Here is a 72,089-nt window from a genome sequence, read left to right as displayed (position 1 = left end):
TAACGGAACGCCATTAGTTACAAAAGCTAAACTGATGAGATCTGTGAGACTTGTGTTTATTGTGTTCTAAAACAAAACCTTTTCTAAAACTATTACGCGTAGATTAGTAGTAGCATAGACGTTATAAAAAAGTCCTGCCACCGTGCCCTGAAAGAAAAAAGTAAATCTAATTCTGCCAGTTTTCATTTAGACGCACTATCCTTGCGAATTAATCTGGTGTTTTAGGAATTTTGGCAATTGGCACAAAGTTCGAAGAGCCGATGGACCTTGGAGTCTATCGGAGCTGGAAAGGCAACCCGCACTATAAAGCGCACGGTTGGTCGACAATCTCCGAGTGGATTGATTACATCAAGCAAGTCTCAAGAATCCGCTGGATACAGGTGGCTCAGGATAGTCTCCACAAAAGGCCTATGTCCTGCAGTGGACGTCCATGGCCTGATATGATGATGATGATGAACTTATAGAGGTCCAAGTCTTTTTTAGATTTTATTTATAAAATTTTAAGCGTACGCCTGAGTTCATCAGTTAATTCGAGACGTGAATTCAGACTGGCCATGATTAACAGTTACTTTTGTATAACCGACCAACATTAATAAAAGCAGATACAAGTTTTACTATTAAACTTTACTGATGTAAATTTCCATGTTATCCTACAGACAACCTCGAACATCACGCATTAAGGGAAATAGGACAAGTCATAAAATACCGCAAACAAGGGAAAATCCAATCAGATTCCCTAATTCTAGAAATCTCTGCGAACAACTTAACGCGCTTACTTTATTACATTAGGCTGTTCGGTTTTCATGATAGCGCGAGGAACTAAATAGGCATCTAAAAAATAATTCACACTGAGCGTTTGTGAGGTTACCTACTATTAAAGTGACTAAGGAATACCTGAAGGGGAGATGAGTTTTGAAAGCCACAATGTCTTTTGAGTTTGAGGTTTATATCTACGCTAACATAATAAAGAGGCATGATTTGTAATTTTGCCATAAAATTTTGTAATAAAAAGTGAGTATTATAGGCTTTATTTTTTTCTATGCGGCGTCTTGCCGGAACGCTAAATCGCTTGGCGGCTCTTCTTTGCCGGTAGGGTGATAACTAGCCACGGCCGTATCCTACCGTCAGACCAGATCCGTGCTGGGAATCACACACAGGACCTCTTTATTAATATGTAGATCTATCAAATGCAATATTCAGTCCGTGGATCACCATTTGTTGTTCCATACCTACTATTGCTATAAAAATTGAAAATTTTGAAAAACCCCCGAATGCCATGAAATTATTAATTACACTCTAGATCAAGTTATCAATATTCTTTCAGTGCGCTTTCATTTGAGACCGCACTGTAGTATATTTGCAGACATTCGGTTATTCTTCCCTACTTTCACCCGCCACTACTTTCAAACGGCTTAACCGATTTTCGTCAAACATAGCTTCATTCATTCGGGAGCTATAGTGCCACAGACAGACTGACAGACAGACAGACATGTCAAACTTATATCACCATAAAAATACTTGTAACCTCTTTTGTGTCAATGGTCGACGAACGTGCCAGGCAGTTTAAAGGCGTTTTAAAACACCGTACGCCAGCAGCCTTAGAAAGAAACCGGGATCTTTTATCTTTCGCCGCGTAAATTCTCGAATCCTGTGGGATCGCAATAAATAGCTGAAATCCCGAACTTCGACCACTGACACGGACAGCCTTGATAGGACTTAGCTGGCTTTCTCTTTTCCTTTGCCACGTACTTTTCTCTTTTATAACAACTTTAACTTCGCTGGCGTCAAAACGCGAAGTTATACTCTCGTGGAAAGTTCCGATAATTTAAATATTAAACACCAACGATTCGTAGCACATTATCTTTCATAAGCAACATTTAGTTATACATTTTACAATTAATTTGTTGGATTTTTGTTTGTTTGATTGTTGGAGAAGCAGGCGTTACTTAGCGGAAGTTCATCATGATTATATAATGATTTATTTATTTTGCTACCATCCGCGAAAAGTCGACGAAACCATGCGACGACGTCACCCAGGTCCGAAAAAATACTCTCTACGTACGTTTCACCCCGAAACCGGAGCATCCTCAGGAGATGTTGACTCTACAACGTGCAATTGGAAAGTATTAGAGTCAACATCTCATTAATTTGTTAATAACTGCAACTATTTGATTATTAAAAAAATAATATTTCATTTGTTTTGAAAAATGTCACCTTCTTGTACAGAAATGTCTAAGAAATCAATATAGAGCAATGGAATACGTCCTACGCCTAATAACAACCTTAATTTATAGTTTGATAAGTTCAAGAGCTTTACTTCTTAAAAATAAGTGAATAACTTACCAAGAACAATACTATTACTAATATGTAAAAGCCTGATGTTATTTAACCTACCCTCAAAGTAACAGACATAAACAATGTCTCGTAATTTTGAGTAACGTTTCCTGGTTGTTAACTAATTAGTAATATTAGTTTCTACAGTTAAACATCACAATGAAAGTGACAGTAATGACTTTAACTAATCTGATGATGACAAAATTATCTAGTCATAAATGTATTAAATTAAATCTGATAGCAATTACAAGTGCATAAATATTAAGATAAACATTCAGAGATCTCTATCATCATCATCATCATATCAGCCAATGGACGTCCACTGCAGGACATAGGCCTTTTGTAAGGACTTCCAAACATCACGATACTGAGCCACCTGCATTCAGCGAATCCCTGCGACTCGCTTGATGTCGTCAGTCCACCTGGTGGGGGGTCGGCCAACACTGCGCTTACTAGTGCGGGGTCGCCATTCCAGCACTTTGGGACCCCAACGTCCATCGGCTCTTCGAACTATGTGCCCCGCCCATTGCCACTTCAGCTTCGCAACTCGTTGAGCTATGTCGGTGACTTTGGTTCTTCTGCGGATCTCCTCATTTCTGATTCGATCACGCAAAGATACTCCTAACATAGCTCGTTCCATCGCCCGCTGTGTGACTCTGAGCCTTCTTATGAGGCCCATAGTTAGCGACCAAGTCTCGGAACCATAGGTCATCACTGGCAACACGCACTGTTCGAAGACTTTTGTCTTCAGGCACTGAGGAATTTCGGACGAAAAGATGTGGCGAAGTTTCCCGAATGCAGCCCAGCCGAGTTGGATTCGACGGTTCACCTCTTTCTCGAAATTGGACCTACCTAACTGGATCATATGTCCTAGGTATACGTATTCGTCTACCATTTCGAGTGCAGCGTTCTCAACTATACAAAATCAATGAATCCTTCAAAATTAATGAATCCTATAGAGATCTCTATCAAGGACATTGAGCAAAACCCTATAGTCAAATCATAGTGTAGACTAGACTCTGCGCCACAAAATAATTCCCGCGGCTAAACCTTAACTAAAATTGACAGCGCCTTACACAAATGACAATAAGACCGCCATTAATAAATGACAATAAGCGCCATTAAGACATTACGGGACTTGTTTCGCGTCGCGGATTATAATCTTTTATCTAAGAGTCTAAGAGTAAAACACACTTCCGCTAATTAATCTGTGACATCTTCATCCAATGACGTAAAAACTTTAAAGCAACGGAGGATGTGTCAAACTGACTTCCAACATGACATCTATTCGTCTATTTAGTCGCGCGACAAAAGTAGCCACTTTAAAAATAACATATCGCTCTAAACACCGACTGACAGATGACACATTTCGACATTTTTCAACTTGTCTGAAATATACTACGCGTTATTTATTCTCGCCGCATTCTCGCCCATTATGGTCCGGGAGCTTGTCGACATTTTTCGGTAGGTATTTGAAAAATGCTAAAAACTTGTCCTGTACCTCTCACATACTACCACAGAGCTAGACTAAGGAGTAGTGCGGAAAAATCAACCCCTTTATCTTCAAAGTGCGGCCTATTTTGCAATAAATGTCCGTGTGGCAATATGAAATTTTATTCAATAGGTTTTTTCAAATTAGTTTTTCAAGCATCTGCCAAAGTTAAAGGTGTATGCTTACAAGTTAAAATGATTTATTATCAATGTAAAAATGCAATGGTATAAAAATATTTAGGATGGTAAATTGCAGGATAAGTTTTTAGCCTGCTTCAAATACCTACCCAAAAATGTCGACCAGCTCTCCAGCTAATACTATTTTGAAGCGGCCTGTATCTTATGAGGTGCGGTGCGAATTTAAATTTTATATGAAAGTCCTTAAAAGTTAATACAGAGTTTGTGTCGTCTTCTCGTTATGTACGCTTAACAAAACACAATCGAATTTAATGAGCACCGACAGACGGAGTGTTATTTTGAAGCTAATGTACACGCTACGGGTTAACCAACAAATTACATGTCAAGATAATATTCAAATAACTATAATTAAACACGAAACTAATTGCTTTTGTTTGTTTGTTAATTTTTATTTCAGATTTAAAAGCTAATATTATTAGTCAAAAAATCACATTAATAACTTTATGTAAAACTTTATTGGCTACACAGTTTTGGGGTTCAATCCAAGGATAACAGACCACGCCCGCTCCAGTAAAACTATGTTATTGAACAATTTTCTCTTTGTTTAGTAAAAGTGTAGAAAATCAGAAATAAAGTTTTATTTTAAATAACGTGGTTAACTTAAAAATGTATTATTTTATCAGCCTATAGATTCCTCACTTTCTTTGGGAGAAAAAAGGCTCTATTTCTTAGCTCGACCCTAGGACCTCGTGATCGTAAGCCTAACAGACAGATTATTTTATAAATTAATATAATAAAGTTTAATATATCTTAAATATAATTGTTAAAATATTATCTTAGATTTTCATTGAAATAATCGTAAATAAGCCGCGCATTAAATAAATTAGAAAAAGCAATCTTAGTAATGCAAATGATTTACCCCTGACGCGTATACAGTTCAAATTCCCGAATGGATTCGCACTCGTTGGCGAAATAATTGAGTCATTTATAAGGCTTGCGATATCAGGCCCGAGCCTCATCGGCGGAATGACTAATAAGAAGTTAATCCGCAAATAAAAGTGGGATTGATACGAGCACAGAAGTGGGATGCGTTCGCGCCGAGTGGTGGCTATTTGTCTTTGTGCGTGTCATTGAACTCGTCAGAAAAAGATCAAGCGTGAAATGTTCATGCTGACTGTGTGGATTCGTTGAGAATTGTTGTCTAATTTTTTTTTTAAATATACCTTGTATTTTTAAACATAAATAAATAAATAATTATTAAAAATATCATGTTGGTTCACACTCCTTTTAAACTGATTTCAAAAAAAATAATTTTATTAAGTTTTCTATGCATGACAATCTGAAATCATTAGGCCTTAGATATCGTATCTCATTACGTATCTCATTTTGTGAGATACGTGATAGTCCATTGGATATAACCTCTGTCTCCGATTCCGAAGGGAAAGGTTCAAATCCGGTCCGGGGCATGCACCTCCAACTTTTCAGTTGAGTGCATTTAAAAAAATACCAGACAATTTTCTTAATTTTCTGCGTGTGTGAAGTCTGGCAATCCGCATTGGGCCAGTGTGGTGGACTATTGGCCTAACCCCTCTCATTCTGAGATTAGACTCGAGCTCAGCAGTGAGGGTTGATAACGAACAAACGAATATCATAATTTAATATACTATTTGAATTCGGCTGAAATATTCATTTTCTGCAACAGTTACCATAGGACAATAAGAATCATGCCTCGAATGCTTTGAATTAAGCATTCACTGAGCGCTGAATTTAAATTCAAAGAAAGAAATTAAAAATCTCCACCGGAATGAAGCAGTAAGAATCTTCTCACACTGGATGAGCACTAACTAAACGGAAGCGTAAAATTTAGGTACAGAAAATTCTGTTCAAACTTACTTCATTCTATTATTCCGTGAGTTTCATGACGACGCCGCTGCTTTGTGTGATATTTTAAAATTCTTTACATTTAAATCTACATTTTCACCCATAGGAGTTTTTATATTTACAAGTTTGGAAGGCATGTAGAAACTAATTTTACACAAAGTCAAATCATTATTTTGTTATATAGTCATGAATGACTATATATTTTGACGGCCTCCGTGGCGTAGTGGTATGCGCGGTGGATTTACATGACAGAAGTCCTGGGTCCCCGGTTGGGCCAATTGAGATTTGGGCCAATTAGTCCAGGTCTGGCTGGTGGAATATTTGGCCGTGGCTAGTTACCACCCTACCGACAAAGACGTACCGCCAAGCAATTTAGCGTTCTGGTTCGATGTCATGTAGAAACCGAAAAGGGTGTGAATTTTTATCCTCCTCCTAACAAGTTAGTCCGCTTCCATCTTAGATTGCATCATCTTTTACCATCAGACGAAATTGTAGTCAAGGGCTTACTTGTAAAAGAATAAAAAAAAAGAAAAAGAAGAATCAATCAACACTCAATTAATTGAAGTTACGAATTATGGATGCTTCTATAATATTAATACCAGAATATAGCTGCCACTTCCACTATAGTATAAACTGGTGAACGCCCGCGACTTCGCGCGTAATTCAGTTCTTATTAATCACACAGGAACCATGGATTTTTCGGGCTAATCTTCCAACTTCATCAAAATTGGTTAAACCGTTCCAAATATTAACTCAGACAAACAGACAGAAAGACAAAAGTTTTAAACAACTGTGTGTGTCTCAACGTTGCTACATTTTATTTGTAGATAAAAAGATAAAATATATTGTGAATCAAAAAGCACAACAATAGTTATTTATTTATTATTCTTGTTCAAATTTAATATTTATAGTTAAGTAGACACTGTCGGGTTGGATAGTTATTAATACAATGAGTACATCGTTTTGTTGGTTATCCGGTAACGTATTAAGGAAATACGATATCTAGCAATTTACTTCAAAGCTTCTTATTTTGTTCAGATACCTGCATTGATTGTTAACTACAGCCAAGACTATCTGCAGTAAAGTAAGCAAGTTTTGGCACCTTGTCTGTGTTCTATTTACTTGATACAATTTGGTATTCTTACTGCGGCCTGAAGGAATGTAACGAACCTTTCAGAGTAATTGTATTAGGTTGTGACTTGGTACTTCATAAAATATATTGGGGGAAAATAAGTAATTCGTCTATTGCATTGTCTTTTATTACATTTCCCTCAGGATCCAAGTATTCCATGAGTGCCCTAAAATTTGTTTGTAAAGTGCTTTATTATAATTGTAGTGTGAACAACTTTTCTCATATACGAGTAGGTCCTAGGTTTAAGGTCTGTATTTGGCTACGAATCAGCATTTCATTGCTCCAAGAAATTTTCAGTAAAAAATCTCTGCTTGGAGTTTTAGGAATTTTGTGATATTAAGCCCGCTAATCCAGTGTGCATTGTGTTCATTGTGCTCCTTAATATCCCTTTTCATATAAAAGCGAAGCTATCTATAGTGTACCGATAAAGTAATAATGATAATGACGTTGATGAACTAGGATCAGAAGCAAATCCTGGATCTCCCAGGTCAATATCATAAAGCATTATTGCACCAAACTTAACCAAGTGGTACCAACAACAAACCGAAAGGAGAATAGCATATCTTCACATGTATTTAAGTATTTAAATTTCACGAGTGATTTAAATTTCTTCAATGGGTTGGTACAGCCTCTGCGGAGTAATTGAGTCATTCATAAGGCTTGCGGTATCAAGCCTGATCCACATCGCGGCTCCATGACTAATAAGACGTTAATCCGCAAATAAAAGCGGAATTGAAACAGAAGTGGAACGCCTTCTCGCCGTGTGGTAGGCTAATGTCGATTTGTCTTTGTCCGCGTCACTGAACTCGTCAGAAATAGATTAAGCGCTCTCACTCCATCTAATGGCGTCTCATTTGTTTAGCTTTAAGAGAAAAATTGTTCTTAAACTCTGCGAGACTGAATCTTGTCGATGAGTTTCGTTTGTTTGACTCAATTTGAGTGTTTCTCTTCCTGTTAAACTAAGGGCCTGTGATTGTCAGACTTCCCATATTTTATAAAAACCCATGCTCCTAACATTAGTAAATGCGATTGGAAACTAAAGACATTGTGAGTTGTGAGGCCGTGCTGACTTTGGGTGGTAGCATAGGATAGGATTGAAGAGTCCAGAACAGTAAATTGTTCTAGTACCTATATAACGTAATCTGTAAATCTATATTAAATCTGAAGAATTTGTTTGTTAGTTTTGATCGCCAAATCTCAAGAACTACTGGTCCGATTTGAACAATTCGTTTAGTGTTAGATAGATCATTTATCTGCTTGCTTATACGCTAAGACCAATTGGAGCAAAGCACTAATAAAGAATGTTTCAACATCGGAGGACTTGTTCCTATTGAAAGCATGCATGTGCTGCGTAAACGGTTAAAGTTTCGCAAAAATCATGTATGAAAGAATTGTTCCCCTTTAAAAGTAAACTTGGACGCTTTAAACTTAGTCGGTAGAGGGTCTTTGACATTTGAAACCTGCTGCCTCCCAGAGCTACAACAGAGCTAACTATATAGTTGCCTATCGCACTTACCTTTAGTAGAAGTAAGGGTTGACAAACTTCCAGGATTTATTAAATGGCGAAGGTCTGACCCTACGAACTCTCAATCCTCTTGTAAAGCTTTGCCTAAAATTTTTAAACTCACTTAACGCTTTCGAGTGGCGCCCCCGAATATTGTTTCAACTTGCTGGGCTCTTATTTGTTGCTCACCTGCAAAAATGTAATCGTGTTCTCGACGTTTCCCAGTGCTTGTGTTTTGTTAACTTTTGAACTGTTAATGCTTAAGGGAATTTCATTTTCTATTGTTCTCAAACTTCTGTACGCTAATCGAGTTTTCTCCGCGCGAGTTTAATTGGTTTTATTTTCAACGTTGATCGTGTAGTATTTTTCTACTAATAAACACTGTTAGGTAAATATACTAGTTTACTATATTCCTTTTTTTTACATACTCATATTATTATTTTACTAGAAACTGGCATTTAGTCGATATCGGTACCATAGTACCTTGATAAATAATAGTATGAGATCCGGCGTAAGGATACCGTCATCTGTTAATTATTTGGGAAAAATAATAAATGATAGAAAATATTCATCTTGACACATTGCAAACAGGTTGCCTAGTGAAATTGCGCTCGGTGAGTATTAAATGATTAAATTTTGGAGTTTACTCCATAATGAAATGTACCCGGTATGAAAAAAATATAGGCAATTAAATTCGGTGAACCAATGACAGCGGTACGTTTACGTTATGTTTTGTGCGCAACCTATTCTGTAAGTATAATTCTATTAGTATGAAGTATATTTACAAATATCAATCTTGAGCTAGAAGTCAATGTCCTTTTTTAAATAGACAAAACTATTTATTTATTTCTGCAGAGCACCCATTACTTTAACTTGAATACTTTTACTATGATTAAAAAATAAAGACTTTGGAGTTCTTATTACACTTCTTATTACTTATTCTCTGTCTACAGAGAATAAGTAATAAGAAGTGTTACGTATTTACGTAGCATAGTAAAGATGTGTACTTAAATAGTTGTTTTTTTCTAAAGCCTATAAGAAATTTTATAATTTTGGCTTTTCTTTGTTTCATAATGTTATCAGTAATAATATAAAAAAACCCAGTAAGAATGAGTGTTAATAACACTTTTACAGTACATTTGGTATATCGAATTTACGGTAATCATCAAAAGAATAAATTGTGTAATATTTCAAACAAGATTGTGGTTAATTTGAAAATTTAATATATGTTACAAAATCTCATTTGTTTTAGTGTAGTAAAACCAATGGGTGAACAACACAAGTAATACGATATTTACATATAAATTACAATTAATCTTATGATACACTATTTATGTGCATGCACAGTTTTATTTGTAGTAGAAGGCGCCTGCTCGCCGACCACCCATCGAGTTGGTGACTGGTTAACGCTCAAGGTGTCATTTCTACTGATTTATTGTAACGGCACTGATGAACAGGCGTGAACACTCCACTGCAAGCCAAAAAAAATGGTCACAGTTTAATATTAATATTACGAGATGTATATGCATACAAGATTGACGATTTATGAGACGAATATCTTAGCAATCCATGGATCGCGTGGTAGAGAGAAAATCTCCGAGGAAAGTCCTGGACTTGTGAGCTGGATGTAGGGTTAAGGAATTCCTAGACGATCGATCAACACTTCCCTCCTCAACTCGTGTTGTTCACCCTGCCTAGCCAAATTTGGTAAGATCCTATTAGAGCAGCTTTGGATACCCGTTCTAGGATAGAACTTGTTGCAGTTGTAGAGAAGCCAAGGTCTTTAAGCAAGTTATAGAGAGATTTTGCTAGTAATCCTACCTCTACGGCCTACTTCTACGGCGTACAGACTAACTAAATAAGTACATAGTCATTTTTAGTTAATTCATTTGTTAGGTCATAATATTTATTCACTTTTATAGTGTGATCCTTCGGAATGGGACCACATTATAAATAAATTAATTACTTTATGACGTATTTGCTTTACCATTATTAATAATATTAGGTATCATAACATTACAATACTATTTTAGCTCGAGCCAGAAGTTATAAAATAAGGACTTTGTGAATGTTTAACTCTCCCGGTATATTTTTTTCTGACTTATACATAACGCGAGTGCTAATTAGAGGTAACCTACTGCAGGCCACCTTTTAATATTTTTGATTTAGCTAAAAATATTATAATCAAATGGTTGTGTAATATTTTACGATTTCTAAAAGCAATAAAGTAAAAAAAAAACACATGCTTTCGAGAACAGAGCTTATCACTTTTTATTGTTGTACTGACTGATGGGAATATTTTTACAAAAATAGCATAGATATTATTAAAACTGAAAACTTTTCAACATGGAGTTTTATAAATACATCACACCATCTACACCTAGGAAATATAACACCGTTTATTGTATGTTCTTACAACTTGTGATAAAAGTGGACAGAAAATATTTATTTTAAGGCGTATAGTTTTTATGGCATCGTGTACACTCGTATGTACCTGTATGTAATGTATATTAAAAATATTTAAGTTCATTTTAAGATTAAAGCTATAAAGTAAATTCTCACGAGAGGTGTACCACGCGGCTTTCTTGAACTATGATCTGATCATCAAATAGAAAAATGATAATCTTACGCTCATTAATTCAAAAAAAAAATAATTCATTATATCAAATTGAAATTTAATTATTTTCATATGTTTTTAGAACAACAGATTAACTTACATTAAATACCTACGTTCCTTCCTACCTTTTAGGTCTTTTTTTAGTTTCTAGATTTCAGTAGGATTATCAATTACAGGAACGTTACTCAAATAGTTCAGTCATAATAATCAGATTATTTTTGTTATCATCAGTTATCATAATTATTATAATACCAATCCTCATATTTTAGCTCTTATTTATTTATTTATCTTTCTTTTTAAACTTTTAACAATGTTGATAAAATACAAAATGAAAAAAACACTATTAAAAAATTATAAAAAATAATTCAAACTGCCTTCTGTATCTGTCCGACCCTTGATTCAACAGTTAAGCGAAAGCTTCTTGAGATATTGGTCGTTCATATTCCCTGCTTCAATACCAAGTGCTTCTGTCATTTCAAGGTACTATATAGGTCTCGCCTTCGCGGAGTGATTTGAGAATGACAGTTCCTGATATAACTATATTCTCGGAGCTCACTATCCTGCCTCGCTCTACATTGATGACCGCACACTTGTCTACACCAAATTCCATCCTTGTGTCATTGCTAAAGGTTTGAAAAATCTTCAGCAATGACACTAGGTCTGAACGCCAAACCTCTATCTTTAAAGACAGGAATTTCGGAGCTTTTGTCCACCAAGCTTCTCCAATGCAAGTTTGCGGGCTTAGTGTGATAATGTCTGACTATGTAACGATTAGGGATTATTAGTTGATTATAATGATAATGACTGCGATCGACGACGTAACTTGCTATCGGAGGCACGTGTTTGTAACACCACCAACTTACTCAGTACTCAGCTGTTTTTGGGTCAGATAAAATCACAATATTTTTACCCTTTGTCAAGATCTAAAACTAAGGAAGAGCGCACACACTGAGCCAACAAGACATGACTACTATTGCATTCATTGTTTACTCGTATTTTAGGTTATGGGCCTCACACTCGACGAGGAGGCAGAGAAGTGGTGTGGCAACGTTACCTGTCATGCCGAATGTCATGCTAATCGCTCCCTATTTCGTCGGATTTTGAGCGCGAGTCAAAGAAAAAGTAAGGGGTTTCGCGAGTAAATCAACGTCCAGACAATATCGCGGCAGTGAGAGGAGAATAGCTAAGAGCTAGTGCAAGGAACATAGTGTGGCAGACCCGTAAGCCTGGCAATTCGAAGAAGCAATAGCGTCGCTTGGTTACCTTGCTCATTGTTAAACGATGTCTAATACTTTATTAAATTATGTAGCTTACATTCTTATTTGATTGAAATTTAAAAATAAACAAATATTAGCCTATTTCATAGAAATATCTTATAAATTTTGTACAGCCAGCCAGTTTTATGCGTCAATAAGGCACAAACTAATCAGAAAGTACACAAAATGTACGAGTAAGTTATTATTTATTTTTTTATTTTTTACAAGTTAACCCTTGACTATAATCTCACCTGATGGTAAGTGATGATGCAACCTAAGACGGAATCGGGATAACTTGTTAAGCGGAGAATGAATTCCATACCCCTTTCGGTTTCTACACAACGTCGTACCGGAACGCTAAATCGCTTGGCGGTACGTCATTGTCGGTAGGGTGGTAACTAGCCACGGCCAAAGCCTCCCACCGGCCAGACCTGGACCAATTAAGAAAACCTCAATCGGTCCAGCCAGGGATCGAACCCAGGACCTTCGTCTTGTAAGTCCCCTGCGCGTACCACTGCGCCACAGAGAGGCCGTCAGTATTAAAGTTATTCTGCTTATATCAGACAGCTATTATCATTTTAAAATCTTTATCACGGCGTGTTCTATAATGAAAGCAACACAGAAAATAAGAGTAGGTACAGACCCCTATATAATTATCATATTTAAATCAAACATATTGATTTTTGCTGGCATGCAAAGAAAAGGCGCTTGCTGCATTCAATTGTTCTTGTTTTGTGTTCTAATTTTAAACACAACAGTGGTAGTAAACATACTTCTTCGTATTATGGTCTCTAATCGTGTCAAGTTTCGTTTGAATTCATTCGGTTGTTTTAGCATGACGCACGGTCACAAAAAGACGGACAGACAGAGAGACAAAAATAACAAAAAAATATTTTAGGCTTTAATATCATAATCATAATTATAATGCCCTCCAACAAAAAAATTCATAATAATATATTCAATATCGGACCTAGTCACGCTTCGCTTAATTACATAGGTGCACTCTTCCCTACACCTACCCTACCCTACTATACTCAAAATTTACCAAAAATTTTCAGCACTAATCAATGTTATAGTTACAAGTAAGCATTATTATCTAGATAATTTAACAAATTAAATTTTAAACGCTACATGAATGTGGTTAATTATAACTCGACGATATAAGAAGTATAATTTTATGTAAAGTATAAAATACTAAAAGCTTGCTCTCGTAAAGGTCGTAGTAGGTAAATGCGGCTACAACACAAGTTAACCACTATGTTGTCGTTGACAGTGTGACCACCATAACACTGCCATTTCCAGGATTCCTTTTTAGTATGGCGGTAAACATTTACTGGCGTTGTACGAAACTCCGGCAATTTGCTTACAATATTGCAAACGATATTCGATAGCTTTGTAGGGCGTGGTTAAATATTAATAATTACCTTAACTAAAAGTTTAATTAACCATCATTATTAGCATATTTTAACGGCACACTACAGGGCCAGGCCTCTCTCATTATAGGAGAGGGGATATGGGAGCTCAAACCCATTTATTTATTTATTAATATATTATATATAATATTCAAGTCAGTTTATAAATAAACGAGTATGTACAGTATGATTAACTACTGTGTTACCGTCATTATCATTACAGCCGATGGACGTCCACTGCTGGACATAGGCCTCTTGCATGGACCTCCAAGCATAACGATAACGAGGCGCCAGCATCCAGCGGTTTCCTGCAATCCGCTTAATGTCCTCTGTCCACCTAGTGGGGGGTCGACCAACACTGCGTTTTCCGGTGCGGGATCGCCATTCCAACACCTTGGGACCCCAACGTCCATCGGCTCTTCGAACTATGTGGCCTGCTCATTGCCACTTCAGCTTCGCGACTCGCTGAGCTATGTCGGTGATAAGTGTTTAATGATAAGTGACGATACATTCTAAGTAGTAGCCGACTAATTTGGAAGATCTGTGAGAAATCAGTAGGCCTAGACCCTGGCAAATGAAAGTGTGACTTAAAAAAAACGGCAAATTAAAAAAAATCTGCATGTAGTACAGCAGGAACTACAACTAACATGTCACTAACTATAATTATCAGGAACTACTCGTAATACTAACTATTTCAAAAGATTAGCCCAAACCGGAAAAACAGACAGACAGACTGACAAAAATTTTAATAAAGCTCTATTAAGTTTAGGTGTCGTGTATCGTATGTAGTATTAACTACAAGCACTTGAGAAAATCTCAGTTGTTTTGAAAACACAGGCAGACACTTCAATTTTATTTCTATGTCTAGGAATTAATGATTATGATATTTATTGTATTGATATATCGTCGGGTATTCAAATGTTTGCTTATTATCAAAGTTACCAACAACATCTATAACAAATCTTTCATTTACATATTTTAGCGTCATAATAATGTTAATAGTGAGTAATAGTTATTAATGAAAATAGTTCTCAAACGCAAATGTTACTTGTACTTTGTAAGTGAAACTCGTCTCTAAAAGCATCCAGGAACTTTTGTTGAACAAATAACACTTTGCTCTTTGTAACATGCTAGGCGTTTGTAACTGCACTCCGAAATAATTGTTTAAGGAGTTTATAGTTTAATATGTAGTTGTTAAAAGAGTTGTTTGAAAATGATTTTGTGAATTTAGTTTTATAAAATATATATCTATCTTTCTATATATCTATACTTATAATAAAACTGTAACAGGTCTAATTCTGTCGTCGTCGTCGTCATCAACACATATTCGGCTCACTGCTGAGCTCGAGTCTCCTCTCAGAATGAGAGGGGTAAGGCCAATAGTCCACCACGCTGGCCCAATGCGGATTGGCAGACTTCGCACACGCAGAGAATTAAGATAATTCTCTGGTATGCAGGTTTCCTCACGATGTTTTCCTTCACCGATTGAGACACGTGATATTAAATTTATTAAAATGCACACAACTGTAAAGTTGGAGGTGCATGCTTGGGATCGGATTCAAACCCACACCCTCCGGAATCGGAGGCAGAGGTCATATCCACTGGGCTATCACGGCTAATTCTGTACATTGAAAATATTTTAAAACTGCACTTTTTTACTGCTGATAATTTCTTGAAGTGTAGAATAATCCAATAATCTTTTTAATTGTTCGACAAAGATTTCGAACGCCTGTAGCCATGTGGCACTTTGATTCCCTTTCTACAAACGCTAACGCTTCGAAAACTAAAAAAATGTATGGAAATTACATTTGCAATCGACAGGTTACGTGATCAAGTTATCGATCGGATCTGTCATTCCCATACATTTTTTTTTTGGTTTTCGAAGCGTTAGCGTTTGTAGAAAGGGAATCGTACCCACATGGCTACAGGCCCCCTGGGATCTCATTATCCGTGGTTGTTCTAATGAACCACTTTTTTTTTTATTCTTTACAAGTAAGCCCTTGACTACACTCTCACCTTATGGTAAATGATGATGCAATCTAAGATTGAAGCGAGCTAACTTGTTAGGAGGAGGATGAAAATCCACACCCCTTTCGGTTTCTACACGACATCGTACCGGAACGCTAAATGCTTGGCGGTACGTCTTTGTCGGTAGGGTGGTAACTAGCCACGGCCGAAGCCTCCCACCAGCTAGACCTGGACCAATTAAGAAAACCTCAATCAGCCCAGCCGGGGATTGAACCCAGGACCTCCGATTGTACATCCACCGCGCATACCACTACACCAATCACACGGTTAAACAATACATGACTGACATTAAATTATTATGTTATTTCATCATCATCATATCAGCCCATGGACGTCAACTGCAGGACATAGGACTTTTGTAGGGACTTCCAAACATCACGATACTGAGCCACTTGCATCCAGCGAATCCCAGCGACTCGCTTGATGTCGTCAGTCCACCTGGTGGGGGGTCGGCCAACACTGCGCTTACTAGTGCGGGGTCGCCATTCCAGCATTTTGGGACCCCAACGTCCATCGGCTCTTCGAACCATGTGCCCCGCCCATTGTCACTTCAGCTTCGCAACTCGTTGAGCTATGTCTATTAAGTTATTTATGCCAATCAAATAGTTTGAAACACGATCAAGATAGCAAATGCCAATAATTCTAGAACACCGCAAATTATAATATGAACCTCTGTAATCTATCTGATCTATTCTATATCTCTACTCTGAGATTGAACACAAGATTCTCTAGATCTTGAGCAAAATAATATATACATTAAACCAGATAAACAATAGCGCCTTTAACCTTGAATTACCTGATATAACTTAAATTTAGATTTGATAGTTACAAAGGTAATGTTTAGATATAATATTACAAGTACAATATATGACAAAATAATTTTTCAATCACATAAATATACTAATGGTTGGGTAGGTAATTTTAATAAAAACCCTTACTTTCTTCCACCTTTCCACAACGTTTAGAGTTAGTTATTTAGTTAACGTCATTTACTCATAACAATCTTGAACTGAAAAAGGTTCAATAAATTCAAGTATTTTTTTTATAAGCTCGCGCTTAACCACGATCACACCTGATGGTAAATGTAGATGTGGCCTAAGGTGATACGCCAAGAAGATGCCTATTCACTCTTATCTTAAAGGAGTTTAAATTAGGAATATTGATTTCGGGAGAGAGTTCCATACCCTAGCCATGCGTATAAGAAACGATGAAGCAAATCGCTACGTAAGAGTTCTATTGGAATGTCAGTGACGTAGGGATGGAAACCTACCTGTCTTGCAGTGCGATGGTAAAAAGGCGACGAGGAGGTCAAGTGAATATCAATGCATGGTAATAGTTTAAAAAGAAGCAGACAACTAAGTGATAAAGACATTTTTTATTACAACCATCTCTTGGTTTCAGATTGCATTCAGATGTTTAGAGCTGGGTACCAAGTTATTTAATACCAAGCTTTAGTATTGTTTATATCAATGTAATCCTTTACACTCTAATACGCTTTATGTTTGTATTTTACAAAAACAAAACATAGGAATAAAGTTAGTGGCTGTATTATGAGTAGGTGCCTACCGCAGCAGACACCCGCGGTGACGACGCGCGACATTGGCTGCTTATCTCCACTAGAGTCTGCAGTTTTAGTTATTTCCCCTCACTCGTTTGTCATTTCTTACCCTTCCCTCTCATATAAATACAAACAGTTGAGGCGGAAGCCGTGAAATTTAGAAATTCCTTTGTGTCGACGCGTTGGCACCACTTTGCCTTTATGCCTTTAGATCTACAAATTTTCAGATTTATTCTTTGAATAAATTTCGCGGTAGACGCTTGTCAGCTTTGAAATTCAATTGGTTCGGGGTCGACACATTGCTGACGAGTTCCTTTCCGCTTTTTTTCATCAACGTTTTTATTTTTCAGTTTTTGTCTATGAAAATCCTTTGAGTGACTCCGATTTTCTATTTACAATGGACCCCTTCTTAATCCACTTTTCTTCCGGCGATAATTGCATTTGTGGGTTTCGAAGCGTTGAAGTGTTTTTAAAAGTTCTTTTAAAGTCGGGCTTTCTTGGAAAGACTGTTAACTGTGTTATTGTTCTATTTTTAAAATGTCTTTAATAACTAAAGGTATTTCTGAATAATACCCTTAATTGTTAGAAAACCTAAGTGTAAACTAATACCTCTTAACTACAACTTTACACAGAAATCTGTTTGTTTTATTCCAAGAATTCAGCGTAAAATCAGTTAACACGATCACATTACAAAAAATGGCCGAAAAATAGTTCGCTCTACACATAATTGGAAATCAAAAATTGCTTTATGGTAATTATATTCCACTTAGATCACGACTAAAATGATCAAACATTCCGATGTCCAAACTTACTGTCTCGCCTTTTGTTTTTTTATGGTTATTTGGAACAAGATACCATAAATGTTCTGCGCCTACATCTGCCTAATCTGTGAACCTATATAGAATTTAAATTTAGGATTTACGTTTTTGATGTGAATAAGAGAAAAATGGTTTATTTGCTTGTTAGTTTCTTAGAAGGAGGTTATTTAGAAATAATGGTATCTCTTGATTAATTATCGTGATTGAAATCACAAAAGGTATTAAAGCCTGTGCCAGACTGTTTTTTTTTTATTTTAGTTCCAATGATTATTATGTTTGTGTCAGTCTGCACTGTTTTTTAAATTCTGCGGAATGAAAACTATTTATTATTTTTGATATTTTTATTTATAAAATTTTTATAGATTTTTTTTTATAGATTTTTGTGACACCTTAACAAACATACATTATTTTACTCGTACATTTATATTTCTCTGGTTAATTTTTTTTTGTTTTCAAGATATTTAACTTACGTTTCTAGCTACAAATTACAAAAAAAATCACATTTTACTACAAATCCACAACAAATCAATAATAGAGATGTAAATAAAGTTGAAAACTAGAAATGCATTTCAGATCATACATCAATCCCTCAATCCCTAGAAAAGGAATTGAAAATTTGAGGGTTTTAAATTGAAGAGATCGAGGCGTTTTATTATGACTAGTTTAACATAAATATCCCACAAAAGGCAAGACCCATCCAGAGGATAGGGGAGGCATAATTCAATCAGAGAAGGCAATTCGGCCTTTTGTATGTACAAAACGCTCCCGGATACAGGGGTCTAACTTTTAGATTGATCAAACTATACAAATATCTGATCGCTATTTTCTTCACTTTAATGTAGAATAAAGACTAAAACCTTTTTTCTAGTTACTCAACCATTAAAGAAAATCCTGGTTTTTATATTAGCTATTTAATTTTGAATTAATCAGCTCTCCCCAGTTTCAAAGAGTATTCGTTCTAACAGTTCGATTTAATTGTAGGTACAAGTAGAGAAGTTGGTAATTTGCAAGATTTTTTGTAATTTTGAATTTTATTTGTGTTCAAGAAACAATAATGAAATGTGTTCATAAATTACAAATTGCGCAGAATTATTTCAAGTTATTATTAGATTTACCTTACTTATTTACTTTCTTTTTATAAGATGTCACTGTCTCATTAACTACGTAATTAGCTCGAAAACAAATGTCGGCAACTTAACAAATACTTGAAGCCCGTCGTGTTTTTAGAGTCCCCGTAATTCGTCAGTTCCTTCGTTTTCTTTTTAATTACATTTGACAAATCACCCTACCTTCTCAGTTTTCTTTTCGCTTACTTTTAATTAAATACTGGAGTGACTCTCGAGCATCAAGCGTTTCTCGCCAAAGTGGCTACTCGAAATGTTTTATGTTTATTTAAGTGTAGATATCTAAGATATTGACGTTGTCTTGTCTAATACACTTCTTAACTCTTCTAATCATTGTATCAATTTACGATTATGTACTACTTTTTGGCGCATAAAGAGTAAGCAAATGAGGATTAAGGCCACCTGACTAACTATTTTTCATTTTTATAAATTATCATCACCATTATCAGCGTATTTTTAATGACTAGCTTCTATATAGCAGAGGAAATTTGGGGCTTAGACCCACCACGTTGCTTCTATGCTAGTGGTCTAAGGATAATATTATTTAACTCGTCAAAGGTCACTATCAGCTGATGTTATTCATATAAGGACCAGGAACTAGGGCTTGACTTGTTACCTATCGATATACAAGTACAACTACTATTCTTTACAAGTTAGCCCTTGACTCATCTCAAATCTCACCTCAAGTGATGATGCAGTCTAAGATGGAAGCGGGCTAACTTGTTAGGGGGAGGATGAAATCCACGTCCCTTTTCGGTCTCTACACGACATCGTACCGGAACGCTAAATCGCTTGACTGTACGTCTTTGTCGGTAGGGTGGTAACTAACTAGTAACTAGCCACGGCCGAAACCTCCGACCAGCCAGACCTGGACCAATTAAGAAAACCTCAATTGGCCCAGCCGGGAATCGAACCTAGGACCTCCGTTTTGTAAATCCACCGGCCATACCACTGCGACACGGAGGCCGTTACTTATGGATACACAGAAATACAATATAGAGATTTACTAAATCAATAGTAACTTGTGTACTAGTAGGTACTTGAAGGTATATTTAACGAATATTTTTATTCCTTTAAGATTTACAAGAACCGAACTCGAGAAGCTAATGAACCGTATTAAATCGTCAAATAATAGATGATTTCACGAAAAATGACGGTACTTAAGCAATTATTTTCACTTTTATTTTATCTCTTCACAATAGTTAAGGCAGCGCATGCGAATAAGTCTGTTTAAGAGGATTTTCAGTCCGACCTGTATGACAAAAACTGTGATAACTCGCCTAATATATACGATACCAATATAAAATATAGCCTATAGCACTCCCCGATAATGTAGCATTCTACTGGTGAAAGAATTTTTAAAATCGGACCAGTAGTTCCGAAGATTACCCCATTTAAAAAATGTGACAAACTTACAAACTTTACCTCTTTATAATATTAGTATAGATATAGATATAGATGAGTTCAGCAATATAAAAATGTAACGTATCTCTCATTTTATTATTCTTAAGTTTCAAGCCCAAGTAATATATCTCACCCTTTTCCCCTCCATAAACAAAACTAAACGCAATTTTCATGTTCGAGTCAATAGCTTAGAATAATAAGCGATTCAAGTTATATTAAAGCAATGTACACAATGGTGCTTCAACGTTTAGGAGCTACCACAGTTTCTCACCTCGAACTCGATCTGGATTTGCGGATAAAGTTTTATACTTTCATAAATGTAAGTTCACGGCCTTCATAAGTCAAGCGGCGAATATTGTTTGGTCTTGCTACGCGGTTGCCAGCACTTGGCTATCGTCCAGAAGATATCATCGCATTGAACATTCATTTGATACATTGTTGTATACTGACCCTTATTTAACTGTGCTGTGCTGTATTTAACTGTGCCTCATTTGTAACTTTGATCTTCATATATTCTTTAAATCTTAAAACAAGTAGAAATATTTCGCTTAATATTATGAAACCTGTATGGGCTTGAATGCGCACCACGACTTATTATGTCGACACGAGAGAAAGAGACAAACATAGACCAATAGTGACGTATTAAAAGATTTTACTACTTGGTAATATCAACCAAAAAGCCTTAATTGTGATAAAAATCATATCGAAATGTAAATTGGTCGCTTAATTAAAAAGCTTTTAATATTTCCTTACGATGGCTACACCAAAAACTTAAAAGTAGTCATAAAAAGTAAGTCTACAAAGTTACAGAACTCATAAGAATCTTATGAGAACAGTGGTTATTCTTCGAAATATGGCACAATCCCGGGAGCTTTATTTTTACTGCTGCCTGGTATACTTCACGTATCATTAAATTTTCCTGTTTGCATTTTTTAGCATACGTTACCCTCAAGACGGGAGTTAGATCAGCTTTACGATTGTAGTTATAGGGGAGCGGGATTGGCGACACTCCGCCAAAGCAGCTGTGAAAGTATTGGATTTTTATTTTCATTGCTGTTCTTGAGTGAATTTATACTATTATGGGAATATTGCATATACCTAGCCGTTTTCTCTTTTATTATACTTTTCTATTAAGTTTTCTGGTGAAATATTATTATTTTTGTCAGAGAATTTTTCAGTAATAGCGTTGGAACTTTGGATGAAAGCCACAAATTCATTAGTGACAATGAATTTATCTTTTGTAAGGTTAGGGAATCCTAGTTTCTAAAAACGAAAATTCGTGTACTTCAAGCAGGCTTACTTTACAAGCACTTTAGGAACGTCAAGATTGACTATTAGTAGAAACTACCACCAGTTTCAGAATGAAAATGTAGAGTTACTTTTCGACTTCAATTTCAATAGCAAAATAAATAAATTGTCTTTTATTTAAACAAAACTGTCTACGTCATATTAAAGTATTATTAGGTAAGTAAATTGCTTTAACTATAGCCGTAATAGTCCGGTGGATATGACCTCTGCCTCCGATTCCGAAAGGTTTGGGATCGAATCCGGTCTGGAGCATGCACCTTTTAATAAATTAAATATCACGTGTCTCAAACGGCGAAGGAAAAAGATCGTGAGGAAACCTGCATACCACAGAAATTTCTTAATTCTCTGCGTGTGTGAATTCTGCCAATCCACATTGGGTCAGGGTGGTGGACTACTAGCCTAACCCTTCTTATTCTGAGAGGAGACTCGAGCTCAGCAGTAAGCCGAATATGGGTTGATAATGAAATTATGATCTCTGTCCAATTGGGAGACAAAACAATTGGAAATTTTGACAGTTGTTTTCAGTGACAGTTAACTAAATCACCATTCCAAAAAGTATGTGTTTCATTGGCAAGATAATAAAGTACAAAGCCCTTAAAACGATTATCATAAAGCATATTGTTTTGTCGGAGATCCTCGAGTATGTCACTCATAACCAAATCAGATGAAATTAATGTTTATACACTGATTCACTATAAGTGCATTGGAGTCGCAAAATAATATGTTTTTGAACAAAAGTAAAAATTCTTGCGTAGGCCGAATCCTCGGGAATCGCCTTATATGCTGAAGTCGAATAACTTGTTATAAGTTATCTCCTGGTAGAAAACATTTCAAGGTCAATTTGTGATATATAGACAGTAATATATTAGAAACAATTTTTTGCGACGGTTTTAACGAGAAAGAGTAATAGGTGAGTGGGTTGGGTGCAATAGAAAAGCATTAGATTGAAAAATAGCTGTGTTAAAAGAGAAGTGAAAATAAAAAAAAATATTGTAATTACTTAAAAACAGACTGGTTTTAATTTTTTTTAAGTAGGTACAATTTTGAGTAAATATTTGAGCCAAGTGACTGGACTTATGCAGCTAATTGGGTACCGTCCGTATTGCTGGAACCGTTTAATCGACGCTGTGTTTCGATCTCAAGGAAAACCCTTACTAGCCTCTGCATTCTGTAAAATTACAGCGATGTGACATCGCTATTTTCCATGGCAACTTCGATGTTAGTGACGTTTTATTTTTGGCATCCCATAGCAATAAAGTTGGAATTCTAATAATACTTGATAAAGGCAAATATTAGGACAACGTATAAAATAGCGGAATGACACCCCTGTAAAGTAGCCTTAGTTTTGTTCTTGACGCTGATTTTCCAAATAACATGAAGTGGACCAATTTTACTTATTCCATTTCCTCAACTAAAAGTTATAAATAAAATATTACCTACGTATATTTTACCATGATTATTTACTTTTTATTTAGTTTTCCCTTCAGTTCCTATTTAAAATAGATCGGAATGCAAAATTTGGGCTGTATGATAATCTACTCATATAAAACTTAAACTATATTTAATTTACATAAGAGTGCCAGACAAACTTGCAGACAAAGGCATAAAACATGTTATCGAGACACGCGGAGAGCGTCTGCCAAATTCGAAATAACGGCTGACAACATTATATCTATGAGCACCTAATACACAGATCACTACAAGTACTTACCTAGTTTCGATTCTTCTACTATACGAGTACATAATTTATTAATTTACATTAGCAGTAACTTTACTAAAGATACCAAATACAATCATAGAAATTAGCTTGTTAGTGTGATAGGATTAAATACTTTTTATTTCATTCTTTAGTCAATAGTTGTTTAACTCTACAAAAATATACAGTAATCGCTTAAAAAATGTACATAGGTCAAAAGGCAAAAATAATCACTTACAAATTCAATCCATTACCTATAAAACTCAACGAGTAGCCACTGACTCCGGAAGCGAGCATTTGGTCGCCCTTTACAATCTACATTGGCAAACAAAGCATTTTGAACTTTATGCCATTTAAAATAGATGTTTTCGAATCTGCATAGATAAGTTTGGTTTATACACACTTGGCCCCGGCGGATGTCGTCGACAGTTACCTTATTTGGAATCGGTCCAGGTCTGTAGCCAAGTTACACATCAATTCTCTTTCGCCAAACGAAAACGCTTCGAAAACTAAAAAAATGTATAGGAATGACATATCCAATTGATAAGTTGATCACGTGACTTTTCGATGCTGAGTGTCTTCCCCATACATTTTTGGGGTTCTGTAATCAACCGTCCGTTTGTCACCAACTGTATATCATGAACCGTGATTGTTAGACAGTTGACATTTACATGTATGATTTAGTTATATTGCCGCTATAATAACAAATACTTAAAAATATAATAAATATTTATAGGGACTCCTATACACAAACATGATTTATTGCCGTTTTTGTAGATAATGGTACGAAACACATCATGTGCGACTCCAACTCGCACTTGGCCAGTAGTTTTAATTTTCGAAGCGTTAGCGTTTGTAGAAAGAGAATTATTTAAGTGTAACTTGGCTAGGGCCACAGGTTCGCAGGCAAACTTTTATGTTATTTCAATGTGGTTGAACTGGAAGAATTGTTTTTCGATGGTCAATTTGCAGGAAGGTAAATAGAGTTTTGTTGGGCTTTGTTAATGTGCCATAAAAGTGTGTGGTTTGGGATTTCTCTCGCCTGGAAAATTTGTAACGAACTTATTTAGAAAATGCAGGATGTGGGGTGTAGAACAATTAAATGTTGGCGTGTTTATAAAAGAAGTTTCTATTTCGTATTTTACAGGTAAATGAGAAACAAATAAAATTGCTCTTAGTGTGTAAATCGCTAGCGCGTAGCTGTGGATATAATAATGTAGAATGTAAAAAGTTATCGATAATAATATTGTAAATAAATTTTAGACTTTAGTTTTAGACAGTTGCATGCGGTGTTTACCTATAAATAGATTTGCATTTTATCTTTCTGCTCCTTGCATTTATGTTTAATAATTGTATTATTTGTATGTCTGTTGGTAGACCAAATAAAGAGAAAAAAAAAAAATAAAAAATATTTTGTACTAGCGGACGCCCGCGACTCCATCCGCGTGAAACTCGATGTGAACTTTAAACTACCCCTACCCTACCTTACCTTACCCTACCCCCTTTTTTATATGTCGCTGGGAAATGTTTTTACGCATCCCTCCCGACGGTGTCGATGGAAGAGACTCCGCAGTATCCTATATGGATTCATTTTTATGTACAGGGTGTCCCGTAAATACGTCATATTCTACAGGCTGATAGCTGACACCAAGGCCTACTAAAATAACGCAATATATGTTAGCCGAAATTTTACACAGAGTTTTCACACATTGTATCAGATAAGTACCTTATAAGTCTCTTGTCCAAAATAAATCGGAAAATGTATTTCAGTTCATTAAAAATAGTCTTTATTCGAAAAGTTTCAGTAATTACTCACATATCCAGATGTGCACGTAAAATAAATATACAGGGACTGAAATGAAAAACACTGAAATGAAAATCCGACTCTCGTAATATCAAGTACAAATACAAATAAGAGATCTATTTCGAGAGTTAAAAAGTTACACTAACTACCAACTCCATACGTGAGGGAGGAAAATATCGCAAAAAAGTTTCTCGCACTCCAGAATGTCGAAAAAATAGAGGTCAAGCGTGTTTTTGACCCAGCCCTCAACGAATACCGTATAGCAATTTCGTTGCTATTAGTTCCGTATAAATATAAAAAAATTAACTGGGTAGAGAGCCGAGATAGCCCAGTGGATATCACCTCTGCCTTCGATTCGGATGGCGTAGGCTTGAATCCGGTCCGGGGCATGCACCTTTTTTTTTTAAATTATGGGCATCGGAAGAAATTAAATATCGGACGGTGAATTAAAAATATCGTAAGGAAACTTCTCTACGTGTGTGAAGTCTGCCATTTAATTGAATTTATTTTTTAATTAATAAAATTTAATTTTAATTTAAGTCATTTTATTTTATTATAATTAAATATTTGCATACCTATTAATGGCGAGACATTGAACATTTTTGTATCTAAAATGTAATGTTTCTTGTTTTTTCAAATAAATGATTCTGATTCTGATCCTAAAAATATGATGTGAGATAAAGTTTGCAAAACATTGTAAGACATTTTAACAAACCGTAAAAAGGACTGGTTTATTAGCGATTTAACAAAAAATTATAACACGTTACATAGTCAGGGATCATTGTTTTAAGTACTTCTTATTCGTATTACAAACATTTTGTATAAAACTAAAACTTTCTATAATTATAATAGCAAACAAGAAAAACATGACTAAATCCTACTTCCTACTTCCTACTAATATTATAAACGCGAAAGATTGTATGGATGTTTGGATGTTTGTTACTCTTTAACTCCGCTACTACTGAAGCGATTTGGCTGAAATTTGGAATGGAAATAGATTTTACACATAGGCATACTTATTATGCCGAAAAAAACCATGGTTTCCCGAGATTTGCGATAACTGATGATTTTGATGATATGAATGTTTGTTACTCTTTCACGCCGACTACTGAACCGAATTAGCTGAAATTTGGTATTAAGATATATTATAGCCTGGATTAATACATAGGCTACTTTTTATCCCGGAAAAATCCATGGTTCTAGAGGAATTGACCAATAACTAAATTCCACGCGGACAAAGTCGCGGGCGTACGATAGTTACCTATAACTTCCGTAGTTACGGAACCCCAAAACAGCCAAAAATTATGTAGTTCGACTATCCGCTTAACCGCATCACGTCCCCACAGAAGGCTTTTTTTTGGAAGTTGGTCGGGGTCCAATTAAGCCTCCGCGCCGACGTCCGCCCTTCTTCCGCCGTTCGCAACCGCTAAATCGTTTTCTGCCAAGCTTTGTGCATATAAGCTAGTTATCGCGCCTCGTTTTCTATCAATTTATCCATGTAGAAAGGAAGGCAATAAGGTTTATCAGCATTTATTTTTATAACAGAATATTATTGCAGAATACTATTGCTGGTTTGATTTTCATGGAAAGGATTTTGTTAAAATATTGTAGGTAGATATTTTCAAAATCAAACCAGCTTGTACAAAATACTCTTTTGTATAATCAGTTAGAAGGGCTTTTCTTTTAAAAATAAAAGAAATAACTCTTTGAGGAGACATAAGACAACGAGTAACAAAGAGTATAATGTTCATTATAATATATTTGAGTATAATATATTACAAGAAGTGAGAAAAATGACATTGACCATTAAGGTCGTTTATTAACAGTTAAAAATAAACCTGAAATATTACCTTAAAGCCTAATTCATACCTGTATACCAGAGCTAGTACGGTTTTAAAAGGAATAGTTAAGTTTCGACTGAGGACATTTGCATTTCGTTCCCATTAGTTCTTACGTCTTCATTAAGCTTATTAAGCTCACTAACACAACTCCACTCGATCTTAATAGCTATACTGAACGACCTTCCATGAAAATATTCAGGTCGATGCACCGAAATTGGCAGTTAAGATCGGCGAGTGGTAATTCCTTAATTTACGCCCCAGTCCCCGTTAGCGCCGTAAAAAAGTTCAGGGAACTGGTTTGGGATAATAATAATGGAATGGGTTGGACCTATTTGGCAATGGAATGTATCGTAACGGTCGTAAGTTATTTGGGTGAAGAACGTTGATATACAAAATTTAAAGATGTACGGCTTTACACACGCACGTCTAACAATTGTTTTAAGTTTAAAAACTGTTAAATATTATATATCAAACAATGTCATCTGTCACTTTAAAATTATTTTTTTTGTTCTAGTATAGAATATCTAGTAGCTTACTTACTTTACTTACTTGATGGTTGCATTTGCGCGTTGAGGTAGGCGTCCACATTTTCGTGTTATAAGTATTGGACGCATCGTATCAAATAGCGTTTTTACAAAGCGTCACAGTATCAGTAGCAATCAGATTGCCGACGCCACTGTTATTGTTTACGTGGTGATAACCTTCATTTTCATTCCTAGGGAAAAAAAACCTTAATTATTTCATCGCAGCTGCGATTAGTAACCTAAGGTTTGGCTCATTTTTGGTCCACTGATCCGCATCGAACGTATTGGATGCATCGCATCAAACTGATTTTTAATTTTACGGTAGATAAAATCCGTACGCTATATATCCATCCGCATATGCGGATCACTGGGCGAAGTTATATGATTTTCTGTACAAAAAATACTCAAATCCGTTTGAGGCGATGCTTTCGATACGTAAGTTACGGATCAGTGGACGCCTACCAAAAATGAGCCAAACCTTAGGTCACTAATCGTAGCTGTGATAAAATAATTCAGGGGTTTTTTGCCCTGCGTTTCCGTGGCTCAAGGGGATTCACAGCAAAAGGAACTAATATGTGACTCTAACAGTAGTATTCATATATGTTGCTGGGGCACCTTCAGGGGATCATTCACCCGCTGAGTGTCAAATATTCAAACAAAATGGAGGTTCAATTCGACACTTTTTTTTATTCTTTACAAGTTAGCCCTTGATTACAATCTCATTTGATGGTGATCTCAAGTGATGATGCAATCTAAGATGGAAGCGGGATAACTTATTAGGAGGAGGACGAAAATCCACACCCCCTTTCGGTTTCTATACGACATCGTACCGGAACTCTAAATCGCTTGGCGGTACGTCTTTGTCGATAGGGTGGTAACTAGCCACGGCCAAAGCCTCCCACCAGCCAGACCTGGACCAATTAAGAAAACCTCAATCGGCCAAGCTGGGCCAGGACCTCCGTCTTGTAAATCCACGGAGGCCGTCAAAACACACGGCTGAATGATCCCCTGGGGGGTCCCCTACAACGTCCATGAATTTCACTGTTAGTGTAAGTAGTGTATTTGTGTTTAGGAGAGGTTGTGTATCAACGGCGAGGAAGTGTGGAGATAAGGCAGTACGCAGTGCAGCAGCCGCCTGGATCGCATTGCGTCGGGCACAGCGGCGCCGACCACTTGGCAGTGGCTCTCGGTCAACGTCCCCCGTCTCTATAAAAGCCTCTACAATCTTGAGCCAAAACAATTTCACCGAATTTCTTGCCATTGCCCTAATACGCACATCTTTACGATCCCCCATTCGTGTCTTGTTTATTTTCAACTGGTGACATTTATGTTACATTAGAATTATAAACAATGAATGTGTTTATCTTTCACATACCGGATCAACGATGTTCTTGAAAGGTTAAGTTTGTTGAAGTATGATTTAAATTTAAAAGGAATTTTTGAACCTCTGTAGGTACGAGTAACTAGGTAGCTCAATGGTTAAGCTACAGCAAAAGCAATTCTTATTTCAGATTTAGTCGGTCTATTTGTAATTAAAACTAATACTAGATGGGATGTAAAGTGTTTTAACCCTGTTCAAAATTTTAACTAATTAGTTATTACTTGTTATCCAAAAAGCCTTGTTTTAAATTGTCATCCGATTTTGCTGCCATCCTAACCACTACTAGCTTAACCGTTTTAAGATCTTTTGTCCAAACCAAAGCAGCTCAGATTTTCCCCAAAGTTGGACAAAAGTAAGGAGTATTAAACATTGTCTGAAAAACCTTTTTTTTAAAGTCTGCAATCTAACCATTGATAGAAAGGTTTTATAAAAGTAAATTAAAAATTCTATGCATAAATTAACACTTGACAAACCCTTCTTAGGCAAATTTAGTACAATAGCAAATTTAGTACAATAGCAAATTACTAAATTGACTGTTTCTGACTTAAAATAGTTGGTATTAAATTACTTTATTTAACTTTGATCACAAACGTCAAAAATTCAAAATCATGATAATCAAAATATTATTATCTTAAAATGAAAATAACATGTAACTTTCATGTGCTTCTTGTATAAACAGTAATCACAAAACAAAGATAAAACTTGTGCGCGGCAAAATTATTGCGTGTAAGTTCAATTACCGAATAAAAATGCCGAAGTTTTTTTTATTTTTGTCGTTCACTGTTTATTGCTGTTTTTATTTTAGTGGTGTAAGATAATGATTTTATTTTGTATACATAAAATGGTTTTATCAGACAAAGATGTTATTTCAAAAGCAAAAATTCTTCTAATTTATTCATTGCTTTGAGATTTTTGATGATTTTATTTGAAATGAATAAACACTTAATTAGATCATGGAATGTATTTTGCAACAACATTGAAAGCCTTGAACTTCTCATTTTCGTTATACATTAATGCTCATAGCTATTTCAACTCTAAAGTTAATTTTAGACTTAAGTTTCAAAATTTGCAAAGTTTTAGTAGACTACGTTGAATAAATAATAAGCATTGTTTTATGAAATATAAATTTATTATCACAATTCATAAATAAGTATCTAAATTCGAATTTACTAAGTACTTAAAACTATGGTATAAATTAAAATATTCTAAGCAGACACAAATCGTCCCTTGTCAGGAACATTCATGTCCGAATTACAAATTTCTTTGTACAACTTTGGAGTATTTAGTCGTCGATAAACGTCTATTCGTTCGAAAATGTTAATGAAAAACTGTTTTCACAAATAATTCAGGCAAATCCATATTGAAATGTCTAACGGCCAGTTTTTTCATCGCAAGTCAAAGTAACGTCATAAATCAAAAGTGACGATCTTATTCACTGAAAAATAAAGTCTTCTTTACTACTTACTATTTTTACTGTTACTTTAGCTTTACATGAATAAACTGGCTGATAGTCGTGACATATTTTCTGTCGTGACTCGTGCAATGAATAAGTCAATGCATGAAAATTGCGTTAGGTATCTACTTAATCAAAATACTGATTTGTATGAGGAAACTGTTAGGAAATATCTCGTTTTTTGGCACCGTGAGCAATTTTTTTAGTTGACCTTTTCTAGCACCCATTTTCCGGAGTAAGGGGTCTCCAACCTCCTCAGTTTGGGGCGGAAACCGTTCTCATCAGCGGTGTAGTCAACTCTGTACATGAATCCGTCAGGTCCGATGTATTCGTAAAAGCCCTTTGACGCGATGCCCTCATCTAGAGTATTGGCGTTCTTCAATACTGCGTTCTCCTTCGCACGAATTTTGTTTTCGGTTTCAAAACTGTAAAGAAAAACAAATTTTTATTAATTTAATTACTCATAATTCTTTTTTAATCTCATCGATTTACATAGGTTAACCAATACGTGTGCCATTTATGGTTACAGCTACTATTCAAACAAAAACTTAATTTAAATAAATTCTGTTATAAAACCTGTTGAATTTTAATATTATAATTATGTACGGTACATCAATCGCCTATGCAAGACAGGGTAATATGTTACGTATTAATGTCGATATAATGTCATAAATGAATACGAATGATTTTGAACTCTGACCGCCGCACGCAAGATATTTGAACGCCGAAAATACGTGGTCAAGGCCGAATTTGTTGTTCCGACGGATTGTTGCGAAGTGAGATACATTACACGGATATGCAACATGAGCATATAATACTTGATAAGTTATTATAATGTTAGCAAAATTATTTTTTTTTTTTAATTTGTTACCAAGTAGAAAGGAATACGTTACTTTTTTATAGTAAATTATAATGTTTTATTTAAATCTAAATGTATCAAATAATTATTTGTAAAATAAGTTGAATTATATTTTGCCCATTTTTGGGCATTGAAATTATTTTATGATCATTGTAAAAATTTTGGATAGAAGCAGGCGTTACTTTGCGGAAGTTCATCATGATTATATAATGATTTATTTATTTTGCTATCATCCGCGAAAATTCGGCGAACCCATGCGACAACGTCACCCAGGTCCGACAAAATACTCTCTACGTACGTTTCACCCCGAAACCGGAGCATCCTCAGGAGATGTTGACTCTACAACGTGCAATTGAAAGAGACTTTGCAATTGCACGTTGTAGAGTCAACATCTCCTGAGGATGCTCCGGTTTCGGGGTGAAACGTACGTAGAGAGTATTTTGTCGGACCTGGGTGACGTTGTCGCATGGGTTCGCCGAATTTTCGCGGATGATAGCAAAATAAATAAATCATTATATAATTGTAAAAATTGTAAATATAAGTTTAAAATGTAAATGAAGATATTTTAGACAAATATAAATGCGAATTAGAAAAAAGTTACTTTGATTGTTAGTAAGTTTACTTCGAGTAGGTAACTATATTTAAATTGTTGAAAAATGTTTATAACACTAATTATATTCGTGTTTTTGCTAAAGTTATGCTCAAGTTATTAATTAAAGAGGTCGTTGAATGAATCAAATCTGTAATTACATCAATTTCCTCCGGAAGCGTCTAAGGTCATCGTCCTTGAAGGTATTACGTTATTATAAGAAAAATGCTACTGTTTTAAAATGACATTAATTTATGATGCTAAAAATTCCGAGCTTGCTAATCAGCATACTCGTTAATTATTGAAACTGTCACAAAATATGCTAATAAAACATAATGAAAAGGTTAACATTCAATCATGCAATTTTGCTGATGAATAAGGAAACGTACCTTTAGGTATCTGTATTTGGTTAAATATGTTTTATGTTAATAAATTTTGAGGCGGCAAATGATATCAGTCCAAGAATGTTGTTAACACCATAACAGTTTTGATAATAAGGAAACAGAGTATTAAATATTAATCTACTCTTTGAGCCTTTTTCGTTTAAAATAAATCAAACCTTTTTTGTAATTTTAATTGAATTTTTAGATTATCCTGATTTGAATACTGAATTTTAAAAATAGAGATTAAATATTGTACTTAGGAATGTTTTAAGAATGTGTATATATTTTTTAACTCTAACAAAATTGAACTTTAAACGAACTTCATCATTATCAACCCGATAGATAGATGAGAGGAAACTCGAACTCAGCAGTGAGCCAAATGCTCACTGCTGAGTTCGAGTTTCCTCTCAGAATGAGAATGGGGGGAGGGGTTAGGCCAATAGCCACCACGCTGGCCCAATCCAAATTGGCAGACTTCACACAGAGAATTAAGAAAATTGTCTTATGTGCAGGTTTCCTCACGATGTTTTCCTTCACCGTTAGAGATACGTGATATTGAATTTCTTAAAATGCACACAACTGAAAAGTTGGAGGTGCATGCCCCGGACCGGATTCAAACCTACGTCCTCCGGAATCGAAGGCAGAGGTCATATTCACTGGGCTATCACGTCTCGATAAACGCACTTGCTAAGCTATAATTTTCAGCTAGCAACCTGATTCAGGTAACAGGTTAATGTACTTAGTATTTTTATCAAAATATGTAGGTACTTACACAAAGTCGTATTTGTCTTCGTCGTAGTGATGCTTCTGTTTAAGAATCTTGATGCCATTGTTCTTGTAATACCCGTCCTTGTAGTATGGGTTGTATTCTTGTGGTGCTGATAGAACGTGTCTATACACATCTTGAGACGCTGCCTCCACGTATGGCTCGTAGTCGTGGGCGTAAGGACCGAAACCGCCGTCGTAGGGGTTGTCTATGTGTAGGTAAGGGTTGGGAACGTGGATGTATTTGCCTTCATCTGTTGGAATGTACCTGGAAAACAAAAAAGGTTAATTAGTTTTTGAGTTTTTTTTGTCTGTACGGCCTCCGTGGCGCAGTGGTACGCGCGGTGGATTTACAAAACGGAGGTCCTGGGTTCGATCCCCGGCTGGGCCGATTGAGGTTTTCTTAATTGGTCCAGGTCTGGCTGGTGGGAGGCTTCAGCCATGGCTAGTTACCACCCTGCTGGCAATGACGTACTGCCAAGCGATTTAGCGTTCCGGTACGATGCCGTGTAGAAACCGAGAGGGGTGTGGATTTTCATCCTCCTCCTAACAAGTTAGCCCGCTTCCATCTTAGACTGCATCATCACTTACCATCAGGTGAGATTGTAGTCAAGGGCTAACTTGTAAAGAATAATAAAAAAAAACGGAAGAATTGAGCGGTAAATTGAAAACACATCGAGCGTCGAAAACAAACGTCTAACCAGAAAGGCTACAAAACATTGCAGCAAATTGAAGCGATATCTGTATCAGATTGCTAAGTAATGCGTTTTTATAAACACCCAAATTATTATGTACTATAAGTTTAGAAAGAGTTACGCCAGACAAATACTTTGCAGAAAGTATAAGATGCATTCAATGAAAACATTTATAAAGATTTTAAGCGAAAATATTTCGTTCGTCTAATATCGTTTCGCTTACGGAGTCAATTCTATGTTTGCGAAAATATAATTACTAGAGATTACTTGGAAGTGTCACGGGTAAAGTCGAAGCTATTATATTATTTCATGTTCACGTTAAGAGGTTTAAACATTCCTCATATCAGCCGATGGACGTCCACTGCAGGACATAGGCCTTTTGTAGGGACTTCCAAACATCACGATACTGAGCCACCTGCATCCAGCGAATCCCTGCGACTCGCTTGATGTCGTCAGTTTAAACATTAGCTTTAATTAATCAATATCTTACATTAGCTCTTATCAAACGAACGATACGGAAACCGAGAACATAAAAAACAAATAATTCTCGCGAGCAAATATATTTCTTATCTTTTTCAAATTTTTCATACCAGCACCCTGCATTTTATCTTAAAAGATTCAATATCTCATTTGCATATGTAGGTTGTATACTTTCATCTCTTGCGGTTCCATCAAAATATTTAAAAAGTTGATAGAAAACTTAATAGAATACGTTTCTTTGATAAGTGTGTTGACATCCGAACAAAGTATGTTGATATTTACTGTGATATATGTTGCTACTACGAGTATATTGCAGAGGTAGAATTTAACATATTTATAAATGTTTACAGAGCCGTGATAGGCTAGTGGATATGACCTCTGCTTCCGATTCTAGAGGGTGTGAAGAGGGTCGAATCCGGTACGGGGCATGCACCTCTCCAACTTTTCAGTTGTGTGCATTTTAAGAAATTAAATATCACGTGTCTCAAACGGTGAAGGAAAACATCGTGAGGAAACCTGCATACCGGAGAATTTTGTCGATTCTCTGCGTGTGAAGTCTGCCAATCCGCATTTGGCCAGCGTGGTGGACTATTAGCCTAACCCCTCTCATTCTGTGAGGAGACTCGAGCTCAGCAGTGAGCCGAATATGGGTTGATAACGACGAAATGTTTACTAGAGCTTGAATTGCATCGAGGCTTTCATAATTGATCAATAATTGTTCCGAGTTCTAGATAAAGCTTGATGTTTAGTTAGAAAGTGCAGTGCTGTTTGAATACCAGGAACTCTTCGTAGTTATAATTATTTGCTTAAGCTTAATCCCTTCAAAGGGTAATAACGTCAGCTTATTAGCTTGGTTTCTAGTAAATAAAATGTTTAGTAATAATATTACTGCTGCTTTAATTCATATGAAAAGTCGATTTTTGAATTTAATACAAATTAAAGATATTTCTAATCATGTTTGTGGGCTATAAATAAATATAATCAATTTATTTACTATTAAAATTTATAAGAGGTCTTAGACGGGCGCGTGGCGCAGTGGGTAGTGACCCTGCTTCCTGCATCCACGGCCGTGGGTTCGATTCCCACAACTGGAAAATATTTGTGTGATGAGCATGGGTGTTTTCCAGTGTCTGTGTGTATTTATACATAATATAAGTATTTATATGTAGTATATAAATGTATATGAGTATTATAATATCAACTATCTCAGTACCCATAACACAAGCTACTCTGTATGCTTACTTTGGGGCTAGATAGTGATGTGTATTGTTTAAGTATATTTATTTATTTATTTATTTATTTATTTATTTAGTCGTTTCATTATTAAAATTGAACCACATAATTATGTGAACTACTGTCGATAGCTTTAAGTGTTTTATAATAGAATGTCTATTTTGTTTACTTTTAAAATTAATTATTCGACAAACAATGTTTTATCCGCAGTGACCTAATGGTACGTAATAAAAGTTATTGAGAAATCATTATATAGGTCGATCCATAAATGTTTGACAATTATACTTATGATTATTTAAAAAAAAAAAAATAATATATCAACCCATATTCGGCTTACTTCTGAGCTCGAGTCTCCTCTCAGAATTAGAGGGGTCACACACGCAGAGGATTAAGAAAATTCTCTGGTATGCAGGTTTCCTCACGATGTTTCCTTCACCGTTTGAGACACGTGATATTTAATTTCTTAAAATGCACACAACTGAAAAGTTGGAGGTGCATGCCCTCGGCCGGATTCGAACCCACACCCTCCGGAATCGGAGGCAGAGGTCTTATCCACTAGGCTATCACGGCTCTTGATTTTTTTACTATGTTTATATTCAGAGCGGAGTTAAATCCAACATATTTAAAGATTTTGAGCAGGTGTAACTAACTTAACTTTATTATAAACAGATGATATTTTATTATGGTATTTATTTATTATAATATGCAATGTTGCATACTACAGGTGACATTTACTTACTTGCCCGTGTCTCCGTAGTTATAGGGATTCCATTTGCCGTCTTCGATAGGTGAACCGGTGGCGGCGCATACGCAGAGCGCAAGAGCGAGCTGTAACAAATAACGTAACTTTAATTTGACATACAAATACATAAACATGTCTAACTTTACAGAAAAATACTTAAAGTTAATTAATTAATAAAAAAAAATATATCATATCCTAGTAGAAATTAATTTTCAAAATCTTTTGTTGAAATGTTTAAAAATTCTTGTAATTATGTATTATAATAATCTTATTTAAATCTGTATAAATGCTATTATTTCTTAAAAAATTTCATTAAAACATTTCATAAAATAATAATAATAACTAAGGAATTTAACTGCAATTTTTCTAATATTTATGACCTACGAGTATATTGAATTTTGCTAAATACAATATTTTTTTTCCAAATTAAATTAAATTCAACTTTAATTAAATTAAATTAAATCAAAATTGAAAAATAAATATCTAAAAAAAATGAAATTACCACGAAAGAGTTCATCCTGAATGCACTTAAAAGTTTTTTGTTCGGAGAAAAAAATGTTATTGATCACTGGCGAACGTTACAGTTCAATCACTTGCACTGCAGTATCGAACACTATGCGGAACTCTATTCACTAACTCGTGTGTACACTCCTTAGAGAATTTCAAAACATTATGTTGATTTCGAAATCGACGCTTCGCTTTTATACATTTGCTACATCGGTTCATCTCTTTGCGGGAACCAGAACGTAGCGCCTACGTCACATGGATTCACGCACACATCGGTGCGGCCTACGTAATTTTTTATCTCTGCATACCAACCATTGTTGGTCGAATTGACTTTATTGGGGTATGGGTGTCATAATTATTCTCTCTATATCTCTGTCGGTACTATTTTAGTATTTTTTTCATACATAAGCGTGACAGCCCAGTGGATATTACCTCTGCCTCCGTTTGGGGAGGTTGTAGGTTCGTATCCGGTCTGAGGCATGCATCTTCAACTTTTCAGTTATGTGCATTTTATGAAATTAAATGTCCATGTGTCTCAAAACGGTGAAGGAAAAACATTGTGAGGTAACCTGCATACTTGAGAATTTTCTCAATTTTCTATGAGTGGGAAGTCTGCCAATCCGCATTGGGCCAGTTTAGTGTAGACTGATCCGAATATTGGTTGATAATTAATTAAATAAAATATATATAATGTACAATTTTGACGACTTCTCTGGTGCATTTGCTGTGGTCCTCAAAGAAAAGCCCTGGGTTTGATTCCCGGCTGTGTTAATTTAGGTTTTTATATTTTCTAAATTGTCTCAGATCTAGTCTAGTGGTAGCTAAATAATTAACAGCCTACCGGAATAGACGTACAACCGATTTAGCATTCCAGTACGATTTTTTACAATTTAGCCCTTGATTACAATCATACCTGATTTTAAGTCATGATGCAATCTAAGATGGAAACGGGCGAACTTGTAAGAATGAGGATGAAAATCCACACCCCTTTCGGTTTCTACACGACTTCGTACCGGAACGCTAATTCCGGTAGAATGGTAACTAGCAACAGCCGAAGCCAGACCAATTAAGAAATCAATCAGCCCAGCCGGGAATCGAGCCCAGGACCTTCATCTTGTAAATCCACCGCGCATACCACTGCACCACTGAGGCCATCAAAAAGTGCGTAGAAACTAAAGTACCTTCCTAGTAAGTCCACTTCCATCTTAGACTACATCGTCAGGTAACTTAGCATCACTTGACATCAGGTAAGATCTCAGTAAAAAGCTAACTTGAGGTTAAATAAAAAAAAATACCGGAAATACCCAAGTTAAAATTTTGAGAATATCAGTTTACATTATATTATACGCTAAAAATACGAATAAGTACATATAAATATTCTCACACAATGACTCAAGGCGTTTTTTGGAAAAAGGGAATTTCTCAGTGAGCATTAAAATGTCTTTATATATTTTGATCGTGTCATGGAATGAGGAAATGCTAACTTTAAATTTATTAGCTAAAATATAATATGGTTAATAAAATCATCGAATTATTTTAACATTTATTGTTATCAGGAATACATTATTAAGAAATATAATATTTAATATAAATTAATTATAATTAGATATTTTCTATGTAGATGAATTGCGTTATAATTGGCAATGTAGGCCATATTTTAAAATGGAATTTTGGCATTTGGAGTTTTTAATTTTTAGGAGTGGGTACGACAAACGAAGATCGAACCACCATCCCTCGGCGATGAGTCCAACCGCTCTTAGCGTTTTATGCTTGTATTTGTTTGTAATTTAACTGTTTCTTGATTTTTAATGCTACGCAAAGTTTATCTTACAATCAATTTATCTGATAAAGAGATTTACTGCCGATCGTAATAATTATTAGCATAGGATTCATATTCAAATTCAAGTCATAAAATGTTATAGTGAAAATATAAGAGAAAATTTTATTGCAGCTATCTAAAGAATCAGTCGTAACAATAGAGATACTTCGAAGACTGATGCACACTTTTACAACGTCAATATAAGAATCTTCATATAAATATACATCCGCAAAATTATTTGAAAAACAATAAAAACACTTTTTAATAGTTCTTTCCTATATTATTCCTATACTTACTTGTTCTCTCGTCAGGGGTCTCCTGGTAGAGATTACTTATAGTAATAAGGCCGCCTTTGCATGCTAAGTTAATTAAATGTTTTTAATGTTTCAATTTATAATTGTATTTTTGTGTGCAATAAAGTATTTCTTCTTCTTCTTATTTCTTTATAAATAAAATTAAAGTTAAATTTATATAAAATTAAAATGCAGTATAACATTATAGTCATCATAATTATCAACCCATATTCGGCTCACTACTGTGCTCGAGTCTCCTCAGAATGTTAGGCCAATGCGGATTGGCAGACTTCAAACACGCAGAGAATTATGAAAATTCTCTGGTATGCAGGTTTTCTCACGATGTTTGCCTTCACCGTTTGAGACACGTGATATTTAAATTCTTAAAATGCACATAACTGAAAAGTTGGAGGTGCATATGTCCCGGACCGGATTTGAACCCACACCCTCCGGAATCGGAGGCAGAGGTTATATCCACTGTGCTAACACGGCTGTTAACATTATAGTAATATATACTAATATTATAAAGAGAAAAGTTTCGATTGTTTGTTTATTTGTTTTGATTAGGCTCTGGAACTACTGAACCGAATTGAATAATTCTTTCACTGTTAGGAAGCTACTCTATCCCCGAGTGCTATAGGCTATATTTTATCCCCGTATTCCTACGGGAACGGAAACCACGAGCGTCTGCTAATTGGTAATAAATTTATTAATTAAGTAACGTAGCTTAGTTTAATTTTTAATTTCTTAAATATAATTTGAATGTCTTAAGTTATGCATGCTAAGTCAGCATAAATAAGATTAATGGTTTAATGTAAGTAATTAATATTTATGTTAAGCAAAGTTTTCTTTTGTAGCTATGCAATGTTGGCTTTTAATTATAAATTAATACCTACATCTTGTTAAATAATTTACATTCTGCATTCATAAAACTAGCGCGACCTTGTAAAAAAGTAGATAATTGATTTAAATGTATTTAATACAAACTGGATTCACCCAATCTACTAACGATCGGGTTTGCCCACGGATATGCGTGCTTGGCACTCTCGCTAGCTAAAGAATTCTTTCTAAAGATTTATTATGTGAGATCCTAATAAATCAATGTATTATTTATTCGCTTATAAAATAGCCTAATACGACAAATGATACGTAATTAAAACAAATTAGTGTTTTTTTATTTAAATTAATTAATAACACACAGTTATTTGTTGAAAGGTGTTGTAGAATTAACAAAAAAAGAAAATAAAGTATTTTAAAATATAAATATTTGCTAAGAATTATATAAATAAGTAGTGTGATAAAAGCGTTAATAATTGATTTATAATATCTTGATATTTTAATTTTTTTTTTATATTACTTAATTAATGTTTCTTCTGTGTAAAATATTTAAGATGAATTTTCATTTTGAAAAAGATTCTTTATATAGTTAGGTATATTGGATTAAAAATTGAAATTTTGTCTCCTATGCTCTTGTGTAGTAATTTTTAGTCAATCTTGTCAATGTATTTTAAAATTTAAATATTTGTCAATCTCACTGAATTTAGCTAAATACTCGTATTCTTCAAAAGTAAATAATCAATAGTTTGACAATTAATTTATTTATTTATCAAAAGTTAAGTTATAAATCTGCCAATAAATTTAATATATACATAAATAATGTCATATAATTAAGTGTTTAAATAAATATTTGAATTGCATGTTTTCATAATAATGGCCAATTTTGGAGCAAAACTATAAAAATCCATTACTATTATGTTGTGAATTAAGACATAAAAACTACAAATTACTGAATTATCATAAAGTTAAATATATTAAACAAACAATGTCATAGTTTGTTCCTGATAAAGCCGAGCCGTTGCGTATTTGTCTTCGCTTATCAATTTAATAGGAACAACATTCGGAAACACCTAATTAACGAATTCAAATTATATCCGTGAATTATACGAACATTATCGCTCCAAAGAATTGGTGTATTTGTCACAAAATATTTCTAATAAATAATGTGGTAAATATTATGAACTTCTAGGAAGATTCCACACTGGGTTATTCATGCTTACGCAGAGGAATATCGCCTTGGCGCCACTTGCCCGGTGCGGTAATAAATATTGAATATTATTGTTTTTTATAACACAGGTGAAGGTGTTATGACTGGGGCTTGTGTCTCTGCTGAGATGAGTGTATTTCTCGGAACAAGTTGTTTTAAATTGTATCTAATGGAGTTAATTCATAAACGGACGTATTTAACGCATTTGGCTGGCTTATATCACCGGGAAACTACATTAAAATAGGAAATCAGTGACGTATCAAAGTTTGAATAACTTAGTGATAGCATATCCGTCTTACGTCATTAGACGTTAAACATTATTAATCAGAAAATGTTTTATTAATTATTTTTATTATTTAATAGTAAATGAACAATATTTGAACAAAAGAGTTCGACAAGGAATTTTTCAATTTATAAGAATTTGAACAAAAAAATGGACAAGGAATTTCCCAATTTTTACATAAAGTGCATACTCTAGTTAAAAACCTTATGCACGCCACTGCTTCTACTACTATATTTGACTCACACGTTATATTATTGTATCACGTATGATCAACTATGTATGATTTTCCAGTGCCAAATCTGTCATGGAAAAAAAACATGAATAGGAATCCATTGAGTAAGCGTGATCAATCCATTTTGGAATATTATTCTACTGTGATTTAAAATACGCTGGCCTTTGACACACGAAAGTATGATACGAGTATAGAAATAAGGCTGCCTATGCACATTAGTTGTATTTATTTGTATACATTAATTTAATGATTTGGGTTAGTGCTTGAATTCGTAGAGAGACCTTGTGGTAGAGTCATGTTAGCCCAATGAATATGACCTCTGCCTCCGATTCCGGAGGGTGCAGGTTCAAATCCGGTCCGGGGCATGCACCTCCAACTTTTCAGTTGTGTGTATTTTATAAGAAATTAAATATCACGTGTCTCAAACAGTGAAGGAAAAACATCGCCAGGAAACCTGCATACCTGAGAATATATGAGGTATATACATAAATTTATAATGGAATTAAAGACAAAATTGTGCATTTATGCTCAGTGGATTTAGCTAAAATTGGACCACTTTTTGCGGTGATTTTGTAGGGACGCAACCAATCTATAGTATAAAATTATCATTCATTATTACGTCAAAGGCAGCCTACGTTATATTTTCAGCCGATCAATTACATATGGTCAGCAACTCTTTGCTTTACGGTACACTATTGTAGGTACATGTTACTCTGATAATAGCACACAGTTATTGATTTATTTAGGACACGTGTTAGATGAGCATGAATACACCTTAATTCACGTTTAGTGTACGAATAAGTGCCGCATTAACCAATAGCGGTACATTGAAAAGGGTATTGAGTGATGGCGCCTATTTTAATAACCGGGCAATGGAAGTCACGTTGAACGGTATATTGATAATCGCCGAGATGTAACATTAAGATTACGTTTTATGCTTCATCATTTTCATCGCAACACAATATTATATCGATTTTTATAGCGATATCAGATATCGATATAGCCTAATTAAAAATGTATATTGTTAATGCTGTTAATGCAAAATCTATAAGTTTTATTAAAATAAATGTATCAATACTTAAAAGCTCCTTCAGAAGAAAGTTGCAAGTTATAAAAAATTGTATTTTAAAACATTAGTTACAGCTACTAAAAGAAGCTTTTACTACATTATTTTTTTTTTTAAATATTATGTTTTTTTAACTCTATTATTATTATTTTGCATTTTAAAGCAGTTTGTACGTTGCGTTAAAATGCAAAATGGCCAAGGTAGCATGTACCTTTGTTTAATGGATGTGTTTCTAGAATCATCGCTGTTGGTATCATCAAACAGTGGTTGCGATCACAGCTCTACCTTGGCCATTTTTGTATCTTTGCGTTAAAATCTGAAATATATATAGCAGACACCACGCGGTGTCACCTATGTAGTTCCCGTTTCCATAAGAATTCCGGGATAAAATATACCTAACTTAAAGCACCTACAGTTTGTGTAGCTTCCCAACTGTGAAAGAACATCTTAAATCGGAGTATAATTTTGGAGCCTATTCAATGAAAACAAACAAACAATCTTTTCTCTTTATAATATTAGTATAGGTTTATATATTTTATGTAAATACTTATATAGAATACCCGTACTTGATAATGCTAATAATGATAGCTAATCAACTATAGTACTAATAATGTCAAAATAGAGGGTCAAATGAAACATTTTGCTTGCTAAACATATTCAATGGACCCTTGCAAACACACGCCTACGTACTTGTACGACAATAAAGTATATCGAGAATATTTAGCGCTGATCACCAAAATACCGATATGGATAAGAGTCGTAAACTTCTCTCAGAGGTCTCTTTAATTCGGTTAATGTCGATGTATCGGTAAAAAGTGCTAAAAGTTATAATAATCGCATTAAAATCCTTCACAATGCCGGATTTAACATAGTCTTTGAAAGAGAAAGATAAATCCTATTCAGCGAGCATGAGCGATTAATCATGATATTTAAAAAGAAATTGTGTTGTCTTTTAACTGAATACGATGAAGCTAAAAGGAAGGAAGTGTATTTCAATTTAGATATCGTATTCATTGTCAACTATAAGACATTTAACAAATTTATCCTATCCCAGTTAGCGCATTACCTTCTAAGGCCTATGCCACACTTAACGGAAATTCGCGGATGATCCGCATATGCACATTGCATATGCACATAAATAACTATGTAAGCAACGCAAATTATTATAATATTTAAAAAGTAAATCTAGACCTTATTGTACCTATTTAGTAAAATAATAGGGTCTGGCAAACAACGGAACGTATAACGTTCAAGGGCAACTATCAGTTTTGACAGATATTTAAACCGTTCAGTTCGATAAGAATTATTCAACTGTCAACATCCCTTGTAACGATATACGTCCCGAATAGCTCATTTACGCCGATTATTTCTGTGTTTTGTTTCGTCCGTTACAAACTAATAACGGGAACATTACGCGGAAGGTCGCTCAGTCGCACGCCGATTTTAACGTTGCATACCAGATATTTTTATGTATGTACATTCATGCTACATTCGGCGGATAACTCGCGGTGATGGTACAACCTATAGGGATTGGTAGTCAACTAATAATAATTATTAACAGCCGACAGTTCATATCATAATCTGCCACGGAACATTCAATGTGGCTGCAGCGGATTTACCGCAACAAAAGTTAGGTGTTGGAATTTCCGCCAAGTCTGGCGTAGGACTTAGACTGCATCACTTTTCAACGTCAGTGTGTAATCGCAGTCGATTTTAACTTGTCGTTAAACAAAGTATATAGGTATCCTATCCTACTAAAGTTTGTATGGATGTTTGGATGTATGTTTGGATGTTTGTTACTCTATAACGCCGCTACTTCTGAAGCGATTTAGCTGTAATTTGATATTGAGATATATTATAGTCTAAATTAACACATAGGCTACTTTTTATCCCGGAAAATCCATGGTTCCCGAGGGATTTGTGAAAACTGAATTCCACGCGGACGATGTCTAGGGGGTCCGCTAGTTATTATATAATACTTTTTAATGTCTCGCAATTAAAATTACAAGTGGGTTAAATTAAACACAGTATTTCCCTTAAAATCGATCCCACAATGTTAATCAACTTTTTAATAAGTATCATATTTTGACGAGGCGGCGGAAATAGGTATGCAATAAAAATAAAAGTATCAATTTGGAATTTAAAGATTTCTAGTGAACTAAGTTAAAGAAAGGTGAAATAAAAAAGAAATTTTAACGGTCTACATATCTTTCGTGGGAAGGTAAAGGGATTATTAACGGAAAGTTTCGCCTTACAAACAATATTGACCCAAAAGGATTTCAATCGGTAAGCTATTAAACGGACAGTAAGTGCACCGTTTGCTCAGTGTTTACAAACCTGAATGAGTCGTTATAAACGAACTTACATTACTTCCAACGTGTTGTGAATAAATTTTACATAATACTTTTTTTAAGATTGCAGGCAAAAGAGGTGTAGGAAGAAGAAAGAAGTCCTGGCTACGAAATATAAGGGAGTGGACTGGCATAACGACCGTCGAAGAACTTTTCCGCCTAGCCATGGACAAGGAAAAGTTTAGAAAGCTGACCGCCGACCTTCAGTAATGGAGAGGCACTCTAAGAAGAAGATAATACATTTTGTCTGAAGGTTTTCTGGTACACAAAACAAGGATTTTTAGCCGTTTTTTGGGTTTTGAACACGCAACAAAATTTTTTTCTTATGTATTTGCATTATTTCGGATCTAATTAGAAAGGATCTATACTATGACTAATGCCCACAGGAAAGTTATTGTTTGATCAAAACCTTGACCATTGACTTCAAGGAGTGGTTTCAAGCTGATAAAAGTCAGCGACATCTTGTGACCTTTAAAACTGCTTTTTTTAGATGTAGTGACTCATCTTTAATTATTAATAGCAGTAAAAAGGATCAAGGAATAGGTATACCTACCTAATTTTCAAAAAATAAAATAAACTTAACATTCAATCAATTATGTTTAGAAATAAATTAAGTCTTAATACCATTTAGAATTTTCACTAATCTTGCAGTAACCATAAATGTTTTCGGAATAAAAAGTACATCATCATCTCTATCAAAATTCATTATAATAGTTTCAGCGGCTTAGCCGTGTTTGCTTAAGAAACAGACAGACTTACTTTCGCATATAAATTAGTAGGTATAGATTTAGGATATTGAGTACAAAATAAATTATGAAGTCATAAATTGGATAGACATTAACTATTATAGATCCCAAGAGATAAATCTAGACACCTATAAATTCAAGTCGCTATCGAATCAAGAGATCATTCTACGCCTACTTATCCTGACTTAGCTTTGTTTTGCCAATTATATCTAGAGGATACACGCGATTATATTCGCGAAGATATTTTTATCAGTGATCCTGCAGGAACCATGCATATTGCCTGGATAAATAGCAGCCTTTGATCTCTTCCAAAATCGCTTAAACAAAATTCATCTCAATCGGTTCAGATATTTAGCCCTGAAAATGTAACAAACCGACATTTATATCTAATGATTGTCTGCATATACTAGAAGACGTCCGCGACTTCGTCCGCGTGAAATTTAGTTTTTTAAAGATCTCGTGCAACCATGACCGAGGATAAAAATTGCCTTTGTATTAAACCAAGGTATAACCTATTTCCATTCCAAATTTCAGCCAAATCCATTCATCAGGTTTTTACGTGAACTAGTAATAAACATCCAAACAAACTTTCATGTTTATAATATTAGTAGGATTTATATAACTTTATAGCACAATATTAGGTTAGCATTTGATTATCTATACTTCTATACTAATATATAAAGCTGAAGAGTTTGTTTGTTTGTTTTATTAAACGTGCTAATCTAGTAACTACTAGTCCGAATTGAAAAATTCTTTTAGCGTTAGATAGCTCATTTATGGAAGGCTATATATTATCCCCGTATTCCTACAGGAACGGGAACCACGTAGGTGAACCCGCGCGACGTAAGCTAGTAAAAATATAAAATCTAAATATAAATAAAATGTTATAAAGACCTCTTTTTTGCCAACACAGTCTAACTATTTTGATGGAAGTGACAGATCCATTACCATGACTAATATGGGTTCTGTTATTCTACCTAAAAATATTAACGGGAAATTAATGTAATGCACCATTCTCTTTATTGATTCACACCGTATAAACATAAAGTTTAGAGAAGTGAAAGAGATCAAATTTACAATGTCGCGTAATAAAAGAATAAAAAATGTATATTTATATTCAATTTTTAATACAAAGATCCGCTACTGTTCAGTCGGGACAAAGGACCCGAATATATTTATTAAGGGTCATAAAATCATAAACATTGAATAAGGGTAAAGCTTAATCGAGCTGTTTTATTATATCTGCCACAAGGAATTAAAAATTGATTCGGCTATATATCCCGATATAAGTAATTGGATTTGTAAATCAATTATGACACAAAAAGGCATTTAAACACACTTTATGATAGTAATTACTCGTATAATAATACCATCAAATGTTATTAACATTATAAAACCACCTACGGTATGTGATATAACTTTTTAAAGTCATACTTGTTAAATTATTACAATTATCAAGCAACGCTATCTGGATATTCGTCAAAATATTGCATAGAATAGTACATTACGATATTAGTGCGTTAAGTTGAAAATTACAGCCGAAGCGATATTGCAGCTCGAGCCAAAGGCGAGAGCTATAGTAAGGAGGCAGAGGCTGTAACTATCAAAGCGCACGTATGAAATACGACGTTTTATAACACATTTGCGAGGAAACACACTTTGAACACACTTTCTGAAAAGGAGTTTGCATCTTTGCCTGTTTTCCTTATGATGACATTTTGATATGCTTGTCATTTTTGCACAGATAACGAAGTCCGCACACCAGCGTACTAATAATATTTAATATTTTTGTGTTTCTGATACAGGTAAATTGATATTTATTGTCAAAATTATTAAAATTAAAGAATTAAATGTTTTTTTTATATTTTATCTCACAAAGTTAATTTTATTCATCAAATTTTGAGCACTTTTCTGACATAAAATCTCTTTACGAAGATTTAAAAAAGTAGACGGATGATAAAGGTTTTATATTACATTACGGCACATGTGCATTTTACTTTACATTAAGGTACATGTGCGTAATGAGATACATTAGGATATTGAAATTGGTGAAATAAGTGATACTTTACGAGCAAATGTGTTATACACAAAATTGTGATCTATGCTTTTATTTGTGTATCAGTTATTAGTGCGAAGTTATCCTTATGTATGTATATTATTAAAATGTTTATACACCGCCCGCAGTGTCTTGCTCTCATATTATTTTCCTAAACTTAAGGTTGTCTGGTAGATATTGCCATAAGGCAGCCTATTGTTTTCAGCTACTTCTTTCTAGTCTTTTGTGACAATTCAAGCGACAACGCCAACCAGATCCAACTAAAATGTATGGTAAATAGGTGTATTAAGTTATGCTTTCTATGTTTCACCTTCTGTTTCCATCCTCAGGAGATGTTAATTCTATAATGTTCCATTTTCATTATAGGATCTGCTGGCCTATTCATTATTTTAGTCTTTAATATCAACCTATTACGAGTAATTTCATTTACCTACTGTGTGATATCCACCAGTAAGCGTCAGATGATATTTTTTTAGTGAATAGGTAAGCCTGCAGGACTATGTTGCTATTCTACGATTACTAATTCCAGTCAGTAAAATGAGAAGTGCAACTGTCACTGAAATGTAATTTTACTTAAAATTTCATTTCAGTGACAGTTGCACTTCTCATTTTTTAGACTGGAATTAATAACCGTAGAATACTTATATTTGTTCGTTTTTTGCCGAGAATATAAGTTAAATCAATTATTCATTGATACCTATTCATCCAAAGAAAACTTATACATGTATAAAAAAATATTGAAACATTTTCCGTAGGCTGTATTACGGATACGAATTCCTCAAGCGAAATTTGGAATTTGCAAACTAAACAGAAGGTGTGTCATTATTCGGAAACTTGTATATTTTGTCAAATAAATTTTAAATTTCCATACAAACGCCACTATAGAGTAATTTATGGTATCAACGTGGTGTAGGAAGTTGTAAACATTTTATTGTTTTGTTTGAATTAATGATTTTTGACGTCCAAAAAAATTACATAAACAAACCCAGTAGCAAGGGCAGACACTGCGTAGATAAGAAGTCCCCTTTATTTATTGTTTTCGGTTATAGGTTTTCCTTTATCTTTATTGTTATGTTTACGTAAATAATGGCTACTGGAATCTTTTTCATAGAAATATGCGGATGCTGACATAATTATAAAGATGTATCAGAATCTTGAGGATATAAAACAATAAAAATTCTTCAGATCACTGACGATAATTATATTAAGTTAATCCAAATATTTATATTATTTTTACTCCAATTTTAATCCAAACTTGATACATCTGAATTAAGTCAATCATATTTTTCATCTTTCTGTGTAGATCGCAATTTACGTCGAACACCTTTTATTTGGTGGTGCTTTTGCGTGGTTAATTTATACATTTGACTTTAATTCTTACCCACTTGTGTTTCTTTATTTAGCTATTATATACCTACCTTTAACGAGTGTGGCTTCACTCTTACCGTTCCCGTAGAAATACGGGGATAAAATGTATATAGCCTATGTTATTTGCTGTAAATGTATATTTTTCTGTAAACACACCTAAAGAATTTTTCTCTTTTAAATAAAATTTTGTGAAATTAGTTGAACTGTTCCTGAGATTCATTATCATCATAAAAGACAACCCATAGTCGGCTCATTGTTGAGCACGTTACCCCTATACAGATTGGCAGACTCGTAGAAAATTAAGAAAATTCTCAGGTTTCCTTAAGATATTTTGCCTTCATATTTAATTTCTTAAAAACACTCCATTGAAAAGTTACAGGTGCACACCCGGATTCGATTCTACGCCCTCCGAATCGAAGCCAGAAGTCATATCCACTAGGCTATCACGGCTCGAATTTCGGCTCTCCGAGATTACTGGTGTTAGTTTTATGTATTGGTGTAATAAATCTTAGCCCTGCCTTTACATTGACATGACGTTGACAGTCAATTAATATTCTAGAAAGTAACGAAAGTAAGAAGAGATGCGATAAATTGCTAATTTTTATTTATTATTCTTCCGTTTATTGTTTTATGATTCTTATTCTATAATTTCGTTTTTATTACGTTAATAATACTTTTCGAGATGAAGTATATTAAACTAGCGGACGCCCGCGACTTCGTCTGCGTGAAATTCTCTTTTCACAAATCCCGCGGGAATCATGGATTTTCCCGGGATGAAAAGTAGCCTATGTATTAATCCAGGGTTTTATGTATCTTCATTTCAAATTTCAGCCAAATCGGTTAAGTAGTTGTGGGGTTAAAGAGTGACAAACATATCCAAACCTTGCAAGCGGTGCAAGAACCAGCTCATGACTAAGGGCCCCTGGGTCGAAACTAGTCAGGCATACTCCAACGTTGTAGCACGTGAGTTTTAGCCATGTTTTATAATAAATTTATATTAGGTAAAGTTTTCGGTTATTTTTATAAAACTAATTATGTTTTGACTCAGCTAAAAAATGTATCATTCTTATACTAAGAACACATTATGATGCACATTATAACATTTTGAATCTTGATAACCTGTGACAATGGTACGGTACACAAAATTTTATTAAGTTCAGTGAAGGGGATGACTCGCGATCTTTTTCCTAACAATCCTTCCGCATACTCAAAACATCAGCCGGGTTTTCCCGACTAAGCAAGAAGGATAGTTATGTATTTCGAGTGCATGTTTGTTAGATATTTATTTTATCATCATCGTCAGCCGATGGACATCCACTGCAGGGACTTCCAAACATCACCATCCTGAGCCGCCTGCATCTAGCGAATCCCTGCGACTCGCTTGATATAGTCTGTCCACCAGTAGGGGGTCAACCAACACTGCGCTTTCTGAAGAGCTGGCAAACTTTCAGCTTTAAAAATGACGAAGGTCTGGGTTTCACGGGCTCTTTGTTTATTAGCTAGGAAGTCGCTGTTAATAATTTTTGTAACAAAACTGGTCGAAGGATACTTGCTCCTGTCTACAGAACCCCAGAGGTTCACGAGCACTTAGTCTATAATTTATTCTTGATCTGAGATTTATATGACTGTGACAAACTTAAACAAGTGTTCTGGACGGATAGATCTTTTACGAGAGGTTTATCCTTCAGTACAACAATTTTATGGTGTATCCAATTAAAGGCCATTGGCCAATTTATTGTTAAGTATTTTTAGGCAGTTTCAATGGAAAGGTCAATGATCTATAAATAAAAAACCTTTTTTGCAAATGAATTCCACATTATATGTATATAATTCTCTTATCCTAATCCTGCAATTAAGTCGATTTGATTTTTTAGCTACCTGAATTCTCAACTGCCTGACTTCCAAATTTATGCAAGCGTAATGTTATTTTTTCTTTTAAAAAATGTGTTTCGTTTAGTTTTAATTACGACCTAATATTTAGATTGTTTCTCCTCTAAATAAGTGGAAACAATTTGACTAACTAGTCTTCGTACTCAGTGGTTAATAGATTTTATTTTGGATCGTAATGCCCTAAGTTTAGTTCCCAGATAAGGAGTTATCAAAATGAGATCTCTAACTATTCTTCTATTTATATTTCATTGCTAGACATTCATTCTACGAGAGCAGCCAGTAGTTTTAAAGTCGATGTTGTTACGTCATCACATATTTGATCATTATCAATATCTGATTGAGATTGTTATAATATAGTTATAACCATTCTCAGGCTAATTAATGTTGATAATCGTCATCATCATTATCAATCATAGCCGATGACCGACCACTTCCGGACATAGGCCTCTCATGGACTTCCAAACAAAGCTCGAGCCGCCAGCATCCAGCGTGTCCCTGCAAACCTTGATGTCCTCGTTCCATCTAATGAGGGGTCGACTAACACTACCCTTTTCGGTGCGGGGTCGCCATTCCAGCACCTTGGTATGCTGATAAAGTAAGTAGATTTATCTACGTTCAGAAGTTTGAGATGTTTTTGAGCTATACTAATACTATAAAGAGGTAAAGTTTGCGTGGTGGTAGGGGGTTGTCTCTGTCTACTAAACAGATTTTGAAAACTCTTTTACCAATAGAAAGCCATGTTATTTGTGAGTGTCATAGGCTATTTCCCGTATTCCCACGGGAATAGGAACAACGCGTTCCCGTTATATGTACCCGTTTAAATGTTATTTAAACGGGTACACATACCACGATAAAAATACGAGATTTTTAATGTCGATATTTCGACCCACTTGCATGGATCGTGGTCACGACGGAACTGAAGTTGCGAGATGAGAAGTGAAGTCAGCTGTTAGGGGCAGAATCGATCTACCCTCTTTCTTGTTCTTTTTCTTTTTTCAACAACCTCGCGTTTTTGGCTGTTTAGGCAAACCACACTCACGACATCGCTTTTGTTATCATGCGTATCGCGGCGCCCTCTTGGTTTGCACAATTCTACCACCACATTTAAAATCATTAGTCAGTTATAACTTAACACGAAGAAACAAAATTCGCAATTTATAAATGTTTTCGTCGGTGTACATTGAACCCTTATGCCTTTAGGTAAGTGCGACCTGGAATGCGACCTTCGCCTCGTCCTCACTCGACATAATATTGGCACCGCTGTCTCGCCCACCGACCCTGACATTTTACAAGTTCCATCCTTTTAGGAGTTATTTTAATTTGTTTTCATTTCCGAAAATTATGAAATGCTGAAATTGTTTCGCGCGAAACTTTATAATTTTCGATCGTTTACTGATGTCTAATCAAACTTAATGAATGGATTAGATAATATTAGTGTTAGATAACAGTTTCGATAAATGGGCTAAACTATAATATAAATGTTTACATACATTTCAAATTGTTCAAATTGTATTGTTTCAAATCAATAATTTTTAACTATCGGAAGCTCTCGCGCGACTCAATTCTCGAGAAATTTAGTTTTTTTTTAGAAAAATGGTTCAACCATTTTTCGGAATAAAAAGGAGCCTATGTTCTGCTCCAAAGTCCTATTTATCTCTAAACCAAATTTCATACAAATCGGTTCAGTGGTATAGCCATAAAAAGGTGAAAGACAAACTGACAGACTTATTTCGCATTTATAATATTAGCGAGTCCTGCCTTCCGAATCGTCGGAGTCTACAGATACTAGAAAAGCTAACTCCACTGATTTCTCTGTGTTTTATGGTAATTTATGAAATAGCTAGTAAACTAAGCTTACTTGAAATGTACGAATTTGTATACTATACATATTTGTATTTATACTATACATATTTGTATTTATACACCATCATATTTTTTATACTTTTTCCGCGTGGAATTTAGTTTTTTACAAATCCCTTGGGAACCATGGATTTTTCCGGAATAAAAGGTAGCCTATGGACTAATCCATGGTATTATATATCTCAATGCCAAAATTCAGCTAATTCGCTTCAGTAGTCGAAGCGTGAAAGAGTAACAAACATTCATATCATCAAAACTATCACTTTTCGCAAATCTCGGGAAACCATACATTTTTTCGGGATAAAAAGTAGCGTGTGTTAATTTAGAGTAAAATCTATTTCCATTCCAAATTTCAGCCAAATAGCTTCTCTAGTAGCGTCGTTAAAGAGTAACAAATATCCATACAAACTTTCGCGTTTATATATTCGTAAATGACAACACTTGATCTTAGAATGATCAGACCTGATCAGACAGTTCCAACGAATCATTAAATTGCTTGTAACAACAAAAGACATCACGTAACTCCAATGCACGATAATATTAAAACGCAAGAATGCTTTACAAATCCAACCAGTAATAATGGTATGATTAGTTGGAATCCAAATTCCTCCCAGAATCCGACCGATCGAGGTCATCGTTTTGAAAAGATTTATTTACTTAATTCTTCCTGTATCGTCAACACCTTTCAATGGAAACGGTGAAGCGATACACAATTGACGACCTCTCGTTAAAAGCGTTTGCTATCGTGCCATTTATAAATTAATTGATTTATTATTATATCCTTAGTAGAGCTTCATGTAACCCGCTTTTATATTATTTATTGTATTCATTATATTAATTAATAAATTAATTAATTGTGGGCAGTGGCTACGTTTACATGTTTTAAAATATTCAATATGGAACGTTGTTGTATCTATACTAATATTATAAAGCTGAAGAGTTTGTTTGTTTGATTGATTGAACGCGCTAATCTCAGGAACTCGGTCATATGGGCTCCACATGAGGTTAAATATAGCCTGATGTTGGAGCGCGTACAGAATAAATTTATTAGATATTTGTATATGAGGCTGTAAGGGGTATACCCATACTATCCATTAATGTACCCAACGTTATTTATACTAGGTATGGTCGGATATAATGAACTGCGGGTTAGGAGGGAACTGGCACTCGTGTTATATATCTTTAAACTCTTAAGAGGAAAGGTGTATAATGCGGAGGTACTAGTACAGGTGAGCCTAAACGTCCCGGACCGTTACGTGTCGCGGAGACGCAAGCCTCAGTTGCTGGTGGTACCGAGCGGACGTACTATTTTAGCCAAAAAAGCTCCGTTGACGTGCGCACTTCGCACTCTGAACGTCGTAGCTGAAAACATCGACATCTTCTCTTGTACTCTGAGTGAACTCACAAGGATTGCTGAGTGGTGTATTTGTTATACTAAGTAGGTAATATTAATTGTAATTTATATAGGTAAATAGAATTAAGTTTTAAATTTATAATATAGTACTAAGCTAGCGAATTAGGTGATACCTGTAAGGCTAGTTTTAAGTTATGATGATAATAAATAAATAAATAAATAAATAAATAACTACTAGTCCGAATTGAAAAATTCTTTATTGTAAGATAGCCCATTTATCGAGGAAGACTATAGGCTATATGTTATCCCCCTATTCCTACGGGAACGGGAACCAAGCGGGTGAAACCGCGCGGCGCCAGCTAGAACTAAATATTATTCAAATTAAAAAAATACCAATTTAAATTATTGAAAAATTTGTTGACGAAAGTTTATTTTGGTCAACTATTCGTATCGTGGATTTTCATTATTCGATACATATCAAAATTTTTGTGCGAGGAATCCGTTGCAAACTAATATAGAATTAGTCTAAATTTAAGTTAATAGCTTATATTTAGATAAGCCTTAGTTATTATTCGTAACACACTTTCACATATAAGGAATCAACTTTAAAAATTAATATAAATAACACTTGGAACATAAGAGCATTCGTTAGAAAGGTGTGAAAATTTCAACAAACTAATTAAGTGTCAAAATTGATTATTTTTCACTTTTACTAATCTTTACAACGTAATTAACACTAGATGCGATTAATTTCTTCTAAAACAAAGTCTACAACGGAGATTTTTAATTTATGGCTTTTCATTAGTTGAAATAGCGACTTTCAAAAACCACTTTCAATGCGATTTATTAGGTTATAAAACAAAGGAAAGAAGAATTTTAACTATAACAATGTACCAAATTTAGTTTGTAATACAAGCGGACGCCCGCGACTTCCTCCGCATCGTATTTAGTTTTTCACAATCCCTCGGGAACCATGGATTTTTCCGGGATAAAAAGTAGTGTGTCAATTCAGGCTATAATCTATCTCTACATCAAATTTTAGGTGATTTGGTTCAGTAGCCGAGGCGTGAAAGAGTAACAAACATTCATACCATCAAAATTATCAAATTTTTCAAATCTCGGGAATGGATTTTTTCTGGATAAAAAGTAGCATAATGCAGAGTAAAATCTATTTATATTCCAAATTTCACCCAAATCGGTTCAGTAGTTGTAGCGTTAAAGATTAACAAACATCCAAACGTACATCCAAACATCCATACAAACTTTCGCGTTTATAATATTAGTAGGATGGGCCCCGTAAAACAGCTTAGAGTTACTCTGTGGGTAGCTATGTTGAAGATATTAGTAATTTGAAGAGCTGATTGAAGTAAGGGCCTAAGGCGACCCCGTACCGAAAAGCGCAGTGTTGGTTTACCCCCGACTAGATAGATCGACAACATAGGGAGACGAGGCGGCTTATGACGGTGGTTTTTGGAAGTCTTCACAAAATGCCTATTCAGTACCAAATATCTACGAGTATGTAAAGTAATGATAATATAATATTAAACGAGAAAGCAAAGCACACAATAGATGTAACAATTTAAAAATAAAAGTTCAGCTACCTTCAAAAACAATATTTACACTAAAAAGCGAAAAATAACATCGTATGTGCTCTATACAAAGGGCCTCATAAGAAGGCTCAGAGTCACACAGCGGGCGATGGAACGAGCTATGTTAGGAGTGTCTTTGCGTGATCAAATTGGAAATGAGGAGATCCACAGAAGAACCAAAGTCACTGACATAGCTCAACGAGTTGCGAAGCTAACATAGGCGGGGCACATAGTTCGAAGAGCCGATGGACGTTGGGGTCCCATAGTGCTGGAATGGCGACCCTGACTAGTAAACGCAGTGTTGGCCGATTCCCCCACCAGGTGGTCTGACGACATCAAGTGAATCGCAGGGGTTCGCTGGATGCAGGTGGCTCAGTATCGTGGTGTTCGGCAGTCCTTACAAAAGGCCTATGTCCTGCAGTGGACGTCCATCGGCTGATATCATGATGATGTGCTCTCTAGTGTTTGTAAGGCTAAGTTAACCTTTTCGTTTTTAAGTCGGTTATAAATTAATTTTTTACTTTGATGTCAACTTATATTTTTTTTATTTTCAGGACAAATTGTGAGACTATGTAATTCATAGTGGTAGTACGGATGTCAATTGCTCATACACGGTGGAGTGCACAAGATTTTCAAGTGGGGAAGGTATTAAACATACAGATTAAACGATAAGTAGTTACCGCACGAGACGTCTTTGCCGATAACATATTCACTAACAACGTCCATAGTCTCATCATTATCAACCCATGTTCGGCTCACTGCTGAGCTCGAGTCTCTTCTCAGAATGAGTGGGGTTAGGCCAATAGTTCACCACGCTGGCCCAATGCGGATTGGAAGACTTCCAACACGCAGAGAATTAAGAAAATTCCCTGGTATGCAGGTTTCCTCACGATGTTTTCTCTCACCGTTTGAGACACGTGATATTTAATTTCTTAAAATGCACAGAACTGAAAAGTTGGAGGTGCATGCCCCGGACCGGATTCGAACCCACACCCTCCGTAATCGGAGGCAGAGGTCATATCCACTGTGCTATCACGGCTCATACAGGTCCATAGCCTAACATCATAGAAAATACTTACACAAACTCCTTTTCATAATAAAAATTTAATTAACGCTTAGGTATAGAGAACATCATAATAAAGCTTATTGCATATGAAAAACCCGGATGTAAGCGTCAGACGTTTATTATAAATACATTTAACGAGAACTAAACCACTCTGTAAGGAGGTAACGTTTATTTATTTAAGTGTTGGAATATTAACGTCGGTTACGCCCTTTAACCTCCCGCATTCGAAGTTTTAATACGGCATATGACAGCTTTAACACAAATAAGGATACGTAAAAAGGCGACATAATATGAATGGGTGATCGGCGTCATCGTCCCATCTTAGCGAAGAAGTTCCTACTTTTCCAGAAATATTCGTCATCATTATCAGCCTACTTTAACCTCCCTGTAGGCCTGCAGGCTTAAAGTAAAATATTTTATCTCGGTATACAACTCAATTGAGTCGCTAGAACCTCATGATAACAACTCTGAAGACACACTGACTTACAGGACCAATAATGCATAATAAATAATTCATCAATATTGTTTACAGCTACATAGTACACTTTAGCAAAGTGTATTTCAGATAGCATTGGTACGATGACAGTCGCCTGTATGACGTTCATAATATATACTATTATCGTGAATCGCGGCAAACTTTCAAGAGCGAAACGAACTGTCACCTGCACCATCCTAAATGAAATGACGGCCTCCGTGGCGCAGTGGTATGCGCGGTGGATTTACAAGATGGAGGCCCTGGGTTCGATTACCGGCTGGGCCGATTTAGGTTTTCTTAATTGGTCCAGGTCTGGCTGGTGGGAGGCTTCGGCCGTGACTAGTTACCACCCTACCGACAAAGACGTACCGCCAAGCGATTGTGTTCCGGTACGATGTCATGTAGAAACCGAAAGGAGTGTGGATTTCATCCTACTTCTAACAAGTTAGTCCGCTTCCATCTTAGATTGCATCATCACTTACCATCAGGTGAGATTGTAGTCAAAGGCTAGCTTGTAGAGAATAAAAAAAAATTAAAATTAACTGTAAGTAACCTTTCGTAACCTTATAAATAAATATATATAAAAATCTGTAATTGTTGTGTTATATTTTTAATACCTATTTTTTTTTATTTTGATATTTATCAAATTTTTTATTGTATTTTCTGTACAATTTCCCAATATTTAATTAATCACATTGTATTTTGTTAATAAACATATCCCTAAAATAAAGTATAAAGAATCCTGCGTAAACATGTTTGCGATATTTTAAATCGCAATTAACCGCGTTAATTATGGATTCGAAGTCGTCCCATTTGGCTTGTTAAAAGTTATGTACAAGCAACCGGAAAAATTCTACAAGTCGTGAAAAATTGCCGCTCAATTGACTCGTCCGAATTTATAGCGGAATATTTAAGAATGTGTGTCACTAAAGTGCCTCATCTACATAAATCGCGTCGCCGAATTTACTCTGTTTACAGGGTGCAATTCGGGTGACTAGAGTTTTGATAATGTCCGGACATGTCCACTTTTGATTACTCATAAAATGTTTATTTATGTCACAAAATAGTTTCACTTTCGTGTAAAGATCCAGGAATTGACTGTCATATGTAGATTTTTTCTAGAAGATTATTGTGTTAAGTTATGCGATCACTTGATGGCTAACTAATCAATTTCAATAGTTTGAATTTGTGAAATGGAAAATAGCGTATGTCCGTCCACAAACACCACTGATTAAACGGTTAGGTTAGGGTTATTTTTTTGTGTGGGCTTCACCCTCACTGAAGTAGCTTTTAAGTATGATATAAAAGCTACAACCACAAAGATAAAGATGTCGAATCCCAAATACAAGTTGCGTTTACAATGATCCAATCATTCAAATAAAACATCATGAAATGATAATTTCTAAGATCAAGCCATGGCATACACATATGGCTTATGTTATTAAACTTTTCTCATCATTATCACCCCCACATCAGCCTATGAACGTCCACAGCAGAAGATACGCTTTTCCTAAGGACTTTCAAACCCCATAATTCCGTGCGACTCTGTGCAGTGCTGGTCGACCAACACAACTCTTTTCGCCGCGTGGTATTTATTCTAACACGGAAAAAATGTATGCAGTCTTAATTAATTTATGTTTTTTTTTCTTATTTATTTAACGAGGGTTTGTTCAATATTGAACATGCCACCCTCACAGGAGTCACATTATACATATAATAATAACCTATTTACCTACGATTTATCGCTATCTTACTTAAATTAAACAACATTCTAGCCTCCTTAGATAAGGGTTGGGCTAAGACCCTGTTACATTCACCTACTTCTCGTAAATTAATATTAGTACCATATCTCCCTCTTTCGTTCCGAACATACTCCACCAATATGTGATAAACATCTTCAATTATATCACACTCTGTACACTTAGGCGAATTAGATTTCCCAACAAGGTATGCAAACCCATTTAGTGGAATGTGTCCAGAGCGAATTCTTAATGCTAACACGATAGTGAACGATGGTCACTGTAGTGCCGTGCTATACTATAAGCCGATGTTTATGCGGCCCAGGCGCCGCGCGTCGTGCGTTGGCGCCTGCGCGAGCGAACGCCTCGCCGTGTCGCCTCGGACACATCCGCCCGAACATTAAACCGTCCATACATTCCTTGAATTCCTTCAGATTCTTGTTTGCGGTTTTTTGGTTATTGAGACCGGCGCCGATTCGTTAAATATGTATCAGCTTTGAAGAAATTACTGGTGAGGGCTTTATTTTTCGTAGAATTACGATGTTTTGAACAATAATACTGTACAGGTATCATGACAAACTTCGCGATTCGGGGAAAATAAACTTTGGTTGAGAATCATTTTTATTACTATGGTACCTACCTATTTGATTTTATAAGTTCATAAATGTTAAAATATGTGAACAATATTTAACAGTATTATTATATTTTGTTTGTTGTAGTCTACCTATACGTTTGTCTTTGTGAAAGAGAATACTTGTATGAACTCTGCGCCACGAAGGAAGTCCCGCGGCTAAAACCTGAACTAAAATTTACACCGCCTTACACAAATGACAGTAAGATCGCAATTACCAAATATGACAATGAGTACCATTATGACATTAGCATCGCGTCTACGGATTGTTTCGTGGCGCGGAGTTTACACTGTAACTTAAGCTTAATTTATTAAAACTAGTATTCCAAATATGACCAATTAGTCTTTAAAACTTTGGTTAAATGGTGTTAGCAGTGGGTATGACAATAGTCTAGCGGACAAGGATGATGTCCATGATTTTATGACCACACAGCTATTGATGCTCGTACCTTAAAAATTTGTTAAACAGATTTTGGATTTTAAAAATAAGGATGGATTAATAAGGATAATTAAGAATAAGGATGTTAAATGATGTTTGCTAATATTATTTTCACATTGTAATTCATAGTGGTAGTACGGATGTCAATTGCTCATACACGGTGGAGTGCACAAGATTTTCAAGTGGGGAAGGTATTAAACATACAGATTAAACGATAAGTAGTTACCGCACGAGACGTCTTTGCCGATAACATATTCACTAACAACGTCCATAGTCTCATCATTATCAACCCATGTTCGGCTCACTGCTGAGCTCGAGTCTCTTCTCAGAATGAGTGGGGTTAGGCCAATAGTTCACCACGCTGGCCCAATGCGGATTGGAAGACTTCCAACACGCAGAGAATTAAGAAAATTCCCTGGTATGCAGGTTTCCTCACGATGTTTTCTCTCACCGTTTGAGACACGTGATATTTAATTTCTTAAAATGCACAGAACTGAAAAGTTGGAGGTGCATGCCCCGGACCGGATTCGAACCCACACCCTCCGTAATCGGAGGCAGAGGTCATATCCACTGTGCTATCACGGCTCATACAGGTCCATAGCCTAACATCATAGAAAATACTTACACAAACTCCTTTTCATAATAAAAATTTAATTAACGCTTAGGTATAGAGAACATCATAATAAAGCTTATTGCATATGAAAAACCCGGATGTAAGCGTCAGACGTTTATTATAAATACATTTAACGAGAACTAAACCACTCTGTAAGGAGGTAACGTTTATTTATTTAAGTGTTGGAATATTAACGTCGGTTACGCCCTTTAACCTCCCGCATTCGAAGTTTTAATACGGCATATGACAGCTTTAACACAAATAAGGATACGTAAAAAGGCGACATAATATGAATGGGTGATCGGCGTCATCGTCCCATCTTAGCGAAGAAGTTCCTACTTTTCCAGAAATATTCGTCATCATTATCAGCCTACTTTAACCTCCCTGTAGGCCTGCAGGCTTAAAGTAAAATATTTTATCTCGGTATACAACTCAATTGAGTCGCTAGAACCTCATGATAACAACTCTGAAGACACACTGACTTACAGGACCAATAATGCATAATAAATAATTCATCAATATTGTTTACAGCTACATAGTACACTTTAGCAAAGTGTATTTCAGATAGCATTGGTACGATGACAGTCGCCTGTATGACGTTCATAATATATACTATTATCGTGAATCGCGGCAAACTTTCAAGAGCGAAACGAACTGTCACCTGCACCATCCTAAATGAAATGACGGCCTCCGTGGCGCAGTGGTATGCGCGGTGGATTTACAAGATGGAGGCCCTGGGTTCGATTACCGGCTGGGCCGATTTAGGTTTTCTTAATTGGTCCAGGTCTGGCTGGTGGGAGGCTTCGGCCGTGACTAGTTACCACCCTACCGACAAAGACGTACCGCCAAGCGATTGTGTTCCGGTACGATGTCATGTAGAAACCGAAAGGAGTGTGGATTTCATCCTACTTCTAACAAGTTAGTCCGCTTCCATCTTAGATGGTGAATGGTGTTAGCAGTGGGTATGACAATAGTCTAGCGGACAAGGATGATGTCCATGATTTTATGACCACACAGCTATTGATGCTCGTACCTTAAAAATTTGTTAAACAGATTTTGGATTTTAAAAATAAGGATGGATTAATAAGGATAATTAAGAATAAGGATGTTAAATGATGTTTGCTAATATTATTTTCACATTGATAAACTATTTACAAGAAATTTTTAAAACGCTGCTATTTAATAAGTAAGCATAAAAAAATCCGCCCCAAGTTCGAAAAAAGTAAAAGAGATTTTTAACTTCCGCGTTAAAAACATTTTTCCGCAAAATGTGTGGTGCGAATAAATTTAGGACAAGCGTGATTGCTAATATTATGCATGCATATAAACGTAATTGAAAAGCGCCAAGAGTTGAGTAAAGTGTAATAACGGGTAACGGGCATTTTCGCGATGCATATACCCGAAAGTAGGTTGACATGCCCGAGCCTTTAAGGTCTCTAAATTGACCCTCAACGGTATTGGTAACAAACCATCTAAACCCCTTTTGTTGCGGGTCGTATAATGCAACCTCTTTATCATTCAAATTTCCTGATTGCCAGATGGATCGGACAAAGCGTTACTTTATTTTTTTAATTTTGCTTTGTTTTTAGGCTTTGATGGTTGAGCAATTTGCATGTTGACATTGTAGATTTTTGCTTTTGCATTTTTTGACGTGTGATTAATAACTGTGTTCTTTTTTAAGTCACGTTATATCGTATGATAAAATGTCTTTCACTGTGCCAAGCGGGTAAACTATACACCGAACCTATTTATAATAACGGGGGACTTAGATACATATTATGTAAAATCTAGTCCCAAAAATCCTCGAAGACGGTGACAGGGGGAAATAAACAGATGATGACACTATCATTTCAGCTGAAATTAAGTCCCCATAAAGATTTTCTCTTCTATTAAATCTAATAAAAGCTAGTGATATTCTGATCTAAGAAAAAAATATAAAGAACATCAGAAGTGATTTTTGATGGAATAGTAGCATGCCCGGAGACAAATCCTCCAAACCAAAGGTTCCTAATTGAGTTGTACTCGTAAATACTAATAAAATCAAACTCTGGATCATCTGTTCATAATATCACAAACACAAAGGGTCCCGTCGACATACTTGGATTTTACGTTTATGATTGCACCTCATTTGATCATGTCAAGTACTTCATAACAAAAACCACTAAACCAAAATGATTCACCAAAAAGGTAGTAACGAAGGTTTTTATAGTAAACAACAGTTCGATGACCGATTGACCTGTTGGTTAACCAAGTAACATAGATTTTTTTTGCTCACACAATCATACTTAATAAATCTTAATGTTCGTAAGTTACTTACAAAAGTTATATTTAAATATCCATCATTTATTCGCCTAAGGTGGTTATTACGATAAAATAGTAATTAATAATTTTATAATTAAATACTTCATTTAGGCAACGGTAAAAATGATCAGAAATTATCAATCGTTTGAATGTACTTACGATATAATATTAAACTTATGGAACGCATGCACTGAATGAAGATATCCATCAATAATTGAGGTAGTGTTACCATGAGTTGAGACATATCTGAGATAACATCCTATATAACTTTATTTTGCACATCGTTGCTAATAAAATGCATTTACATTTTAAACAGAGTATGTATATTTTAAAAAGTAAGAGAAAATATTATAGGTATATATATATTGTTTATTTTTTTTTTCGGAAAATGGTTCTAATTTCACTTTAAAATTTTACTCTCTATTATACTGACTAATATTTAAAAACTCTACGAGATACACATAAAATATAACATGAATGCTATCTGCATAAGTTTACGATTTAACAAAAGAAAACCACAAGAAGCGACGACTTCGCCTTTCTTTAAGGAAAGTAGAATACATTTTTCTCGATGCTGTGTTAAAATAAAACAAACAAGCAAACATTAATTATAATATTAGGGTAATCCATTAAATGGATAACTAACACTGCGCATTCCGGTGTGGGGTCGCCTTTTCATGCCAACATCTTAGGACTATTGTCTGTGGGTAGATCAGAATATGGTCACCCTATTTAAATATATAAAAATCAATCAACCCAGCATGTACCGTCGTAAGCTCACTCCCCTGTTATTATCATGATATGAACCACAGTTAAATTGACAGCGCCGTTATAAATTGACATGCGCAACTAATTTTGAGCACACTTTAACCAAAAAAGTACCAAAAAAGTAGCAAAGTAACACGATTATCATTGAGCCTACGATGACTTAACACGGTAAGATGTTCGCAACGGTAACTATTTTTTTCATTTTAGAATTTGAGTGTTTCATATTAATTGATTATGAAACCCAAACGGGGCCCTTAGTCATGACCTGGTTCTTGCAACGCGGCACGATCCAAACTGCGACACGGCGTAATCGTAATTATAATCGTAAGCGTAATCAATTAATATTTTTTTCATGTTCAACTGTAAGCTGATATAATAAGTTAATGCTTAAAAACAATGTCGTTTAAGTAAGAGCTTGTGTTGTTCTTATGGCTACAAGTATATTTACTGGTGCTTTTTGAAGTAGCTAAAGTAAAAGTCTCTCTCGGATTTCTCATTTATTTTCTTCAATGACAACTTCTTAATAATAAAATAGCGCAAGCATTAAATTTTTCATCAGCATCAGCTTCTAAGTAAATTTCAGCTCTGAATTATTTTACTACACAAATACATTTTTTGATAAATAAACAAATAACTTTCAATCTTATCTAGGATTGGAACCCGGACCTTCTACTCCACTAGACACTGAACCAGTAAAGCAAGTCATTAAGGCGAGTAATTTAGATTATGAGACGAGGAATTCAAAATATTGCGGGTCGTCGTCGTCTTTGGCTGGCGACCGTGCAAGGCCACGCATTATCCGATGACCTCAGAGCTTAACGTGGAGCTTCGTGTTAACGGATCGTACAATATCTATGTATAAATCCATACTAATATAAAAAAAAAATAATAAAAATAATTCAACCGACTTCCAACTCAAAAATTAACTTGAACTAAAAAGCAAAAAACATCTTACCTATGTGCTACCTTCTGATCAGTTTGAAGGCGGTTTACTTACGGCTCTACAATTTTCGAAAGTTCCCCTCAATTTCTCCAGGATGCCATCATCAGATCCTGACACGAAAAAAACTACCCTGAAATCAAACCCATTCAAACAAAAAAAAATTTCAAAATTGGTTTATAAATGACGGAATAATCGCTGGACATACATAAAAAAAAACGTAGAACCTCCTCCTTTTTGGAAGTCGGTTAAAAAGATAAAGTTTGTGAAGTTGTAGGGGTTAATCTCTAGTAATACTTAACCTATTTTGAAAGTTCTTTCATTTACGGAAAGCTACAATATTGGTGGGTAAAAAGGCTATATTTTGTCCCATTCATTGAACTACGGGGGTCTCCAAGTGTATATGTTATCACACTAATATTATAAAGGTGAAAGTTTGTATGTTTGCGTATGTAAGTTTGTTCCTCCTTGGCGCTCCGACTACTGAACCGATTCGGTTGAAATTTTAAATAGAAATAGATTGTAATCCTAACAAGTTCGCCCGCTTCCATCTTACATCGTCACTTACCATCAGACGAGATTGTAGCCAAAGGCTTACTTTGTAAAAAATAAAAAAAAAACAGTGCGATTTGATGGACTGTTAGGTATTAGGTCATAGTTTTTAGACTATAACTTGGCTTACATGTTAAGTTTTACTGAATATAATGTACTCGTACTAATAAAAAATATGAGAGACGTGATAGCCCAGTGGATATGACCTCTGCCTCCAATTCCGGAGGGTCTGGGTTCGAATCCAGTCCAGGGCATGCACCTCCAACTTTTCAGTTGTGTGCATTTTAAGAAATTAAATATCACGTGTCTCAAACGGTAAAGGTAAACATCGTGAGGAAACCTGCATACCAGAGAATTTTCTTAATTTTCTGCGTGTGTGAAGTCTGCCAATCCGCATTGGGCCAGCGTGGTGGACTATTGGCCTTACCCCCCTCATTCTGAGAGGAGACTCGAGCACAGCTGTGAGCCGAATATGGGTTGACTAACAAAAAATATACCTTCTTCCATAATTTGAAGCTCCATGGTACAAAGCTCCACTAAAGTATACACTATCTACCTATCTACGTATTTAAGCCATCGCCTTATTTCCTAATAGCTGGATTATATTTTATTAGTATTAATGGTTCTATGATGTATTTTATTCACTATATTCTAATTTATAGCAACATATCGGATGATATTAATTAAAGATTTAATGTCCATCAAAATAATCATGGTGATTCCTATACATTTAATGGTTTGGCTAAAAATTCAAATTTGCCTGAAGAATTTGAAAATGGCGTTATTTGGATTCAATTTTATTTGACTTTAATAACTGTTTAAAAAACAAAACTAGAGCAGTTTCAAAACAAAGTTAATGTATTCGAGCGTGGGCGCCACGATATTTACAACATTCCGATGAAGATATTTTGCAAAAATATTTTTTTCGTAAAACCAAAACACCAAAGGCTTTGAACGTTTAATAGCTGTGATATATTTGTAATATCGTCGCATAACATCCGGCTAAAAATCCACAGACGCCATCTGTGTACGAGATCCTGTAGGCAATTAGAGTCGTGACGAAAATCATACGTAATCTAAATCGATGAAACATTTAAATTGTAATAATATTATACTAAGTTAGTAAAACCAGTAGTTTTAGGATTTATTTTAAAATATAAAATAACAATATTTACGTGAGGAGAATACTGAAAATAAAATTATGAACCTTGATATATTGGCTAAAGAAAAGCAAAAGAAAATTCAATCAGTCATTTCAGAAAATACTCGGGCAATTTTAAAAAAATCTTTCTCTATTAAAAAGCCACATCTTAACCGAGTAACAAAAGCTAAATTTTATCCTCGTATTCCTACGGCCGCGGGATAAGCTATTAAAATCGCGGAGAGTCTGCTAAGTAAGGCTTAATGTAAAAGAGAGTTTGAGCTACGAGTAGTTTCAATAATATAAGTAAGCCACCGACATCTTACCTTGTTGTTATCATTCATCATTCAGTATCATTGTTGCTTCATTAAGCTACACAAAATGTTTTCTTCTATCTATTATTTAGGAGAAAAAATATTTTTTTTAACTGCGAGTACTTATTTAAATCAGTGCGATGATACAAGAAATTCATCGATGGTCCGAATATTTTTGCACATCACTATGCTATGGATTTATTGATTGATCAAAGGAGATTATTACCATAATAAAATTCCAATAAATAAAATATTTTGTTAACTAAATTAGATCACATTCTTGTTTGTTTAATAAATTGGCTTGAAACCTGTTCATTTTGTGTCGTATTGTGCTTTAAATGATATTGGATCAAATAATTTGCAAAACACAGGCCATTTATAGACCTTAATTTATTGAGATTGTGTCTTATAGATGAAGAGGTCACTGTTGACATTATTTACACGATATTTATGTATTTGGAGTAATTAATCAAGGATTTTATTATATACAAATGACATGACATGTGAATTTATTGGCTAAAAATCAAAATTGATTGAAATACTAATTAAGTTATTATACCGATATGAATAGCAGAATATAAGAATATCCGACTTCGTCGGAGGTGGATTCGGTTTATGCTAGACAACTTTTTACATTACCTCCAATCTAAATAAATAAAAGAATTTTGAAAAGGAGGTGAACCGCCGAATCCAACTCGGCTGGGCCGCATTCGGGAAACTTCGCGATATATTTTTATCCGAAATTCTTCAGTGCCTGAAGTCTTCGAACAGTGCGTGTTGCCAGTGATGACCTATGGTTCAGAGACTTGGTCGCTAACTATGGGCCTCATAAGAAAACTCAGAGTCACACAGCGGGAGATGGAACGAGGAGTATGCTAGGAGTATCTCTGCGTGATAGAATCAGAAATGAGGAGATGGACGATGGGGTCCCAAAGTGCTGGAATGGCGACCCCGCACTCGTAAGCGCAATGTTGGTCGACCCCCCACCAGGTGGACTGACCGCACTCGTAAGCGCAGTGTTGGTCGACCCCCACCAGGTGGACTGACGCCATCAAGCGAGTCGCAGGGATTCTCTGGATGCAAGTGGCGCAGTATCGTAATGTTTGGAAGTCCCTACAAAAGGCCATGTCTTGCATTGGAAGTCCATCGGCTGATATGACGATGATGATGATTATATTGTTTACAAGCAGACCCGGTCAAGCTTTGCTTTGACATATGTGCAATTCTTCGCTATTCCCTACCCTACCCTGCTCCTATTTCCAAATTAGGCGCATAAGGGATATAAGCGCCTTATTTGGAATGCGCCATGGTGGATGGAATGTTACAAATCATACAATTACTATTTTTATTGTGTTTACAAAGAAATGATTCCAAAGTGATGAATCACACGCAATGAAACTAAGGTCGTTGTGAATCAACTTATTTTCCCAATTCAAATATTTAATTATATGTTGGAACGGAACTAAATTTAATATTTTATTCGAATCAATTAATTGCTGAGTGGTTTGTTAGACTTTACTCGGTTTCTTTTTTCGGTTCGGTACAGTTTCCCAAAAGTTAGTGTTTTGTTTCGAGGAAGATCTGTGACGCATTTTTTAACAAATCTATGACTCATCATTGCTATCACCACATCATCCGATGGATATCCACTCGACACAATACAATTAGGCCTATGTTAGGCCATAGGCGTACTTTTTAGAGATTTTTAATGTTCCTGTAGGCCAATTCACTAACTTTGACGTTTATTACTTGACATTTACGAATTTTACCAAATAGCTATTGTTAGTAGTGCGTAAGTCACGTGATTTCGTATTCACTATTTATTTAATGCTAATTAATCAAAATTGAAATTATAGATAAAACATCCGGTGCCCACTGACAACCCATCGTGGATACCATAAAGTAGGTAGATGACATTTCCCAATTGACATTGTCATTTTTGTTATCAATGGCTTTAACGAAATACGAAAAATGAGGTTTTTATTGGTTTCATGTAAATTGTGCCGTGACAACCCAGTGGATATTATGACCTCTGCCTCCGATTCCGGAGGGTGTGGGTTCAAATGCACCTCGTTAAGTTGTGTGCATCAGCTTGTTCCATCGACCGCTGAATGTTCAAGCTTGGGATAAATTATTATTCATATACTTTACCATACCTACGTAGGTAATTAATGGCTATGTAGTTAGTAAAAATATCTTATTCTGACACTGTTCAGATTATTTTTTAATAAAAAATTGGAATTTCGTCGTAATTCTTTTTTTAATTAGTAATAAAATGGAAATCCGGCTTTAAGACTTCACATTTTGATTACAACATTGTTGTAATCAATAAAATATTCAGCAAGAAGCTATCCAAGTTGGTTAGTTACAAAATTAAGTTAAGGAATTCATACGATACTACAACATGATAATGCATAAATTAATTCTAGTGGTACAACTCTTTGTCTGTCTGGGGAAGTCTAGGGAAGTAATAAACCACTATAAAATTGCAGGTAACCAGGGCTGAAATCAAATACCTACAAATAGTTAATTATGCTAAAATTATTTGGACGAAGTATGTAATTTTTTTTAATATATAATATATTGTAACTACTTTATAAAAGTGTCAATCACCCATTTATTAATTTACGACTTCAAATATTTAAATGTGCGAAAAAGAATTATCCTTGAAATGTCATTTTCGTGCGAAAATGGATTTTTAAATAGTTAAAAAAAAAGAATATTATAAAATAATATTATTTGATATCAATACATAGAACATATTATTTAGTTGTTAATTTAAATCCGACCTTATATTGCATCTTAGAAGATGTCGTGGAAACCATAATTTGAAATATTTATGGATGACCAAGCCCGCATTCTTTGTGTGTTGAAATCTAAAATGTAAAAATTATGAAAAAGTACAATATGTACCTACACCTAAAAACTATTTGCTTAGTTTGTAAAAACGTCTTTAATGCATTGAGGTCCAATGGAAATCAGTATAGTTAATATGAAATGATAACCTCAAGTTTTGCCAGAGGCTCTTCTCACTGCGGGTGTAAAAAACTGTTCTTTTTTTTTAAAATCTGAGTAAAAAAAATCACAGCCCGGAGTTGCGAAGTTGGTTGGTACCCATAGGTACCTCTAGAGCACGATAAGCTTTCTGTCTCGGTTATTATCAGGAACATAATACATTATCTATTATAGTGAGGGCTCAAAGTCATACAGCGGGCGATGGAACGAGCAATGCTCGGAGTGTCTCTGCGTGATCGAATCAGACATGAGGAGATCCGTATAGAAGAACTAAAATCACCACCATAGCTGAACAAGTCGCGAAGCTGAAGTGGCAGTGGACTGGACACATATTTCGAATAGCTTATGAACGTTGGGGTCACAAGGTGCTGGAAGTGACCCCGCACTAGAAAGCGCATTGTTGGTCGACCCCCCACTAGGTGGACTGACGACAAGCAAGTCGCAGGGATTTCTTGGACGCAGGCGGCTCAGAATCGTAATCTTTGGAAGTCCCTACAAAAGGCCAATATCCTGCAGTGGACGTCAATCGGCTGATATGATTATGAAGATGAAGATTCACCCCATTGTCCGGTTAATTGTAAGGTACTTTACATACTTTGCCGTTTTGATGTTACGCAGCATAATAAAATTACAATAAACATTCAGGTGTAAGTAAACAAATTCAAAAGTGTTAAGTAAACATAATAATTTAAACAGTTTGCACTCTAAAATTTCTTGAAAGCACTTGATATTATCGAGGTACATTTTGTTATACATACAGTAATACGAGTATTACTTAGAGGTAAGTATATACTTACTCGTTAAAATAATAATACGCTTCAAAAGTGGATTTAAATAAATATGAGAAAACCAATGTTGAACAAAGATTTCACAACATTTCAGGACAACTCAATTATCAAATCAAACTGTAGCCAAAATAAGACCCTAGAATGGCAGAGAATGTCTTGAGTGAAGTCAAGCACTTGTGAACGCTGTGTGTAGGGTTAAAGGATCCTTTGACAGTCGACAAACACTCCCCTTTTCCACTCAAGTTACCCTCCCTACCTATCCCAAGTAACCCATAAAGAATTACACAATAAGAAATGTAGACGGCTCGAACGCCACGAGACTACTATTTCCTACAATGGCTTATTAGCATGCCTCATTCAATAGGCTATCTAAGACCTAAATAACTTTCATATTCTAGTACTTTTAAAGATAAACGCATTTAATTGAACAAACAAACTCTTTAGCTTTAAATTATTTTGTAGGAAGTACGAGTATTAACTATCCTTATTGTCCTCAGTACAATATTCGGATGTGCAGAAGTAAATCGGCAATTTTAATCACACGAACTATTCCCAACATGGATTGAACGGTGGCTAGTTCCGTGAACACCGACAAAGCATCCATCAAAGCGGCTTAATGGCTTATCAAAATCAATTACAAGTACAAACTCAAAGCCTTCGTTATTAGCTTACGATACGTGTCTAGTTACATGTCTACTGTAATCTATAACTACTTATATGTGAAAGAGGTAAAGTTTGTGTTGTAGGTGAAAACCTCTAGTTAAACTAAACTGATTTTGAAAATTCTTTTACCACTAGAAAGCCACGTTATTTGTGAGTGCTATAGGCTATAGTTTATCCCCGTATTCTTACGGGAACTGGTACTACGCTGGTGAAAAACCGAGGCGTCGGCTAGTGCTATTATAATTATACGACCGAGAAGGTAGAAGATTTAACCATGATCTTAAATGTATAGAAATTTTTAATGTGTAGGTCTTTAAGAATGTATCGCAATTTATTTATAAGTGGCGCAGTAGTTAGTGATCCTGCCTACTACATCCAATTCCGTGGATTTGATGTCCATGACTGGAATATATTTAAGCAAAAGAGTTTATTTGTGTGTTTGATTGATTGCGCTAATCTCAGGAACTACTAGTCCGATTCAAAAAATTCTTTCAGTGTTAGATAGCCCATTTATCGAGGAAGGCTATAGGCTATATATTATCCACGTATTCAAACGGTAACGGGAACCACGAGGTGAAACCACGCGGCGTCAGCTAGTATGTTATAAGGATTATACAATTATGTGCGATTCATGTTCAATTACATGCCAACTATACTGTGCTCTACGACATTTAATGGAGCAGGGTCTCGGGTTTTGAGTTTTTATTACATCTTGGGTTGTGGTTTCGTCAAAGCT

At 35.2% G+C, this 72,089-nt stretch overlaps 1 protein-coding gene across 1 annotated transcript; it reads right to left on the bottom strand.

The window, feature by feature from the left end:
* Positions 1–30,358: 30,358 nt before the first annotated feature.
* Positions 30,359–37,129, bottom strand: LOC112054092 (larval cuticle protein LCP-22). The gene is made up of 4 exons (XM_024093748.2): positions 36,953–37,129; positions 36,448–36,536; positions 33,308–33,568; positions 30,359–31,129 (listed from the first exon to the last, which is right to left on the bottom strand). The coding sequence occupies exons 1-4, from the start codon at positions 36,965–36,967 to the stop codon at positions 30,907–30,909; spliced, it is 588 nt and encodes a 195-aa protein (XP_023949516.1). The 5' UTR covers positions 36,968–37,129; the 3' UTR covers positions 30,359–30,906.
* Between the last annotated feature and the right edge of the window lie 34,960 nt (positions 37,130–72,089).

This window comes from Bicyclus anynana, chromosome 1, assembly GCF_947172395.1.
Source record: "Bicyclus anynana chromosome 1, ilBicAnyn1.1, whole genome shotgun sequence".
NCBI lineage: Eukaryota > Metazoa > Arthropoda > Insecta > Lepidoptera > Nymphalidae > Bicyclus > Bicyclus anynana.
Note: the sequence above shows the minus strand (reverse complement) of the source record. Positions and strands in the feature narration are given on the sequence as shown.

Coding starts and splice junctions, on each gene's coding strand:
- LOC112054092 (XM_024093748.2), bottom strand. Junction 33,569..36,447: donor AACTACGGAGACACGGGCAA/GTAAGTAAATGT, acceptor TTTGTTTTCCAG/GTACATTCCAACAGATGAAG. Junction 31,130..33,307: donor GAAGACAAATACGACTTTGT/GTAAGTACCTAC, acceptor TTTTCTTTACAG/TTTTGAAACCGAAAACAAAA.